Source organism: Sphaerodactylus townsendi, linkage group LG17 (genome assembly GCF_021028975.2).
Source record: "Sphaerodactylus townsendi isolate TG3544 linkage group LG17, MPM_Stown_v2.3, whole genome shotgun sequence".
Lineage (NCBI taxonomy): Eukaryota > Metazoa > Chordata > Lepidosauria > Squamata > Sphaerodactylidae > Sphaerodactylus > Sphaerodactylus townsendi.
In genome coordinates this window covers 6,829,360-6,896,471 of record NC_059441.1, presented here as the reverse complement: position 1 = coordinate 6,896,471, position 67,112 = coordinate 6,829,360, and the positions used below count along the sequence as shown (strand labels likewise).

At 62.8% G+C, this 67,112-nt stretch overlaps 3 protein-coding genes across 4 annotated transcripts in view; 2 read left to right on the top strand and 1 right to left on the bottom strand.

Annotated features, from left to right (window-relative positions):
• Window positions 1-18,895, top strand: part of RFX7 (regulatory factor X7) — a 20,098-nt gene extending 1,203 nt beyond the window's left edge. The window contains exons 2-11 of the mRNA XM_048482113.1: window positions 1,671-1,848; window positions 3,875-3,908; window positions 5,417-5,499; window positions 6,678-6,800; window positions 6,963-7,079; window positions 7,690-7,774; window positions 8,710-8,917; window positions 10,877-11,172; window positions 13,155-15,631; window positions 15,687-18,895. Coding sequence (XP_048338070.1) covers window positions 1,671-1,848; window positions 3,875-3,908; window positions 5,417-5,499; window positions 6,678-6,800; window positions 6,963-7,079; window positions 7,690-7,774; window positions 8,710-8,917; window positions 10,877-11,172; window positions 13,155-15,631; window positions 15,687-16,512 — 4,427 coding nt within the window. The 3' untranslated portion in view covers window positions 16,513-18,895. The remainder of the gene's footprint in view (window positions 1-1,670; window positions 1,849-3,874; window positions 3,909-5,416; window positions 5,500-6,677; window positions 6,801-6,962; window positions 7,080-7,689; window positions 7,775-8,709; window positions 8,918-10,876; window positions 11,173-13,154; window positions 15,632-15,686) is intronic.
• A 3,115-nt stretch (window positions 18,896-22,010) lies between these two features.
• On the bottom strand, window positions 22,011-27,669 carry LOC125424436 (class I histocompatibility antigen, F10 alpha chain-like). 2 transcript variants are annotated; one of them, XM_048481663.1, is made up of 7 exons: window positions 27,493-27,669; window positions 26,868-27,137; window positions 25,754-26,029; window positions 24,325-24,609; window positions 23,615-23,695; window positions 22,867-22,899; window positions 22,011-22,414 (listed from the first exon to the last, which is right to left on the bottom strand). In XM_048481663.1, the coding sequence occupies exons 1-7, from the start codon at window positions 27,605-27,607 to the stop codon at window positions 22,344-22,346; spliced, it is 1,131 nt and encodes a 376-aa protein (XP_048337620.1). In that variant the 5' UTR covers window positions 27,608-27,669; the 3' UTR covers window positions 22,011-22,343. The 2 variants fall into 2 exon arrangements, with proteins under 2 accessions (XP_048337620.1, XP_048337621.1); XM_048481664.1 differs by having other exon boundaries at window positions 26,868-27,134.
• A 2,391-nt stretch (window positions 27,670-30,060) lies between these two features.
• Window positions 30,061-62,096, top strand: NEDD4 (NEDD4 E3 ubiquitin protein ligase). The gene is made up of 27 exons (XM_048482112.1): window positions 30,061-30,273; window positions 33,631-33,704; window positions 35,051-35,129; window positions 35,687-35,725; window positions 36,199-36,252; window positions 42,561-42,611; window positions 43,499-43,560; window positions 43,749-43,851; window positions 43,998-44,158; window positions 44,439-44,556; window positions 44,980-45,123; window positions 45,590-45,655; window positions 46,051-46,173; window positions 46,671-46,892; window positions 47,263-47,340; window positions 47,498-47,552; window positions 47,658-47,716; window positions 48,522-48,587; window positions 48,876-49,105; window positions 49,200-49,321; window positions 49,418-49,488; window positions 49,585-49,680; window positions 50,236-50,309; window positions 50,483-50,543; window positions 51,344-52,507; window positions 61,627-61,809; window positions 61,917-62,096. The coding sequence occupies exons 1-27, from the start codon at window positions 30,199-30,201 to the stop codon at window positions 62,094-62,096; spliced, it is 3,810 nt and encodes a 1,269-aa protein (XP_048338069.1). The 5' UTR covers window positions 30,061-30,198.
• The last annotated feature ends 5,016 nt before the right edge of the window (window positions 62,097-67,112 follow it).

Below are 67,112 nucleotides of genomic sequence, written 5' to 3'. Positions count from 1 at the left end.
CCATCCACATTGAGACCCCTGAAGAATTTAAAAACAACATTTAAATTTATGAACCAATTCAATGAAAACTCACCAACGTCAATAGATCTCATAAACAATTTTGGGGCTCTACTCAATGAAACCTGGAATATTGTGTATAGTTCTGGGCACCGCAATTCAGGAAGGACGTTGACAAGCTGGAACGGGTCCAGAGGAGGGCAACCAGAATGGTCAAAGGTCTGGAGTCCGTGCCCTACAAAGAGAGGCTTAGGGAGCTGGGGATGTTTAGTCTGGAGAAGCGAAGGTTAAGGGGTGACATGATAGCCATGCTTAGATACTTGAAGGGATGCTGTGTCGAAGAGGGAGCAAACTTGTTTTCGGCTGCTTTTAAACAGAGGCTGGATGAATATATGTTGGGAGTGCTTTGATTGTTCCTGCATGGCAGGGGGTTGGACTGGATGGCCCTTGGGGCCTCTTCCAACTCTGTGATTCTATGAAACAAGCAAGTCTTCTCCTGCTTGCAGAAGACAACGGTAGATAAATAAATCTAATGCTGGCAAGACCAAAGTGATTCAAATTGGGAGGTAGGAGCAGCAGTGGCGTAGGAGGTTAAGAGCTCGTGTATCTAATGTGGAGGAACCGGGTTTGATTCCCAGCTCTGCCGCCTGAGCTGTGGAGGCTTCTCTGGGGAATTCAGATTAGCCTGTACACTCCCACACACGCCAGCTGGGTGACCTTAGGCTAGTCACAGTTCTTCAGAGCTCTCCCAGCCCCACCCACCTCACAGGGTGTTTGTTGTGATGGGGGAAGGACAAGGAGATTGTCAGCCCCTTTGAGTCTCCTGCAGGAGAGAAAGGGGGGATATAAATCCAAACACTTCTTCTTCTTCTTTTATTTCTGGGCCGGTTTGCTTCCTGCCTTTGGTGAGGTCCAGCTGACCCTTTTTGACTCAGACTAAGGATTCCACGGGATCCAGCAGAACTGTTTTGATTTGGGAAGCGGAGGATTCCGCAGCCGAGTGACAGCTGGGCATGAAGGAAGGGGCTGGACAGAACGATGAAGCCCCCCCCCCCCGCCCTCCCCCAGGCAGCTCTTCTCTTCATGCATTAAATGGAGGGGAACGCGCTAAATAAATGGGGGGAGTCTCAAAGAACTTGAAAGAGTCTTAGCCGGACAAACCTGCCTGTTGATCAGTATGTTTTTGTATAGAGCTGCTTGCGTTTAGAGGGCCTTTGTGTTTGCTGCCAGAGTAGAAAAGCCTGTTGCCCTCCCAGTGTGTGACGGGGGTGTGTACGGGGGTTCTTCAATGAAGAGCTGAGGGGAAAGCCCTTCTGTGCCCGTCCACAACGCTTTGCAGAACCACACCATCAGTCTCTTTGGAGAAAGTTGGCAATTTTCAGTCTCCCCCGCCCTGGCGGCTTTTCATGGATCCAGAGTTTGTAAGCTTCATTTGTTTATGTCAGGGGTCTGCAACCTGCGGCTCTCCAGATGTTCATGGGCTACAGTTCCCATCAGCCCCTGCCAGCATGGCCAATTGCTGGCACCACCCTGGCCAGCCTGGGTAGCCTCCATGAACATCTGGAGAGCCGCAGGTTGCAGACCGCTGGTTTAGGTGGACTACCGCGCCCTGTTCTCCTCACTTTGTCCTGCCCGTGAGGCACCCTTGGGTGGGCTTCTCCCCTGGCTTCCAGGTGACCTCTGCAGGTGCACGTCCGGCTATTGTCCTCTGTGTGGTGCCTTCAGAAATGCAACCATGCAAGGCCCGGCTGAGTGGGGAGAGGAGGGGGGGCTTCCTTCTGGGACCATTTGTGAAGTGGAAAGTCTTTCTCTGTGTGTGTGCATGGCTCCTGGCCTTGCAGCTGCAGATAAGTGAGTGCTGGTGGAGGGGGGGAGCTGCTTATCAGAGCTCCCACACGCCTGCTTTGCCCTTCCTCTGAGGATCTGGGGGGAGGGAGGGGGTGGGCCAGTGGCAGCAGCCAGCCCCAGGGTGCTCCCCCTCCCACCTTCACGGCCGAGCGGGGGGTCTCTCCGGATGTGATGAGGGAGGCCGGCCAGCGGAGACCCTTTCCTGGTGATTACCTTGTGAGGTGTGACAGGCCTTCCGCTCCTCCTGCTGCTGCCCGGGGAATGAACTTGTGTGTGTTGCGAAGACATTGAGAAAGAAGCCGAGGTGTGTGGGGTGGGGAGGCCGGGGCTGCTGCCTGATTCCTTGGCACCAGGGACGCTGACGGCCCTGCTCCACGCCCACCTTTCTGGGGAGCTTTCATGCATTGATGTTTTTATATAACCTGCTCCCCAAAGACTGCCCGAAGTCATTTGTAATGAAAACCACAACAGTGCCATTGAAACCATCCAGGTTGGTGCTAAGAGTCACAAAGGCAGGAGAGGTGTGTAGCCATGAGTTGGAAGAGACCACCGGGGCCATCCAGTCCAACGCAGGAACACACACAGTCAAAGCGCCCTTGACAGACAGGTGGCCACCCAGCCGCTCTTTGGAAACCTCCACAGATGGAGATTCCACCACACTCCGACATACTCCACAGTCCACCAGCCCTGACCATCAAGAAGTTCTTCCCAGTGTTTAGATGGAATCTCTTTTCCTGTACCTGGAACCCATTGCTTCTGGTCCTGGTATCTGGAGCAGCAGAAAACAAGCTTGCTCCCTCCCTTCCCCCCTTAACCATCGCTTCCCCAGACTAAATATACCCAGCTCCCCTAAGACCAGTGGTGGCAAACCTATGGCACAGGTGCCAGAGACGGCACCCAGAGCCCTCTCTGTGGGCACGCGTTCCCAGAGTCCCCCTCCCCCATCTAGGCTGGCCTGGGCCACTGGGCTCTATTATTAGCATTAAACCTAAGTCCTAGTTTTGGGGAAGCAGTGTAGGTAACCCTGTTAAATGCTGTTAAACCCCACCGATTTTCATACGAAGAACTAAAGTGCAATCCTTTACCTGGGAGTAAGCTCGGCAATGGGGCTTGCTTCTGAGTGAACCCTCCTAGGGTCGTGATTCACCCTTTGAAAGAGTTGCCTGGTTGCTTCAAAGCAAAGCCACCAACTACCACCAAGCTTACTCCCGAGTAACGCACGCCTCAGAGACAAACCTCAGAGTAGAAATTCAGGTTAAAATTGCCCAGCCCTTGTCGGGCAGATTTGCTTGATAAATAAGTGGAGTTTGGGAGTTGCCAGTTCTGGGCATCTCCTCGGTCTCGAAAAGGATTAACCATGCACTTTGCACTAAAGGACTGGCTCCTTGTAGTAGGGCATGGATTCCAGACCTTTGGCCATTTTGGTTGCTCTCCTCTGGACACTTCAGCTTGTCAAAAATATAGGGGGTGGGGGAGAGAGTTTGATGGTGAAGTCAGAGGCCTCCTGGGGGGAAGAGTGTTGAAGGTGGGGGGGTGGCGAGGGGTGGGGTCCCAGAGTCTGCTTTCCAGGGCAGAATGTCAGGGGAAAGCAGCAGCCTGAGAGAAGGCAGAGCCGGGCAAAAGGGCTGGGTGAGGTGGTGGGGAGAGGAGAGGGAGGGGGCGCTGCATCAGGGGCTGCTGGTGTCACGGCCTGTGAAAAATGCAAGCTCAGCCGTGGTTCTCTCTCCCAGGAAAGCCCCTGGATCTGATGTCTGCCTGGGGAGGGATAGAATTCCTCTAGTTCTGGACTAACAGGTGTTTGGCATTGCTCAGAGTATAAGCACCTTGCTGCAGAAGGAGGTTACTGTTCTTCCCGGGGTGGGGGGGGATCGGTGCTCGGATGCATCTCAACCCGGATGGGGTTTTTGCCTGGGGGAATTGGCCAGTTGCTGACCCAGAAGAAACGCCCTGTTTTCTCTTTCTCAAAGGCCGGGATCCTTCTGTGTGATCGTGGGCATTAATCCTGACTTTTCTTTTTCCTTCTCCCTAGCAAAACTGTACAGTCGAAGGTGGACTGTATTTTGGTAAGTAGACCTTCGGCGCTGATTTAGCGCTTCTCAGCCCGGTCTGTGCAAAGGGCGGCAAAAAGCAAGGATCCCCCAAAGGGCGGACTCCCTCAGTCCTGAACATTCTGTGTGCCTTTTTGAAGTTGCGCTCAGCAGAGGCCAATCTGCTGGTGATCCCTGGCCCCTCAATGATGCGGCTGGCCTCCACCCGGGCCAGAACCTTTACAGCTCTGGCCCCGGCCTGGTGGAACACTCTTCCTCCAGCTGTCCGGGCCCTGCGGGACCTTAATGAGTTCCGCAGGGCCTGTAAGACCGAGCTGTTCCGCCGGGCCTATGGGGAGACTAGCCGCTGATGGGCCCCCCTCTCCTTATAACATCGAGCGGATCCTGCCGCCCCTTCCCTTCCGGTTTTTAAAGGAACGGATAGCAGTTGGGGTGCATCTTTTATGTTGATCTCAATAATGCTGCATTTTAATGGGGTGGGGTTTATTTTATTAGAGCCTATTAACTGATATTTAATGAATTTTAATCTGATGTATGTGCTCTATATCATGTTTTTTAATTCGCACCGCTCCTGAGCTCCTCTCAGGGAGGTGCGGTATACAATCTTCTAAACAATCAATCAATCAATCAATCAATCAATCAATCAATCAATCAATCAATCAAGGGAGGCTGGAGTGATGTAGAATTTCAGGGAATTTCAAAGCCTCAGGGATACTCCCTGCCCACCTCCTGTTTCCAGGGAAAAATATTTGCAGGATTTGCTTTTGTATCAAAGCTCCAACTACCACTCCTGACTGAACAACACAAAACTCATCACTTAATTGTGAACAAAGTGTAACCTTCGATATATTTATGGCATTTAAACTTAGAAATAGAGTGTGATGTAGTGGTTAAGGCTGTTGGATTGGTGTCTGAGAGACTGAGGTTCGAATCCACACTTGTGCTGTGGAAGCTTGCTGGGTGACCGTAAACCAGTCACGCACTCTCAGCCTAAGCTACCTCTAAGGGTTGTTGTGCGGATAAAATGGAGGATGGGAGAAGGATGTGACCTGCTTTGGGCCCCCCTTGGGGAGAAGGGTGGGGTATAAACGAGTCCATTAATTACATATACGCAATATTTGAGTGAGAGTTGCAAACTGCTATACCGTAGGCAGCCGTAGCGTATGGATCTTATCTTTTGCCATCTAGGGACGTATAAAACAAAGCTCTGTAGTGAACAAAATAAGCTATATCATTTGGCGTGAAACTCTTCCCTAGAATCACAATTGTTGCGACCGCCAGCGTGTTTGGATATTAAGCTGAAAAGGAGAAAGGCTTGTTTTGTATACTGGGAATCAGCGAACTTCTTTGTGGGGCAAGGTCCCCCCCCAGTTCAATAACAGAGAGTGATCCACAATATTTGGTTCACTGGAAATGTGGAGGCAAGGCGGGTGTGGAATCTAGTTAAAGAGGAATTCCTGCCCACCCCCCTCCTTGGCGATGCCAGTGGATGACCGGGCACTCTTCTCCAATCCCTTGTTTAGCAAGAAGTTGAGAAGTTTACAGACCTACAGAAACTCTACCTCTACCTTCAACTGCCTTCTGGCCCCAGCAATGGCGAGAGAAGGTAGGTCTGCTCCCGGCCTCCGCTTCAGGCCTGGCAACCAGGATCGGTGCCCTCCAAGGTGCCCCTCCCTCCCCTCCCTTGCATGCCACCCCTCCCCCTCCCTCCCCTCTCCCTTCCTCCGCTCGGGTGGGTGGGCCATGTCCAGATGCCGGGCCCTCTTCCTCCCCTTCCCTTGCAATCATCCTGGCTCTGAAACAAAATGGAGCCAACCAAAACAATGGCATAGTGGAAACAACAGGGGGCTATGAGTAAGTGGGGTGGGGCAACAGAGGGTGGCGCTTTTTGGTTGCTTTGGCCTTTGTTGAGCCTTTGTGTCTGAGACCCCTTCCGCACACGCAAAATAATGCGTTTTCAAACCACTTTCACAACCCTTCTCCCCAAGGGGGGCCCAAAGCAAGTGCACTATTCTGCGTGTGTGGAAGGAGCCTAACAGAACTTTGGTGTCTTGTGGGCACCCAGTTGGTTGTGCCCATCCCCACAAGCGACGGTGGGCTCAAGGCCGGCCTGCGCCTCCGCTGTGGGGAATCTCTGGCTCTCTGGACTTGTGCTGTGGTGAGCCCAGACTCCGCGCTGCTCTGTGGATCGCTCAGTCAACAAAAGCACCAGGAAGAGCAGTTTTTAACCAGCAGGGCTGTCAGTTGTTGAGGCTGTGGGCAGAAGATCGGCCGGGTGCCTTTCCTCCTTGTGAGGAGTGGCATCCCTCCACTCCCCCTGCTGGAGGCCTGGGCCACTTTCTGTGTTTGCTGCTGTCAGTTTCGCTGAGGGGTGGGTGCCATGCAAATGTATTGGCCGAATGGCAAGCAGTCTGTCTAGCTCAGACCTGGGCATTATACGGCCTGCGGGCCACATCTGGCCCGCCGGATGACCCTGACTGGCCCCCCTGCCATGCTGGGGAGCGAGGCGTCTTTGAAAGCCCCGCAGAAGCCACTTGCCTAGGCTGCCGGCTTCTGCGGGGCTTTCAAAAGCGCCTCGCCCCCCTGCCTTTTGGCCCGGCCCTCCACAATATGTTCTGTTTCTTATGCGGCCCCATGGAAAAAATAATTGCCCACCTCTGGTCTAGCTGGTCAGGTCTGCGGGGCCATCCGGTGGCCGTCCTCCCTGCCTTGTTGGGAAACTCTGCAGATTGGGGAGGCGCGACTCGCCCCTCTCTGACGGGGCTCTCTTCTCTCCTGGCCCAGCGATCAACTGTCCGTGTCATCCAGCCGCGCACAACAAACGCACGCCTTCTCCTGGATCCGGAACACCCTGGAGGAGCACCCTGAGACCTCCCTCCCCAAGCAAGAGGTGTACGACGAGTACAAGTGAGTCCTACCTGGTGGTGCGGGGCGAGGGGGGTGGTGTCTGGCTCAGTGGAAGAGAGCCTCGCCTGTTCAGGGTTTCAGGCTTGCTGGCCCAAATGGCCCAAGCGGCCAGACATCCTGGTCTCCTGAGTTCACTATTCCTCCCTCCTTTCTTTCTTCCAGGAGTTATTGTGACAATCTTGGCTACCATCCGCTAAGTGCTGCTGACTTTGGGAAGATCATGAAGAACGTCTTTCCCAACATGAAGGCCCGCCGCTTGGGCACGAGAGGCAAATCGAAATATCCTTTGGGGAAAGGGGGGTCAGCAAGCTTCTTTCCCTTGTATTCTGGCACAGGAGAGGTGTTGTACCTGGGCCCTCAATCCTTGGCAGGAAAGAATTGGACCTTCCTTCCTTCCTTCCTTCCTTCCTTCCTTCCTTCCTTCCTTCCTTCCTTCCTTCCTTCCTTCCTTCCTTCCTTCCTTCCTTCCTTCCTTCCTTCCTTCCTTCCTTCCTTCCTTCCTTCCTTCCTTCCTTCCTTCCTTCCTTCCTTCCTTCCTTCCTCCTTCCTTCCTTCCTTCCTTCCTTCCTTCCTTCCTTCCTTCCTTCCTTCCTTCCTTCCTTCCTTCCTTCCTTCCTTCCTTCCTTCCTTCCTTCCTTCCTTCCTTCCTTCCTTCCTTCCTTCCTTCCTTCCTTCCTTCCTTCCTTCCTTCCTTCCTTCCTTTCTTTCTTTCTTTCGTGAGTTCTGTATTGGTCCAACGAGCATTGCTGTTAGTTTTACTTCTTCCTAAAGAAGTTCATACAACAAGAAACCATACTGGGAAATAATAATTCTCTGCATGAATGTATTCCACTGGTAGCAAATATGCCAAAGAACGGCAAGTCTTGTTTCCCTTAACTTTTCAAATCACGTATTGCTATAGCGGACTTCGGAAGAAAGCGTTTGTGCAGATGCCGTCGCTGCCCAACCTGGACTTCCATAAAAGCGGAGACGGGGTAAAGTCAACACACCCGTGCCATCCTCCACCCTGCGCCCTGCCCCGCAGCAAGCCCAGCTGCACCTTAGCAGAAGGCCATTTCAGGAGCCTTGTCAATCACACCCGTCACCTTAGAGCTGTGGTGTTTTGAAAACAAGGTCTCCCTCACGTGAGCGGGGGAAAGGGCCACTTCTGATCACAAGGGGTGGCCCCATGGAGGCAGTCGACTAGAAGAGGGTAGCCAGGTCAGGGTGGGCGGGTGCGTCTCGGCCTCTTGTAGGACCTGGCACTATTGCAGACCCCCTGCCCTGCTGACCCCTCCTGCAGCTATCGTGCAAGATAAGGGGGGGCAGGTGAGTTTTCACCACGGAGTTTCGTGGGTCTATTAATTGAGTAGCCGTTGTTCTGTAGTCTGAGCTTCCCCTCGGAGGTGCATTTCATCCGTCACCTCACAGTGACACAAAATCGGCACTGCCTATATATATCTCCCTCATTCCAGTGGCTAGGCGCTTCCACACACTGAATGATGCGCTTTCAGTCCACTTTGCAGCTGGACTTCACTGTGTGAAATGGCAAAATCCACTTGCAAACGGTCGTTGAAGCGGATTCAACGTGTGTGAAAGTTAAAACTCCAAGCTGTGTTTGTGCCGCCCTTGCAGAGGCGGGTTCTGACATGGGGCCCTATAGTTTCTTTTTCAAAAAACAATATTTTCTTTGGGGGAAGGGCCCACCCAGCAGCATTCCAGATGGTGGCCGGGGGAGGGGGTTGCATGCTGACGTGCTGGGCCCTTGAAGGGAGGGGTCTCTGGGCACGTCCAGCCCCACACAGAGGTTCTTTACAGTGTCTGGACATTGCTGCGTCCTGCGGGGGAAGTGGCACGCTCCCTCCCCCAGGGGGGTTGTGTGACGGGGCTTCCTCTGTGGCTGAGGTCCTGCTGTGTGCCTGTCTTCCAGCTGGAAGGAGCAGAGCCGGCCAGACACCTGCAGAACGCAAACGAGGAAGTGGTGTCGGCCTCCTGCCAGCTTGTCTGCGAGTGGGCCCAGAAGGTGCTGAGCCAGCCCTTCGACTCTGTCCTGGATCTAGCCCGTTTCCTGGTCAAAAGCCACTACATCGGGACCAAGTCCATGGCAGCATTAACTGTGATGGCGGCTGCACCGGCAGGTCAGAGCCCGGCTGCCTCCCTGGGGTCTGGGGGAGGGAGGGAGGGATGGGTGGCTGGGTGGGCTTCTCTGGCTTCACACTGGATGTGAAGGGAGACCCTGAGGAGGAATCCTTCAGAAGCATGGTTTTATGGCAGTGATGGCGAACCTTTTCGAGACTGAGTGCAGCCCAAATTGCAACCCAAAACCCACTTATTTATCGCAAAGTGCCAACACAGCAATTTAACCTGAATACTGAGGTTTTAGTTTAGAAAAAACGGTTGGCTCTGAGGCATGTGTTACTCGGGAGTAAGCTTGGTGGTAGTCGGTGGCTTTGCTTTGAAGCAACTGTGCAACTCTTCCAATGGGTGAATCACGACCCTAGAAGGGTTTACTCAGAAGCAAGCCCCGAAAGACTTACTCCCAGGTAAAAGGATTGGGCGCTTTAGTTCCCTTCCCGTGAAAATCAGTGGGAGTTTAACGAAAGCTGCTGTAACAGGGCTACTCTACACTTGCTTCCCCAAAAACTAGGTACTATGGAGGCTTAATGCTAATAATCCAAGCTGGCATGCCCGAACCAGGCCAGCCTAAACGTGGTGGTGGTGGGGGGGGGGGGGACTCTGTGTGCATGTGCCCACAAAGTGGGCTCTGAGTGCCACCTCTGGCACCCGTGCCATAGGTTCGCCACCACTGTTTTATGGGAAGGAGGGACGGGATCCTCCCTCTCTGTCTCGGGGTGTGGAAAGGTGAGGCTGTCCCAGCATGGCAGGTCACTCTGTGTGTGAAGTTGAGGTGGTGCAGTCCCGGCAGGAGAGTGGGCTGGCCTCGGGTGTGACTGATGCCCCCCCTCCACTTCACACCACGAGTGGACGTCGCTCTGTCCTTCCTTCCCAAGGCAAAGAGAAGCGTCGTTCCAGATTTGTCACCAGGGAACTAAATTCAATGAATGCAGCGCCTGTGCTGACAGGTTGCACGGGATGCGGGTACATTATCGCTCCCAGGTGACCTGTGGGCCTTTGGAGGCTGCGAACCTCACAAGCGGAGTTTGGAACGGCTCCAAATGCTGACAGAGCCACACAGCCCCCCCACTCCTCCCCCCCTGCCTTGTATGCAGAAGCTCCTGAGCCACTCAGCCCCCTGGCCAAGAGGGCGGTGGGGAAAGGGTTTGTGAGCCAGAGACCCTGGAGAGAGCCTAGCGCCGGGGTCCAGAGGTGGGATCCAGCAGGTTCTCACAGGTTCCCGAGAGTAGGTTACTAATTTTTTGTGTGTGCCGAGAGGGGGTGACTAATGGGTGATTTTGCCACGTGATTTTTGCCTTAGTTACGCCCCTCCTCTCAGCAGTAGCGCGCAGAACTTGGAGCAGTCTAGCAGGAGGTGCACCGGCGTGCGTGGCAGCCTGCGCCTGCATGCATTCATTTCCCGCCCAAGGACCGGCGCAGCGGCTGCGTCCTTGCCACAGCCCCGCCCCCGAAATGCCCGCCCACGCCCCCGTCATGCCCCGCCCAGCCCCATTGGCGCTACGCCACAGTTTGAATCCCAACACCGGGGGAACCTGTTACTAAAAATTTTGGATCCCACCACTGCCGGGGTCCCCAACCTTTCTGAGTCTGTGGGCCCAGCAGGAGGCAGAGCTGGCCACAAAACGATGGTTGCACCTTCACTGCTGTAGCCTAATGCAGATTTGTGTGCTGTGGTTTCTGCCAAAGCAGCATTTTTAAAAAAATCTGCATAGCCAATCAGTAGCCTTGCTGGGCAAAAGCCCCTCCCGGCCCCACCCACTTTCTAAAAACACACGGTGGGCATCGGAAAAGGTATTGGCGGGAGCCACGGCACCCCGAGTGCGACGCTGAGGATCCCAGGGGCCGAGGGAGCGCGGTGACCTCCCCCCCACGCTTGTCTCGCAGAGGTGGGCAGGGGGCTCGTGGGGGAAGGCGGCCCCCGTGTGAGCGCTCAGAGGGCCTTTCCTTCCCCCCCCCCCCAGGACTCAAAGGGTTCCCCCAGCCGTCGGCCTTCGTCCCGACCGCCGAGAGCCACTCCTTCCAGCCGCAAGCGAAGACCCTCCCCTCCCCCATCGATGCCAAGCAGCAGCTGCAGCGCAAGATCCAGAAGAAGCAGCAGGAGCAGAAGCTGCAGTCGCCGCTGCCCGGAGAGGCCCCCGCCAAGAAGGCCGAGAGCGCCCTGGGCAACGGCATGGCCAGCCTGTCCAACGGGAGCCCCGCCATCTTGTCTCCCCAGCCGATCGGGATCGTCGTGGCCGCGGTCCCCAGCCCCATTACGGTAAGGCCGCCGGAGGTCAGCCAAGGAGGGTGGGGCTGAAGCAGCCATTGCGTGGAGGCCCAGAAAGGCACACGGGCTCCAGGGCCGGCCCTTTCAGCTTCCCTTGTGCAACCAAAAGCCCTCTGCAGGGGCACTTTGGACAAGCGCAGGCTGTCGGGCCGGCACGTTCCTCCCAAGTTAGTTTCCCGAATTCCAGGTGGATCCTCTGAAATCCCACCAGGGCCCCGTTTGGTTTGGGAGCTCTGCCCAGCTGGAAGAGAGTGGCCAGAGGGGTCGGCAACCTGCGGCTCTCCAGATGTTCATGGGCTACAATTCCCTTGGCCAATTGGCCATGCTGGCAGGGGCTGATGGGATTTGTAGTCCATGAACATCTGGAGAGCCGCAGGTTGCAGACCCCTGGGCCGGACGCACTCGGGTGGGACTTTCCACCCACTCAGTTGGAGGGGTTCAGATACCACTGCAGCATCTGAAACTAAGGGGAGAAGCTTAAAGTAAGAACATAAGAACTAGCCGGCTGGATCAGACCAGAGTCCATCTAGTCCAGCACTCTGCTACTTGCAGTGGCCCACCAGGTGCCTTTGGGAGCGCACGTGCAGGAGGTGAAAGCAAGGGCCTTCTGCTGCTGCTGCTCCTGAGCACCTGGTCTGTTAAGGCATTTGCAATCTGAGATCAAGGAGGATCAAGATTGGTAGCCATAGATTGACTTCTCCATAAATCTGTCCAAGCCCTTTTTAAAGCTATCCAGGTAAGTGGCCATCATCACCTCCTGTGGCAGCATATTCCAAACACCAATCACACATTGTGTGAAGAAGTGTTTCCTTTTATTAGTCCTAATTCTTCCCCCCAGCATTTTCAATGAATGCCCCCTGGTTCTAGTATTGTGAGAGTACAATAACAAAAGTATCACCTTTTTCAAAAGCATCACCAAAGCAATAGATCCCCCCCTATTCCAAATTCAGACATGGTCTCTGCCGAATATATGACCCGCTTCCGAAGAGACCATATGCTCAGGAAAGGCTTCGGCTCGTTCTGTCGGAACCTGACTGTTTAACCCAGGAAATTGCTGGTAGTGAAAACGTAAACAATTATAGTCAAATAAATAATCTACTATCGTCTCAAAAACTCAGATGTATCTTATTGACATTCTGCTGTTTTTGATACATAGCTCTGAATAAGGAATCTAGCTTCTTATGAACTATACCTCTTTATATTTAGGATTTGTGATGCACCTTAGTACATTATCATGTAAAATTGTACCAGCAGTTTAAGAACTTATGTCAATAAGATACATTTGAGTTTTTGAGACGATAGTAGATTATTTATTTGACTATAATGGTTTACGTTTTCACTACCAGCCAGCCAGTGTGCTGCGCAATTTCCTGGGTTAATTAGTTTCACGCTGGAACCTGACTGCTGTCATCCACAGCTGCCCAGTAATTGATCTCGAGTTGTAAATCCTTTCCTGTCGTGACTTAGAAGTGGGCATGTTGGCGGGACCCCTGCGAGGAAAGCCAGCTGACCTTGGGGGCACCGAGGCCCGTGGAGAGACGGGCCCAGCAGCTGGGAGGCCGCCTTCTGAGGCAGTCGTAGGGGGAGCCATTTCTGTGGTGAGCAGAACACAAAACGCCAGTTTGCGGCAGATCGAGACAGGTGCGGAGGAGGAGGTAGAGTCCAGATGCGGGCAGTGGGTCCGTCCAGGAGTTTGGGCCTGAGCAGGAGAAGAGGAGCTGGAAGACGAGCGGTTGTGTGTTGGGCAACTGCCAGAGGGAGACAGGCTGAGAATCTAAGGGGGACAAAATTGAAGCACACAACTCCATGGGAGGGAGGGTAAAAACCGAAATAGCCTGTCCGGGTGATCTCTGAGAATCAGAAATGGTGGAGAGCCGAAGGGGGCTCTCTCGACTTCCTGGTGCACTCGTCTTGTGTCACTGCTTCTACTTCTAAGGAGCGTTATGGAAACTTGTCTTGTCGTCCGCATGCAGGTGCCGAGGACCAGGCAGTTGGTGACGTCTCCTAGCCCGGGCAGCGCCTCGGACGGCAAGGTCCTGCCACTCAACGTCCAGGTGGTGACGCAGCACATGCAGTCGGTCAAGCAGTCGCCAAAGACTCCGCAGAACGTCCCTGCCAGCCCCGTGGGCGACCGCTCCGCCCGCCACCGGTACCCCCAGATCCTCCCCAAGCCGGCCAACACCACCAGCGCGCTCACCATCCGCTCCCCGACGACCGTGCTTTTCACCAGCAGCCCCATCAAGACCGTGGTTCCCGCCCAGCACATGAACGTGGTGAAGATGACTGCGATCTCTATTGCCCCGAGCGGCACCGGCAGCGCCCCGATCAAGCCCACCACGGCTTCGGTGGTGGGCAGCGCAGGAGCGGCAGAGGAGCCGCGGTCGGTCCCACAGGTCAAGAACGAGTCCGTCGCCTCCCTTCAGTCTCCGGGGGCCAGGGTGGCGGGCGGAGGTTTGGCTACGGCCACCTCTTCCGTCGAGGTCAAAATGGAGCCAGAGGCCACCCTGGACGACAGCCTCCCGCAGGGCCAAGAGCATCCCGTCTCGTCAAAAGCTGTGAAGGGGGCTCCCAGCATGCTTGCCGCTCGGCTACCAAGGCAGGACACCGAGGCTCCCCAGAGGATCGTGATCGAGGAGAGCTTTGGGGAAGCCAGGTCTGTCCAGATGTGTGGTCAGAGGGCGGGAGAGTCGGGGCAGAAGAGCCTGGCCCGTCCTGCAGACTCCAGCCCGGTCCCTCCTCCAGCCGGCAACTCTGCTGCCCCCGCGCCCTCAGCTGCCCCCTCTCAGACCAGCCTCTCGACTCCCAGCGGTGACAAACTGCCCTCCAAGAGTCCCAGGAAGAGGATGGCGGCTGCTCCCCCAGAGTCCCAGCTGCTCCCTGCAAAAAAGCTTGTGGTGGGGCCGGCCCCTGCAGCAAGCCCAGACGCCTCCGCGGGGAGCAGCGGCGTGAAGTCGTTGCCGCGGGTGGTGCCCCTGGCTAAGACCGACAGCCCCGCCGCGGCCCTCCTGCAAGTCCCTGGCAAGGTGACCATCAAAGTCAACGCTGCGGCGGCCAACAGCCTGGGCGCCAGCTGCCCCTTAGATGCGGACATCATCCTCACGTCCAGCGACCCCGTCCTGGGGCAGCAGCTGGCAGCCTCAGTGCCCAACATCAAAGTGAAGCTGGAAGGAAACATGTTGATCCTGGAAAACAGCGCTCAGCCCGGTGGCGGCTTCAGCCCGGACGTGTGGCAGCAGCTGGTGAAAAACTCGGACTTTGCTCCGGTGACCTGCGAGGAGGAGTCGCAGCAGCAGCAGCAGCAGCAGCCGCAGGTGGTGGCGGCGGCGGCCGAGGAGGACCTGGGCCTGCTGAGGCTGGCTGAGCCTTCCGGGGCAGAGGAGGTGGAGAAGGCCCCTTGGGAGTCCGTCCCCTTTGACGCCGACGCCGCCTTTGGCCAGCCGCTGCAGGACCCGGCGCAAGAGGGGCCGGCGGAGCAGTTGGCCGCGCAGCCCCCGAACCCGTTCCCTCTGCAGCCGGAGCTGAAGGGGCTGGAGGACCCGGGCTCCCAGCCCTCCGACAGCTTCTTCTCCTTCGAGGACGACCTCACGCAGGACAGCATCGTGGAGGAGCTGGTGCTGATGGAGGAGCAGATGTCCATGAGCAGCTCGCACCCGTACGGCTCTTGCCTAGGGATGGCCCTCCAGAACGCGGGCGTGGCCCCGGGGGCCGCCCTGTCCTCCCACCCGAGCAGCGCCCACTTCTACCACCCCATCCACAACAGCGGCACCCCTGTCCACACCCCCACGCCTACGCCCACCCCCACGCCCACCCCCACGCCCACCTCTGAAATCATTGCTGGGTCGCAGGGCATCTCCCGGGAGAGCCCTTGCTCCAGGATGGCCCAGACGACCCCCGTCGACAGCGCCCTGGGCAGCAGCCGGCACACGCCCATCGGCACGCCCCACTCCAACTGCAGCAGCAGCGTCCCGCCCAGCCCCGTGGAGTGCAGGAACCCCTTCGCCTTCACGCCCATCAGCTCCAGCATGGCCTACCACGACGCCAGCATCATCTCCAGCAGCCCCGTGAAGCCGATGCAGCGGCCCATGGCCACCCACCCCGACAAGACCAAGCTGGAGTGGATGAATGCCGGGTACGGTGGGGTGAGCAACCCCACCACCGTCTCCAGCCACGGCATCCTCCCCAGCTACCAGGAGCTGGTGGAGGACCGTTTCCGGAAGCCGCACGCGTTCGCGGTCCCCGGCCAGTCTTACCAGGCCCAGGCCCGGCACCACGACGCCCACTTTGGCCGCGTGACCCCCGTCTCCCCTGTCAGCAGCACCAAGCAAGAGGGCTTTGCCGTCCCCGCACCTCTTGACGGCAAAGGGGCCGGCTCCTCGCTGGCAGCAACTTTCCGTGTGCGCGAAGCTGTCAGCCCGCCCGTCCATCGCCAAGCCAGAAGCAGCACCTCCCAGTGCAGCAGCAGCCCCACCGTCTGCTCCACGCCCATGCGCGTGCGTACTCACCAGCGTGGCGTCTTTCGGCAGCCCCGTCGCCCCGGAGGTCCTCTCCACCTTTGCGAACGTCCCCGCGGAGGCGAGTGTCAACGCCCTGGCCCAGAGGAGCCAGTCGGTCCCCTTGACAGTGATGATGCAGACGGCGTTCCCGCCGACGACGAGTCAGACGAATTCTAAAAAGATGATCAACGTCTTGCTCAACAAACTCGACCTGGAGAATGACGACGCGGTGCGGGGGCTGGGGATGAACAATATGCCTTCCAACTACACGGCCAGGATGAACCTGACCCAGATTTTGGAAACATCGAGCGGTTTCCCGAGCACCGGTGCTCAGAGCCTTCTCGATGCCGGCAGCCCTTCCGTGTTTGAGTTCCAGGCCCCGAGTTACCTCACCAAAAGCGGTGGCGGCGGTGGCAGCATGGTGGATCAGGTCGCTTTCCCTTCGGAAGAAAACCAAGCACAATCGGAGAGCGCGGATCCCCAGCTGGACTTCAGCAGTACCGTCAAGGACCTCTTGGGGGAGGACGGCCTGCAAGCCAGCCAGACGCTGGTGAGCCAGGTGGCCACCGACCTGGGCAACGTGGCCTCCGTCTTTTCCAGCGACATCCGGTTGACTTCTGAGCTCTCGGGCAGCATCAGTGACTTGAACACTCTGGACACCAACCTGCTGTTTGACCCGGCTCACCAGCAGGGCCAGGACGACGAGGCGACGCTGGAGGAGTTGAAGAACGACCCCTTGTTCCAACAGATCTGCAACGAGTCCATTAACTCGATTGCTTCGGCGGGGTTTGATTGGATGGAGAGCAAGGACCACCCTGCCGTCGAGATGTTGGGTTAACTCTTTTTTCTAAAAAAAAAAAAAAATGTATGTAGCACACTGTATCTACAGACAGACGTCTTGTATTTGTCTTAACGGAAGTGCCTCCTGCCCTAGAAGCATTTAAGGTCAATTCATTGTGGCATTTAAAACAAACAAACAAACTTGCTATACCACCAGCTCTTTTATTCATCTGCAGGGAATCTAGTGGCGTCAATTTTTGGAGACGTTTCTGCAGGAGAGGGCCTCTTCAGAAACCAGTATTAGATTTTAAATCTTATCAGCATTGCTTGCTATCGCGAAAGAGAGATCGGTTGAGAAATAAGCCTTCAAGGTCAGCAAGCCTGATTCTCCAAGCAGAGGCTGCTGCCGTCGGCCCCTCCCCTTCGGTCGCCCCCGGCCTTACTGAACAAGCTGCGTCCCCAGACCCGCTGCCCATCGACTCAGGTGCCCACTCCGGCCTTTGGCCTGCACTGGCCAGCGGCCACTTGCGTTGGAGGGAGCAGTTCTGCACGCCCGTGCAGAGCTGCCACCACCCAGGAAACCAGTCGGGGGAAGTTGTCCCCCCGGGAGAGAAGAGCTCCCTGTGAGTGGCTCCCGGGTCCTGCTCCCACAAGATCTCGGGCTCGGTTTTGCCTGCTTTGCAAAGGAGCTCTGTGTGTGTGGTGTGTGTGTGTGTGCGTGTGTGTGTAAAAGGCCAGGGCCCCCCCTTCTCCTGGGGGAGGGGGCAGATAGAGTGCGAGGGAGGGGCTCAGGTGGGACCCCGCTACTGCCCCCGCTGCAGTTTAACAAGGGCTCATGGGGCAGAGCGAGGGGGCCAGAAGCTTGTTCGGGGGAATCCGAAGGGACCGCACAGGAGGAGTCGGAGGAGTCTTTTTCTGGAAGTTCTCGGCGAGCTCCCAGGCTTACCTTTAAAAAATGGTTTTAGGCTTTTGAATGTTAGTTCTGGTTTTGGAAATGGGCCCCTGGAGACCTAATAACCTGCCCTCTGTTTGGCGTCATATCTGTTCCGCAGTGCCGGGTCGGTTTTTATTTCGTGTCCAGGCCTGAAAGGAAGTGACGGTTTCCCTTTCCACCCCAACTGCTCCCTCACTCTGGAACATGAATTTGGGTGCAGAAGGAACGGCTCCTCCCTCTTGTGGGGTTGGGTGGGGGAGAACACGAGGGACGTTGCTGGTTCTGTTTGGAGGAGGCCGTGACGGGAGCCCGGGGGTGCCTGGTGCTTGGCAGGTGCAGCAAGAGATGGCCTTGTGGGCCTCGTGGACGGGGATTGTCTCCTTGACGAGTCTTGCAGGAGTCAGGGGGTGTGCTTTGAGCGGGAGAGGTCGTGCCCTTTGCCTTTATCGGGGTCGTGAGAGAGTGGCAGCGAACCGTCTGCGGCCTTACCTGTGTTGACGTCAACGCACACACCTCTTTGCCCACGCGAGCATCAGGGGGACGGGTGAGGAACCTCCAGTGGAGCCAAGGCAGGACCCCGCCCCTCGCAGCACAACGTCCTCTGTGGAGGGGGGGGCAGCCGCCCTCCATCCCCAGTCCTGCCAAAATAGCGCCAGTGCCTTCTGCGCACCAGCCAAGAGTCTCCAAGATCCTTCCGGTGCTGCCGCTAGTTAGGGTTTGGCCTCATGAGGGCTGCAGAAATGGGGGTCCCTTCTGAGGGGCACAGGCCAAGCGAGGGGAGATGTTGCCCCTCCCACCCAGAGCAGGAGTGTGCCCTGCTGGCACCCGGCCTGAGTTCTGGAGCAAGGCGGAGGGTTGAGCGTGCGGAGTGTTTTCCACGGCAGGCTCTGCACGGGAATCTGTAGGCACCTGCCCCTCTTCCTTTTGGAGCCCCCCAGCGTGGCAGAGGAGGGGGTTCTGAGGGAGGAGCACGCATTCCACCATAGCTGGGGCAGGCAGCAGGCTTGTGAATGGCCTCATCCAGACCATGCGGAGCTGTGTGTGTGTCTCGCCCCTCTTGGAGACACAATGAAGTTTCTGATTCAGCCTGTGGAAACGTTCCGTCGCCCGACCCCTCGTGAAGGCTGGCTCCCGTTCGTGTGAAAGGCCCCCGTGGGTCCTTCACTACACGTGTCACCCCTGAGGGCTCCGTGGTCACCGCTAGCAGGCAGGATGGGAGGGTTTCTCGGGCTGGAGCTGGGTGCTAAAACTGATGCCATGCAAACTCTATGGTGCTAGGGCAGCGCCTGAGGTGGTGCCAGTCGGCCTTGGGGCTGAATCTCCTGTGCTTGTATTTGGGGGTGCTGGAGGCCCGTTTCTGACATGAACCCACCCCTCTTTGGAGGCAGGGAGAAGTCCCTGGGAGTGGGGGGGGGGGCAGAGGCGTAGCTACCAAGGGGCCCGGGGGGAGGGGGCGGGAGTCAGGTCAATTTGTGTGTTTTTGGTATTTTTAAAGTGTATTTTCAGTTTTTGGCCTGCAGGGGGGGCAGTTTTTAGGTTAGCAGCACCAAAATTTCAGGGATTTTTTGGGAGACTCTCCTGATGATACCACCCAAGTTAGGTGAGGTTTGGTTCTGGGGGTCTAAAGTTATGGACTCCCAAATGGGGTGCCCCCGTCCCCCATTGTTTCCAATGGGAGCTAATAGGAGATGAGGGCTACACCTTTGAGGGTCCATAACTTTGGACCCCCTGAACCAAACTTCACCAAACCTGGGTGGTATCATCAGGAGAGTCTCCCAAAGATACCCTGAAAGTTTGGTGCTGCTAGCTTAACAATTGCACCCCTGACAGCAGGTCCCCCCCAAATTTCCCCAGATTCTCCTTTTAAATCTACCTTTGGCATGGATTTAAAGGGAGAATCTGAGGTCCCAAGTTTAAACATTGAAAGTGATGCTGTTTCAGGGTGGGGAGAATCCACCCCCAAACATCATCACTTTCAATGTTGTTTTAACTGGGGACCCCAGATTCTCCCTTTAAGGTAGATTTAAAAGGAGAATCTGGGCTCCCTAGTTTAAACACCCTTGAAAGTGATGCTGTTTGGGGGTGGATTCCAGCATCACAGTGGCCACTCATGGGGTGGGGGGGAACTCAGATTTTTGCACCGGGCTCCATTTCCCCTAGCTACGCCTCTGGTGGGAGGGTTCCCCAGAGCAGAGGCAGTTCTGACCTTGTTTACATTCTTGAGAGTTAAGTTGAGAGCAACTTTTGATGGCTGGACTTGTACTCCTGGACAGTATTCTGGATTTGGTTGGCAAGCCCATCGGACTTTTTTCGGAGGGGCGGGGCCGTCCATTGCACTGACCCCACCCCTTTCTGTTGAACTGTGGCAGGCACGTTCCTTAGGATAAATGCAACCAGTCTGGCCCAGAGACAAAAGAGAAAACAAACGACTACAGAAAACTTTTTAACGTGTTTTCACTATTAAAAGGCAAAATGTCATCCGAATGACAGGTAAAATTGTCTTATGTAGCAATCATGCATTTGATCTCAATGAGATATTTCTATTTCTTGTTCTCTTACCTGAGAATATTACAGCAGGAAAAAAAAAGAAGAAAAAAAATGTTTTGTTTGCCTCACCGTGTTAATACCGGATCACCCGCCTGCATGAGCGTTCTTTGGCTTACCTTGTACAGTGCTAGGTAGACTCCTGTAACCACTGCGCGCTCGCTCGCTCGCTTTCTCTCTCTCTCTCTTTCTCTCTCTCTCTGGCGCTGTATTGGGGACTGGTTCTGGGTTTACCAGGCAAGCATAGCTGAGTCACCAGTTAGTTACCTTTTTTTTTTGAAACGTTTACTACTTCTGCTTAGTTATTGTTAACTATGTTCTTTTCTCTCTTATTAGTTTTATTGCGCCGGTGTTGGGAAAAAAAACCCTTTTTTGCATCGTTGGTTCATGATAAGAATTCATGAAGTGAAGCATTTGCAGATATTTGCAGAAAAAAAAAGCACTGACCGTTGAACGAAAAGAAGGAAGTTGTGCTGTTGAAGTCGGTATCAAGTCTTGTACTCGAACCCCCCCCCCCCCGTGCTTTCTCTAAGGAAAGAAAAAGTGGTCGCCCCCGCGCCTCCCCTCCTTCATTGAGTGCACAGTCTGGTCCCCCCCCCCCCCGCGCTCCACCCCCCAGTGTTATGTTGTCTGTCGTACTGCTGAAATGACAGTCGTTGGGTATTGCCGTAGCAGTTCAATTAATTTTTTTATTGGAAGTGCTCAAATTTGTTTTTTAATGTTTTCAGAAACAATAAATCATTTTATATGAAACTGGATCCAAGAAGTGCTTTCTTAAAGGGGGGGGGCTGAGGAAAATGCAGCCAGGTGGGCGGAGGAGCCGCTTTCTCCCCCGGGATTCTTCAACCCCCCACCAGGCAAAAATCAAACCCTGCCCCTCACAGAATCTAGATGAGTTGTCCTCTCGTGTGAATTGTGGCCTGAAGAATTGCCTCAGTGAGGGGGTGTATTCTGGCCCTTTCCCCAGAGAATTGTAACGGGCTGTTGTGTAAAAGCTGGTCCTGCCAGAGGGCCTATCTCCTGGAGGGTGTGCAGAGCCTTTCCTGGACAGTTTTGGGGTGGGGGGGTGGGGTGCTGGCCCCTAATCTTGGAGAAGACGGATTGGAGCACCTTCCTTATGAGGAGAGGCTGCAGCGTTTGGGACTCTTTAGTTTGGAGAGGAGACGTCTGAGGGGGGATAGGATTGAAGTCTATAAAATTATGCATGGGGTAGAAAATGTTGACAGAGGGAAATTTTTCTCTCTTTCTCGCAATACTAGAACCAGGGGGCATCCATTGAAAATGCTGGGGGGAAGAATTAGGACTAATCAAAGGAAACACTCCTTCACGCAACGTGTGATTGGTGTTTGGAATATGCTGCCACAGGAGGTGGTGGTGGCCACTCACCTGGATAGCTTTAAAAAGGGCTTGGACAGATTGATGGAGGAGAAGTCGATCTCTGGCTACCAATCTTGATCCTCCTTGATCTCAGATTGCAAATGCCTTAGCAGACCAGGTGCTCAGGAGGAGGAGCAGCAGCAGAAGGCCCTTGCTTTCACCTCCTGCATGTGAGCTCCCAAAGGCACCTGGTGGGCCATTGCGAGTAGCAGAATGCTGGACTAGATGGACTCCGGTCTGATCCAGCTGGCTTGTTCTTATGTTCTTAAGACAAGCTGGAAAGGGAGGGGAGAGCACTGGTAAAAGCTTCAGAAATCCTCTGATGGGGACAGGCCAATGAAAGTGTGTGTGGGGGGGGGGGTTGGTAGTTGCTTTGCTATTTACACCCCCTGCTGAGACCTGTATTATGCATCGAAGAAATAGCCATTCTTCAACCCGAGACTGCCCAGACCACAGCAGGGTGGAGTGGTGGAGGTGATGCAGGATTTTTGCCTTTGTGTTCTCCCCTCCCCCCAGTTTTTTTTGGGGGGGCTCCTCTTGGGCCCTCCACAGTTCACTTGTGCCCTTCGCCTTCCCTGCACTGCAGAACATGCACGAGCCAGCGGAAGGACCCCAAGCCCCAACCTTGGCTTCCATCCCCTGCGAGAATGGCTCCCTCGCACTCGCCTGCCTCGAACCGTGAGAAAAGCGCGGTATAAATGTTTTAATAAATAAATAAATTTATTTGTATCGCTGCTTTTCCGCTCAGGAAAAAGCACCTGAAACGCTTCGCAAAGCTATACAGTCACAGAGTACGTGTAAAAAACTTAACCCCGATCAAAATTCTACTGATGGCAGAATTCCCAAAAGAACACTACAAGTAGTCAATACATTTAAAAAGCCAAACACCCCCCCTCCCCCCCAACACACACACAGCAAGCCTGGTAAATAGTCTGTGACCAATGTTTGCACTCTTAAGGGCTGGCTGCTTCTGGAGCTCCAGGAGAAACTGCAAGTCTGGACTGAAGGAACGCAAAACCTCTGCACGGTGCCAGTCACAATATCTCACTATTTGAAAAGTGCTCAGTTACGCCCGTGGTGAAGTTTTCCGTCTCCTTGTCGCTTCCTGGGAAAGAGGGGAGAGAAAGAGGGAGTCAGGAGGGTGGGCTGGGATTTGCCCCTTCCGCTGCGTATTCTTTCTCCAAAGTAGACGGTCCTCTTTCACCAAAGAGGGGGGGTGAAGCCCTCATCAGGCACGCAAGCAAAAGTAGGCTAGAATGAACTGAAGGAAACCTGTGACCTCCTCCAGATCTCTGGCTGTCTGAAGAGCATGACGAGCAGCAGCTAACCCAGACGGCTGCCGGGTTCATTCGCTTCCGTGTCTTCCACCTGCCTTGGCCAGCCCCACCCTCGGCCATTTCCAACCAATTGAGAAAGCGAAGGCCGTCCCCTCCCAAACCTGGCCAAACTTGGGCTGAGTGGACACAGCAGAGCTCCCCAAAAGCGCAGGCAAGAGGTCCTACCCCCTGCGCCCCCCTCCCCCCGGGGCACCTTTTCAAAGAAGCAGTCGATACTCACTGGGTGCTGCAGTGCAGTCCTCCCCTCTTCTCCCTGCAGGGATAGAACCCACGTCAAAGCAGGCAGAGGCCTCCTGAGGTCATCTACTCCCACCCTCTGCAGGGAGGCAGAGTTCCCAAGCCCTGAACTCTGCCTGGCGGCTGCTCCTCCAAACTTTTCCTGAGCAATCTCGAAGGAAGGAAGGAAGGAAGGAAGGAAGGAAGGAAGGAAGGAAGGAAGGAAGGAAGGAAGGAAGGAAGGAAGGAAGGAAGGAAGGAAGGAAGGAAGGAAGGAAGGAAGGAAGGAAGGCCACCCTCCCAGGTGGTGATGCATCTGGCACTCTCTAACTCCTGGGCCAGTAAGAGGCCACCCCCCAGGCAGTGGACCAGCTAATGGTGATTTCTGCAGGGCCTGTAAGACTGAGTTGTTCCACCGGGCCTTTGGAGAGACCAGCTGCTGAGTGTGCCCCCCCCCATTACTTCCTGGGTCTTCAATGTCATCAGGACCCATTACCTCCCCCCCTCCTCCTTTTTAGGAGGGTTAAGCTTAAGTTTTAGTTTAAGTTAGGTTTCGTGAGACGCTTCTGGAAACAATTACTGTTTTAAGTGTGTTTTTGGAAATTATATTCATGCTGATTTTATATATACTGTTTTATGTTGTACACCGCCCAGAGCCCTTTGGGGATGGAGCAGTATATAATAATAATAATAATAATAATAATAATAATAATAATAATAATAATAATAATAAAAATTCACAGCACACTTACTGGTGCAGGAGATGACCCCGACCATTAGCAGAACCACGGCTGCAACCGCCAAGAGGCCCCCCACGATGGGCCACGCGGAGACTGAAATGGGAAAAGGAACAAGTGGGCGAGAGGAATTCCCCTTCTCCTGGATCAGAGCAGAGGCTGATAGGAAGGCTGGGAGGGGCAGGGAAAAGGAACCCACGCAGAACTTGGGCAAGTTTGGAGACTGCAGAGTACACAAAGCAGGGCCTTTTCCACACTGGCACCAGAGGCCAGAACTCCTCCTCCACGCCTTCGACAACACATCCTCCACAACAGCTTTCTTGGCCTGAAATAATAGCTGAGATTTTTTTTATTACACTTCAATTTAATAGTTTTTATACAGTTGTGACGTTTCTTCCTTTAGCCCTTTCTTTTCAAGTCATTGCTTGGATTTAGTAGAAATAGGGACATTCTGCGGTACAGCAGACAGATAGACAGACAGACAGACAGACAGACGGCTTTTCCATGAAGCCCTCCCTACAAGCCATGAATGTAAACTGGAGCTCCGACCCCCCTCCTTCGGGTGAACAGAGCTGCCTGCCTCTCCCTCCTCTGTGTTCAAGCTGAGGATTTTCTCAGCTTTATTTCAAAAAATACACCCAGCCATTGCTGCTGAAAGCCTGCACCGTGGAGAAGGATGCCCCCCCACAGTCCCTCCTGAGGTGACCCCCCCCCAAGACACTCACCAGCCTCCTCCCAGGCCTCCTCCACAGGGCCCTGCAGGCTATCATGTCCCACGTGGCAGCGGTAGCGGGCCCGGTCCTTCGGGTCAATCGTGACGCTGATCCAGGTATGGTAAGTCCCGTCCGAGTTGGGGACCACCCCCCCGTGGAAAGTGTCCTGCTGCCAGACCTCTCCGTCCTTCTTCCAGGTGACCTCAATCTCCTTGGGGTAGAAGCCATGGGCCCGGCAGGTGAGGGTTTCCAAGCCGTCGTAGCCCTCCTTGCGCCCCACCCTCACCACGGGAGGCTCTGTGAAGGCAAGGGCAGTGGGGGTGTGTGAATGCCATCCCTTCCCAGTGGTGGTCAGTTGTGCAGCGGTAAACCAACCCCCCCCCCCCCCGCCAGACCTCAGTGAACACAACCTCCCTTTGAAGCATCCTGGGGAGGGGAATGACCAGCTGGCAGCATTGAGAAGGCCCGCATAGATGGGCCTATGAACTGCCCAAGGCGCCCCCCCTCCATTATTTGGTGGAAAGCAGAAGGGAATCCTCCTGACAAGCCCATGAGACTGGTGACTCAAATGGGGGGTGGGGTTTAGGAGGCAGGACATCAGGGCAAGGTCAATATGCCCCCCCCCTCCGTATCTGCCATCTGAAAGTGGGCAGCCCGGCCTTCGGGTCTGATCTGTCCACGCAGCTGAAAGCAGGGGTACCGTCTGCCCTGCAATGAATTCAGCTGCTGCAAGTCTAAGGCTGCTCAATTTAGAGTATCCCTTAAGGGAGAAGTTGTGCATTTGAATGTTGCTTTGGATTTTTTACACAAAATAAATTAGGTTTATTTTCAATCCCTGCAACCAGAAGACGGGCAGATACACGAGAAAAGTTATAATTTACCTTTGTCTCTAGTGCGCTCATTTTCCATTTGCAAACAAATGGGGCAATAAACAAACATGCAGTTTTCCTGCCCCTTGTAGCTGTGGCATGGATGCAGACACTCCCAAAGGTGTATACTCCCTTCCCCCCCCCCCCCTCCACTGTGGTTCAGCCTTGGCATAGCGTGACACAGAGGCGTAGCTAGACCAGAGCGCGCCCGGTGCACACTCTGGCTTTTGCGCCCACCCCGCCCCCCCACTTACTTCTAGGAGAGGAGCAGGCCGGAGAAGAAGGTCGGAAGCCTGCCCGCATTGCCTGAGCCTGGTGGGAACTACATTTCCCAGGAACCCCTGGGAAATGTAGTTCCCACCAGGCCCAGACAACGCAGGCAGGCTTCTGGCCTGCTCCATTCCTAAAAGTAAGAGGGGTGGTGCGCCGCAAGGGGGATTTTTCCGCCCCCCCATGTGATTAGAAATGGTACACCCAGTGCGTCACGCACCCCCCTGTCCTCTGGTGGCTTCACCACTGGCATGCCCCCCCCCCCCCGCCGCCGCTGCCGCCCTTGTTCCCTCTCTGCTCACCTTTTCGCAGCAGGGTGTCCTTCCCAAAGTCCAGGTACTTTTGCAGCCATTCCACGCAGCGCCCCTCCACAAAGTTCCTGCGCCCTTCGGTCCAGACTCTGTCGGCGTCCCACCTCCGCTTGGTCACCTGGGCCCGGCTGTTGGCTGCTGTCCAGGTGAGGGTCTCTTTGTCCAAGCTGAGGTAGTCCTTGCCATCGTAGGCAAACTGGGAATAGCCCCTTTTGTGCCCCTCCTTGCTCAGTTCACAGCCGTGCATCCACTGCCAGGTGTGGAATCCTGCATGAGGCAGCCCAAGTGACACGAGGCGGTGGCTGGGGGTCAGGTCTCCCACCCCTCTGCTCTCACGGGAGGGGGCCCGTGGTCTCTCACCCCACTTTCAGGATGAGGAAAGAGAAGGGGGAGATAGTCAAGGGCCAGAGACCCCTGAGCTAGAGCAAAAAGTCGTTGTTGTTATTTTACTTATATGCCACCTGTCTCCAAAGTGGTCTCAGGGCAGGTGACAGAAAACCCAATTTAAGCCCCCCACCCACTCCGGTCCTTGCTGTAGTAAAGTGCGGTTTCGCAAACACCGCAGCTGTAAGCCTTCCTGTTTCCTGTTATGTTGTTAAAATAGTGTAACCGTGACAAAATGGCTCCCACACAAAGAATCTGCCCATGAGCCAGCCCAGTTCTTCCAGCAACTGGTGTGGGACAACCCCCACCCCCACCCCCCAGCAAAGGGAAGGTGCCCAGTGCATTTTGGAGGGGGGGGTGTCTTCTGGAGGTCCGCCTGTTCTTCTGCCCACCAAGGCACTCCTTTGCCAGCTGAGCCACAACCATCTACTCTGCTGGGGGGGGGGGGGATTGCCAGCTGATCCTTGCGTGTATCTTCCATGCCTGTAATAAGCTGAAAAATAACCCCCCCCCTTTCCTGACCACCAGCAGAAGCACAGGTGTGTCCGCCCCCCTCTCTCCAGGGGAGGCCTCCTTGCTCCTTCCTTGCCCCTGGCTGGCAGCCTGAGGGAGGGTGGGGGGAAAGGGGGGCTGCGAAGGGAGTGCCCCTCCAGGGGGGGCGGGGGCGGGGGAGTGTGCCCCCCTCCCTCCCACCCACCCACCCACCCACCTACGCACTCACCGCGGCTCTGGTTGTGGCGATTCCAGAGGCTGACGCGGAAGAAGAGCTCCCAGTTGCGGGAGAGCTGCGTCTGCCAGTGCCAGTAGCGGGGGTCGTCCCTCTCGACCTCCTGGATCCAGGGCGTCTGCGGCACGTCCCGCCGGGTCTGGCTGTCGTACAGCACGAAGCGCTCGTCGTCCAGGTAGCCCACGATGACGAACTCCGGCAGCCCCCGGCCCGCCTCCGACACCCCCGTGAAGAAGTAGCGCAGCGAGTGCGCAGAAGAGCCTGCTGCGGGGGCGGGGAGGGGGGGGGGAGAACCACACGGCAAGGTGGGCGGCGGCGGCGGCACCCCCTGGAGCGAAGCCTGCCCCCCCCGCCCCCCGCCGGGCGCGACGCCCCCTTGCTCGCCCGGGCCGGCCAGTCACGCGCCGGACGCCCGGAAGGGCTCCTCCAAGGAGCAGCAGGTGCCGCCGCCGGGCCAGGGGCGCCCTCCCAGGAAGCCCCCCCCCCCGCGCCCCCGTCCTTCGGGGGACGTTTCAAGCAGCCGGGCGGGGGGGGCACCCTGCCCGCCCCAAAGGAGGAGGGGGCGCCGGACGCGCCAGCCTGGCAGGGCCGGCCGCGCTCGCTCGCCTCGCGCACTCACCCGCGCAGCAGCCGCGCCCCAGCAGCAGCAGCAGCAGCCCCCCCGCGGCACACAGCGCCCACCCCCAGCCCCAGCAGCCCCCCCGCGGCGGGGGGAGGCGGAGGCGGCGGCGCATCTCCCCCGGGGAGTCCCCGCCCGCTGGGTGGGTGCGCGGCGGGCAGGCAGGCAGGCAGTCCTGGGCGGGGCTCTCCTGCCGCCCCTGGCCCCGCCCCCGCCCCCGCTCGGGGACGCCGCGCCAGCCTATCAGAGCCCCGGGACGGGGAAGTCCTCGCAGGGCTAGCCCCGCCCCCTGGGAGGCGACGACGATGACGCGGAGGAGGGGTCGCCTGGGGGACACCCTGTCTGCGCCTTGGCCGCGGGCGGGCCACCAATCAGCTGGCGGCCTGAGGCACCCCCCGCTCCCTGATTGGCCGGAGCCCTCCGCCCCGCTGGGGAAAACAGGCAGTCGCCGCCGACTGAGGACAGCGGGCGGGGGAAGAGCCGGAGCCCAGGAGGACCCCTCCCCACGAGCACCGGCCCTGAAGGTCGCAGTGGACGCTGGCGGGGGGGGAGGGGTTAGGGGTGCGGGGGGGGGGTTGCAGGAAGTAAAAGGCCCCCCATTTCCTTGCTCCACCCCCGCTGGACCCCGGCCAGACGCCCACCACGGGCCAGCCAAGAAGAGGCCCTCCCCCCCCCACCCCGCGGACCTCGAGTGGGGAACTGGGGGGGGGGGGGCGTCAGACACGTTTGAAAAAGAGCGGGAAGTCGCCGGGACGAGGCTCGCCTGCATGGAGGGAGGGAGCAGCGGGACGTCTCCGAGGGGCCTCCCTGTCTGGTCATGTGCCGCGACCCCCACCCCCACCCCCACCCCCACACCCGCTCCAGCCCCCCAGCGCAGCAGCACCCTCAGCCACGCAGGGGCGGCCTTGGAGCCTCCTGGGGGTGGGCCTGGGTGCTGCTCCATGATCCCAGGCCTGGCGGTCCTGCAGGAAGGGGCGGGTGGGGGGGGGGGGGGCTCTGCCTACCGGCTGCCCCTGGCAAAAAGAGCTGGAAATCCCAGAAGAGCCCGGGGCAAGAAGGCGCCTCTTTTCCTCGTGCGTGTGGCCAGCCGCTGGGAGGGTCTCTCCCCTCCTGCAGCCCCCTGTGGGCACCTGTTGGGTGGAAGATTTCGGGGGGGGGGGGTTGTGCTGGCTTATTATACCACATATGGTGGTCCCGGGGAGACGTTCACCTCAGCTGCGCCTCTGTGTGTGTGTGTGTGTGTGTGGTTCTTTTTTTGGGGGGGGGACACTTGGGGGGGGTCTGGCTGCCGTTGACAAAAAGAGTTGAAAATCACAGAGGAATCAAGAGGAAGATTCCTGTTGGGGCAGCAGCGGAAAGAGGCTCTATGAAGCGGGGGTGGGCTGTCATTTGGGGGTGTCCAGGCCCAAATGTAGGCCCTGTGGGGTTACTGACTTCCAGGGCAGGGAAAAGCGCCGCGGGCCTAGGATGCCAAGGGGGGTGGTCCTGGGGACTCTGTAGCCTCAGCTCAGCCTTTGTGTTTCTTTGCTGGGGAGGTTCAGACACATTGGAGGGGTCTGGCTGCTGCTGACAAGAAAATCACAGAAGAATCTAGGCTGGGGTAGGGAACCTGCGGCTCTCCAGATGTTCAGGGACTACAATTCCCATCAGCCCCTGCCAGCATGGCAAATTGGCCATGCTGAAAGGGGCTGATGGGAATTGTAGTTCCTGAACATCTGGAGAGCCGCAGGTTCCCTACCTCTGATAGAAGGAGATGCTGGTTGGGGGGCTTCAGTGGGGCGAGCTGCTGGAAGGGGAGCCTGCCAGCTGGGAGAGAACGGTCTTTCTGAGGTCCCGCTCCCCGAATGCAGGCCTGTGGGGTTGAGGACTTCCAGAGGGTGAGCTGAGGTGCCCTATTTATGATACCAGGTCTGGTGAACCTGGACAGGTGCTTGTCTCAGGTGCACCCTTGTGTTTTTCGGGGGGGGGGGAGTTCAGATATTTTGGAGGCATCTGAAAAAGCTGAGGATCACAGAGGGATCTATGGAAGATTCCTGCTTGGGGTGGGGGGGTGGGGGTGGCAGAAGACCCTCTGCCAAGACAGACAGCTTTCCTGCCCCGGCCCAGCACGAGATACATTAGTTAGTGGCCTGGAGGTGGGCACTTGGCCTCCCTTACCAGTGTCTACAATTGTGAGCAATAATGGGCAAATTTTGTATGCTGATTTTGTATGTTTATTTTATGCCAATAAAGGCTTGTGACTTGGCCTCCCTTGCGGGGCTGCACTTTAGGGCGGGCGCGGCACAGTCCAGCCCCGCAGAGTAGGCTCCACAAGCCCTGCGGAAAGGCATGCAGGAGGCGGCGCTGACGCCAGCTGTCGCCCCGCCGAGTGACCAATGAGCGAGCCCATCCGGACGAGAGAGGCGGCGCCCGGGGACTCGGACCAATAGGGAAAGGGGGACGGCCCACTCCCGGCTTGTGTTTGTTTACGGGAGAGGAGGGGGCGTGGCGGAGAGCGCCTGCCCAATCAGCAGCGGCCTCTCTTCCGCCGTCGGGGTCTGCGGGGCGAGCCGTTGCGCTCGAGGAGCGGATTGGCCGGCAGGGCGCGCGCCTGGGCATGGGGCGTGGCCGAGCGCCGTCGGGGCCGCCCGTTAACCGGTGCTGAGGCGGCTCCGCGCTCCTTCCTTCCTTCCTTCCTTCCTTCCGCTTCCGCCGCCGGGCCAGACCATGACGGCCCCCGGAGCGCCCGCTGGGCCGCCGCCGCCAGGGAAGGTGCTGGGGCTGCCGGGGGGCGGCGCACAGGTGAGAGCGGCGCCCGCGGGACCCTCACAGGCCCGGGGGGGGAGGGAGGGAGGGGGGCTGCCCCTCCTGCTCCCCTTGCGCCGCCGGACCCCCCCCCGGTCGCCCCGCAGCCCTGTGAAGGGGGGGTCCCCAGAGAGAGGCCGGGCTGGCCCCTCCCTCGGGCGTGTGTGTGGGGGGGGTCGGGGGTCGTCCTTCTCGCCCGGAAGTCCGCTCTCATCCTTAGGCGGCGGCGTCCCGGGGGGGGGGGGGCTGCTGTCTCGGGGCCCGTGGCCTGGGAGTCTCACTTCCTGCCTGGCCGGCTCCCCCCTCCCTCCTGGCCCTCGGGGGGAGGGGGTGGGGGTGACCTGCCCCGCCAGAGGAGGGGGCTCCCCGCTGGGCGAGGGGCCGGCCGAGGGGGGGGGAGGAGGAGCCCAGCCCGCCCGCCCGCCTCTTGCTGCCCGGGCCGGTGGAGGAGGCAGCCGGCCTGCTCGGGGAGGTCCTCCATGGCTGCAGCGCATTTGCGGACTTCCTGGGTGGTTCCCGGCTTGCGGGGCGGAGGGGGCAGGCGGAGAGAGGCTCCCTCGTGTCCGGGCGAGAGCGGGGGCCCCTGACCACGGAGGCGGTGGGGCGCAAAGCGGCAGCAGCAGCCCCACCCCTCGGTCCTGCCCCCTCCCCCCCAGTCGGCGCAGGGGCTGGAGTGGGTCTTCCAAGGGTGCACCTGCGGTGCGAGCAGGTGGGCAGGAGGACTCTCTGTGCAGTCGGCGAGAGCGGAAGCCGTGAAAGGGGGGGGGGGCGCCCTAGGATGCCCAGTCTTTGCGGCCTCAGACCTATTGCGCTGCCGATTAGACCCCTCCTGCTGTTCAGTGATGCGCTTGACACCCCCTGCCCACATTGCGTCTCACGTACAAACTTGGTAAAGAAATAATAAAGCATGAATAAACAATACAGAAAACAAATGATGATGATGATGGACTGGTCACTGCTGTGCTCAAACACACACACACACACACACACACACCCAAGTGCATGAAAATGTTCTGGCCACAGGCCTGGACAAGAAGGGGACGTGTATTTCCCCCCCCCAGCCGGATTGTAGAAGAGTCTAGAGCAGGGGTCTGCAACCTGCGGCTCTCCAGATGTTCCTGGACTACAAATCCCATCAGCCCCTGCCACCATGACCAATTGGCTTGGCTTCCCTCAAGCAGGGGTCTGCAACCTACGGCTCTCCAGATGTTCATGGACTTCAATTCCCATCAGCCCCTGCCAGCATGGTCAATTGGCCATGGGAATTGTAGTCCAAGAACATCTGGAGAGCCGCAGGTTGCAGACCCCTGCTCTAGAGGTACGCCTGGCCAAAGGAGGCCCCATGCCTTGGGGACTGCAACGGAGCACCTTCATCTGCCCAGGGATACTCCTCATGAAGTCTCCTGCGCAATGAATGCAGCCTGCTTCCGACTCCGCTGAACCTCCTTGGCTCAGGAGGGTGTGGCTGTTCCCTTCTTCCTTGCACCAAAAGTGCTGGAATTGCTGCAGACCAGACTGATAAAGGGATAAACGGGGGAAGAGATGTTTTCTCCTGGCCTGTTAACAGCCTGAGTGACTCCTCTGTGGGGCCAGCGACAGCACCTTTCCAGCAGCATGGAGGAGATCCTGTACTTGTCTGTATTGCCGTAGCAAAGCTGACGTGTGTGCTAGTTACGCATGATGGTGTGCGTACATTCAGTGCCACAGAAGTGTCATTGCTGTGAATTTGGCGCATTCAAAGCAGGTACAGCTGCACTTTGCCAACTTCCTGTTGACTTCGTGGCAGGAGGAGAGAAACTGGAAGGCCGCATTACTAGTAAATAGGACCCGTTTCTAGTAAAATAATCTGATTCGGTTTGGTGGGTTCAAAGGCCATGTATTGTGTGTGCCCTTGGGTGAATTTTGGAAGCTAGGTGGGGTTGGCATTGATGCAGGTGCTGCTCCTGAGAGGGAACATGGCAGGCTTCGGGTATCCCTGTCCTAGTTTTTGAGCCGCTGGAGAGAAGAACTTAATAGGTGAGGAGGGGTCCCCTCTCCAAGTCAACCTGCCCCCAGGTGGGCAGTGCGGGTGACTTCATGGTTCCTCTGCGGTAGCTCACATGACCGCCATCCTTCCAGGGTTTGGAGGAGGGTGACCCTCTGGCTGGTGTTGACAACATTAGTCACCAGTGGTGAGTCTTGAGGGTCTGTTATGTTACGCTGCTGACCTTCGGTGGGGCAGAGATTGGAAGAGTGCTTATCTCATCAAAGAGTTTGTGCCTTCTCTTAAGTCAGCACGAGTATTCCACGTAAAATAAAAGGGATCTTTTGTAGGCTGGATTATTTATTTTGTTCTTCAGGGGATCTGTGTGCTGCCTCTCCCAACGTCCTGCATTCCCCTCTCCCCCACCCCCACCATCGCTGGGTCTCTGTGCTGCAGGGGAAGACCTAAGAATAGTCCCTGCACAACAACGAGCTTCCTGCTTTGCTGCGTAGCGCACGGAGAGCTCTTTCTGCCAAAGGCCAGCAGTTATGTAACCGGATAACTTGGCGGCATTTTTCATAGCCGTTGCAACCTCACTTCCTGACTGCTCATTTGCATGCAAGTTATCTGTTTCTGTGGTCTTTGCATAGGATGCCCACCAGGTGTTGTTGAGAAGGAAAGCGTGTGTGTGTGCGTGTGCACGCGCATGCAGTAAGAAGCTGTCTGCAGCACATGTTGGTGGGGGTGGGGAAGGTGCCTTATACGACTGGATCAGGGGTCTGCAACCTGCGGCTCTCCAGATGTTCATGGCCTACAATTCCCAATTGGCCATGCTGGCAGGGGCTGATGGGAATTGTAGTCCATGAACATCTGGAGGTTGCAGACCCTTGGACTGGATCCTGCCTAAAGATGCCCCCCCCCCCAATGCCTTGTCTAGATTAACTATCAATTATCTTGGAGGTCTGCTAGATAATTTCAGACTGGACTGTGAAGACAAGAGTCTAGAGCAGGGGTAGGGAACCTGCAGCTCTCCAGATGTTCAGGAACTACAATTCCCATCAGCCTCTGTCAGCATGGCCAATTGGCCATGCTGGTAGGGGCTGATGGGAATTGTAGTTCCTGAACATCTGGAGAGCCGCAGGTTCCCTACCCCTGGTCTAGAGCCAGTTCACCAGCTGTGGCCCTCGCGGGGCCTGCGTCATCTGGAGCATCACCCTCCAAGGAGAACTTGTGGAAGGGGGTGGGGAGGGAAGCAGAGTGGGGGGGGGGCGCGCCCTCAAGCAGAGGCTGGTCTAGATACAGGCTCACTTTCCAGTCTCTGCCCCTTTCTGGGTTTCTTATCACATCTACTGAACCCGAGTCACTCACCAGGAGCTCCGCCTCTGTTGCAGGAGAGTACGCGGATTGTGAGGCTGAAGATCATAGCTGGGATAGACCTGGTCAAGAAGGATATATTGGGAACGAGGTAAGTGGGCCTTTTCTGGGCAGAAGCCCAGCCGGGTCCCCCCCGAACCTCTTTTAGCAGTGCTGGGAAACAGGTGAGTGGCCCAGAGTGCAAAAGCCCCTGGGATGCCTTGCCTAGCGAGCGATCAGCTTAGCGTGATGTCGCCTGCAAGCTGTTGGGGGGCGGGGAGGTGGCCTTTCATGTGGTTGTCGTCTTGGTAGCCCATCTCTGTCTGCAGGCGGGATAGAACGGGCCGGCTGAGTCCAGTGGGCACAGGATGTGGCTGGCCTCTGGTCCCCCCCCCTCGGCATTCTGGGTCCCAAAACTGTGTTTGGCTTTTTCCCGGAAGGCCGGGGTGAGTCCCTTTCCCAGCCACACCAGCGGAGGTGCCTGGGAGCTGGCTCAGGAGGGGAATGTTGGTTCACCTGATTCACGGCTGGCTCACGCCAACTACGTGTCCTGCAAGATTGCTGCCAGCTGCCAGAGAGGGCTATGGTCGTCATGCCCAGTTTGGGGAGACATCCAAGAGGCATCAGGCTGTCACTGTTGGGATCAGGATGCTTGAATGAATGACTGCCACCTTCTCAGGTTCGGCAGGTTTGCCCTGTGGTTGTGGCCAGATTCCCACATGTGGGGTTGGTGAACTGGCGTCCCTTGGGATCCCTCCTCCTCCTTTTTAAATCAAGGGTGCCTGGTGATGGTGAGGAAACGGGCTTTGTCTTGGGGATGAAGCAGCCTGTCCAGAGGCTCAGCCTGCTTAATTTCTGCCTGTGTGGGCTGAGATCAGCCTGAATTTGCTGTGAACTTGGCCAATTCAAAGCAGGTACAGCTGCATTTTGCCATCTTCCTGTTGACTTCGTGGCAGGAGGAGAGAAACTGGAAGGCTGCATTTCTAGTAAATAGGACCCATTTCTAGTAAAATAATCTGTTTTGGTGTGGTGGGTTCAAAGGCTATGTATTGCGTGTGCCCTTGGGTGAATTTTGGAAGCTAGGTGGGGTTGGCATTGATGCAGGTTCTGCTCCTGAGAGGGAACATGGCAGGCTTCGGGTATCCCTGTCCTAGTTATTGAGCGGCTGAAGGGAAATCTGAAGAATCTTCCCCCCTCTCCCCCCAGTACCTGATTATAAGTCGCACTCCTTCCCTCTTCTGCGTGGCAACATCCAAATCGAGTAGAGGGCTGCTTAATTTCTTGCCCTCTTTTCTCTCTTGGTAGTGAAGAAGCTAACTTGGGTTCTGTTTGGCACGGCGCTTGTCCCATTTGAGGCACAGCGTGGCAGAAATCTTGCAGGGCCGGCTCTTAAGCCGCACGGTTCCCAAGTGGCCGGCGAGCCGCCTTCTCTCTTTGCGTTTGTCTCCTTCTGCACAGTGACCCGTATGTGAAAGTGACCGTCTATGACTCAGCGCACGGCATCCTCACCACTGCTCAAACCAGGACTGTCAAGAAGGTAAGGAGGCTTCGCACACTTTCCTGGAAGCATGTCAGTGACTTGAAGGCCGCTGGACTCCTCTGGAGGCGGCAAGTAGAGAGGCACAGCAGGAGGGCAGTCGTTGGCTCGGGATCGCCAGAACGTGGCCCGCCAACGAGGAGCATTCCTGTCTGGGTCTTTGGGACGGTGGCAATGAGCTGTCTTCAGTCCAGAGACTTACATCAGTGGGGCTGGCTTCTTGTGGGAGAACCGAGGGTGCTGCTCTTCTTACTCTTGGTAGTTGTGCAGTTCAGGACAGAGGGCCAAGTGCAGGGCAGATGCTCTCGCCTGGGGATTGGCTTTCTCTGGGACTGCTTTGAGGTCCTGTTCTGAAGCACTGGTGTGTCATCTGGAGCCGGCAGCAGGACTCTGTGGTCTGGGGCAGCCAAGCTAACGCAGCTCTCTGCTTTTGGAACAGAGCCGGCCCAGACCACTGCTCAGTGGCCCAGGGACACCTTTCTGCCTGTCGCAGCAGATGATTCTGGCAAAGTGAGCCAGTCAGTTTCATCTTATAATTTGTTCTCTTTTGCTTTCAGACCTTGGACCCAAAGTGGAATGAAGAATTTTTCTTCCGGGTTAGTGACTTTATTGCTTGCGAACAGGCCTTGGTCCGTTGTGCTCCTGTTGAAATTAATATCTCTTCAGCAGCAGTGGCGTAGGAGGTTAAGAGCTCCTGTATCTAATCTGGAGGAACCGGGTTTGATTCCCAGCTCTGCCGCCTGAGCTGTGGAGGCTTCTCTGGGGAATTCAGATTAGCCTGTGCACTCCCACACACGCCAGCTGGGTGACCTTGGGCTAGTCACAGCTTCTCGGAGCTCTCTCAGCCCACCTACCTCACAGGGTGTTTGTTGTGAGGGGGGAAGGGCAAGGAGATTGTCAGCCCCTTTGAGTCTCCTGCAGGAGAGAAAGGGGGGATATAAATCCAAACTCTTCTTCTTCTTCTTCTTTTTCTTCAAACCGTACAGCATATGAGGATGTTTCACCATTACCTACATCTCCTTTTCTGGCAAAATCTGCTAACAGGTATTTTTACCATTACTTTTTCTAGGTCAATCCTCAGAGGCACCGGATGTTCCTGGAAGTATTTGATGAGAACCGCTTGGTAGGTCTTTCTCTGTGTGTTTTTTCTTTTTCTTTTTTTTTTTGGGGGGGGGGGGGGTTGCTAAAAGGGTTTTGCCTTGATCTGGATGTTGGATACGTTGCCAAGTGCAGTCACTCACCTGCCAGCTAGTGCATCTGGGAATTCCCTCCAAAGAAGGAGACTCCACCACACTCCGAGGCAGTGAATTCCACTGTCAAACAGCCCTGACAGTCAGGAAGTTCTTCTTAATGTTTAGGTGGAATCTCTTTTCCTGCACCTTGAACCAGCAGAAAACAATCTTGCTCCCTCTTCGACATGGCATCCCTTCAAATATTTAAACATAGTTATCATGTCCGCCCCCCCCCCCCTTAACCTTCTCTTCACCAGACTAAACATCCCCAGCTCCCTAAGGCTCTCTTCATAGGGGATGGACTCCAGACCTTTGACCATTTTGGTTGCCCTCCTCTGGACCCGTTCCAGCATGTCAATATCCTTCTTGAATTGTGGTGCCCAGAACTGTACACAATATTCCAGGTGAGGTCTGGCCAAAGAGTTCCCATTGTCCATAGGACAAAATTCAGCTGTGGAGGCCCGCGCATAAAGCAGCCAAATGCAACACGCTGCCCTTTCTAAGATGTGCGCTGTGTGTCTCGGTGTGTGTGTACGTGTGGTTTTTAAAAAACTGGACCTGATTGTCTTTGCCGTGAAGCCTGTCCATCTCTGCGGAATGGAAGAGCTAATTTCTCGGTGCCGTTTTCTTTAAGGCGGATCCGCTTGCCGTTTCTGGAGCCCTGCCATAGCTGAAGCTCCTTGCTCTTTGATTTACGTACGAGGCGCTCTCTCAGATTTCTGTCACGATTACTCTTTCAAAACCGAGCCCTGGATTTGATAATTGTGTGGAACTTGATTCCCGCGAACTTCCTGTGACTCTAAAAATATTAAGAGGCTCCCTCTCCTCCCGCAGAGAGCGGAGGGCCAGCTTCAGCTGCCGCTGCTCTGTGACAAACGGCTGCTGAGTGAGTTCTCTCCGCCGCAGCCCCAACGCCTGTGAGAGCGGCCAGCCGGCCAGCCTGGGTGAGCTTTACAAGGCACTTACATTGAAGTGCTTAGTAGGCAAAAGCACTCTTTGCTCCAAGAAGACCAGAAACCGCGGGGTGGGAGCGCTGTGCTGATTCCAGGAAGCGTTCTAAGATACCGACGGCTCCTGCGTTCCCTGCTGGCTCCCTTTAATAGACGGCAGATCAGCCGGAGGGAGGGAGACTCGGGGCAGCAGCTTCCCACTCTAGCGGGAGAAGCTCTCTGAGCTTTCCGTGTGGCCATGAGGACAAATGGCGCAGCAGCTGAGACTGCATTTTGTGGCCCAGAGAAGTTGCACGGATCCATCACCAGCGAGTGTCGGACACAGTTCGGATCCTGAGCACCTCAAGAGGCCTGGCCCTGACTCCATACGCCCAGGGCTGGATCCCAAGCGGCACCCCTCCGGTGCTGGAACCCTGCAGGGAACAAACCCACAGCCGGTTGGGTCCCCAAGTCCAAAGAAGAGCTCCTCACTGAAGATTTCCTTGCAACCTTCCCGGCGGCACGGATCTTCCCAACCTGCGGCTTCTGAGGACCCCCCTTCCTGGACTGGCACCAGGACAAAAGGGGGCTGCGGGAGCAGGCAGGTGCTGGATCTGCAGCCCGACGATGCCACCTTCAGTGGGGTCTTGGCCAGCGACCCTGGCGCCTGCAGCAGTGCGGGCAGTGACTACGGGTCTTGCACCAGCACCACCAGCGAGGGAGGCTCGTACAGCAGCGGCATCCTCAGCGACACCAGCAACTGCCCCTTTTCCTTGGGGGAGGGCTGGGCGCTCTCTGGCCCCACAGCTTCTGGGGGTCCTGCCGGCAGGTCTCGCCTCTCTACAGGTAGACCCGGGCGGGTGTCGTCGAGCCAAAACAGCTTTGACCTGGAAGATGCAGGAAGCCCAGCCCAGCCGCTGGAGGACGTGCGGGGGACGGCGGTTCCGCTGCGCCGTTGTTCCTCCCTGGTGATTTTCCCAAGGAGCCCTTCAGACACCCCACCGATGTCTCCGACGTCTCCCCTGCCGAGCAGGCGGCCCTTTTGGGTGTCTCCTCGAGAGCAGGGGCCCAGTGAAGACGGACCTGAGGCCCGGAGGTCCCTCTCCACGGTCGTCAACGGCCTTCGCCTCTCTCCAAGCACCGGTCCTGCCGGTGAAATGAGAGACGCTCGGCAGCTCTGTGCGAATAGCTCCTGGTGGGAGAGACCCTCGGCCGTGGAAGACGGCATCCCCAAGGGGGGTTCCTGCATTTCATTTCATTTCTCCCACGGGTTGCCAGCCGAAGGATGGGGGCCGGCTCCTCCTGCACCCGCCGCTGCTGAGGACTCTCTAGTGGGACCTGTGTGCAGCTCCTCAGCAAAGGAGCCCACTAGCCCCAGTGGCAGGCGGGGGAGCCCATCGGCCCGCCAGAGCAGGGGGCCCCCCGGCCTGCAGAGGAGCCTGTCTCTGGGGTCCACGCAGGCTCGCCTGCACTACAGCTCCGAGGCCAGAGCCCCCCACATACACGTCCAGTTTGGGGCTGAGCGAGGGGCAGCCCCCGAGGGGAGGCCCCCCAGGCAGGCGTTCTGTAGGGAGAGCTTGAGGCTGCCTGTCAAGGTGAGTGCCTCTTTCTCAGAGAACGACCTCTCCGGGTGCTGCAAGGAGGGGCTACGTGGAGCTGCTCTCGGGGGTGCAGAATATTGGGGAGCGGTCAGCCTTTTTTGCCGGACGGGGTGAAACGGTCAGCCTTTTCGGTGCCTTTGTGGCTGAGCCCCAGGGAAGTGGTCATCTGCTGCTTCTGGGGAAGCCGGCTGAGGTTTCTTCGCTGCCCACACAAGGAAACGGAGGTTCCTGGATAACCAGGGTTGATTCCCTGTTCCTTTCCATGAGCAGCGGAGTCTTATCTGGTGAACCGGATTTTTCCCCCACTCCTTTCTGGGTGACCTTGGGCTAGTCACAGTTCTTGGGAGCTCTCTCAGTCCCACCTAGCTCGCAAGGTGTCCAGTGTAGAGAAGCCCCTTTGAGCCTCCTTGCTGGAGAGAAAGGTGGGGGAGGTGTAAATCCAAACTCTTCTTCTGCGCCCTGCCGGCTCTTTGATTCCAGACTGGCAGCATTTTTGAAAACGGACTGTTCTTAGGCAAAGTGGATTTGTGCTTGCAAAGAATGTTCTCGGATCAGCTTCCTCAGGCGGCTGCTGCTTGTTATGGGTGGAAGGGAACGAGAAGAAATTTTGGGTACTGTCAGGATAAGTCTGGGCCGTTGGTCTCTTGAAGGCATTTGACTATGGATCAACACGTTCAAAACCAATCAGGAATGGTGTCGGTGGGTAGTTTTCTGAAGTCACAATTAATGGGGCTGCTGCATTTAAAAGAGGGCCCTTCCTTGCCGGGTTTGTCAAACATGTCCCCGCAGCCTAATTATAGTTCTGTGTTATGATCCTGTTTAAAATTAACCGCCTTGGAAATATTTGCTTGGCTCCTGCTCGTCTGGCCCTCGCAGGAGGGGTCTGGTGAGCCTGGAGCCAGCTGAGGGGGAGTCTGATTTCATGAGGTCAGCTGGCCCTGCAGGGCTGGAGCTATCCTGAAATGAAGCCTGTGCTTTGGTTGCAGAGGTGAGGGTCCCCTGAGGTGGACGGGGGGTGGGAGGTCCGTGGCATTTCCAGAGGCGTTGTGAGCCTGGCCTTCAGTTTCGGGCCCTTCATCATCCTCAGTGTGGCAAAATCTGCTGTTTTGGAAAACTTGGCTTCCGCTGGTTGTTTGATGTCCTTCCTGCGGGACGTTTTCCCGCTCCCAGCGGCCATGGGCGTCTTCTGAATGTGGGCGGATGGTGTTCTGAATGAATGGGGCTGAAGCTGCTACGCTGGAGTGTTTGGCCCTCTGCCGTGCGGCTCCCTCCCCAAGCCCATCTGGTCACGTGAGCTGACCCTTGACACGCATTCAGGTGTGCGAGTGGGGTCAGGGGTCAGAAATGGCTGGCGTCTTGGAGGCTGAATGGATACCTGTTCCTTCTCCCAGCGATGAGGTTGCTTACAAAATGCAAAGTGATGCACATAGGAGCAAAAAATCCAAACTTCACATACACACTAAAGGGGTCAGTGCTGTCAGTCACAGACCAGGAAAGGGGTTTGGGCATCTGAGTTGATAGTTCCATGGGAATGTCAACTCAATGCCTGGCAGCTGTGAAAAAGGCAAACTCTGTGCTGGGGATCATTAAGAAAGGAGTTGATAATAAAACTGCAAGGATTGTCATGCCCTTCTATAAAGCCGTGGTGCGACCGCACTTGGAGTACTGTGTTCAGTTCTGGTCGCCACATCTCAAAAAGGATATTGAAGAGATAGAAAAAGTGCAGAGAAGGGCAACGAGGTTGATTGATTGGATTGGAACACCTTCCTTATGAGGAGAGGCTGCAGTGTTTGGGACTCTTTGGAGAGGAGACGTCTGAGGGGGGATATGATTGAAGTCTATAAAATTATGCATGGGGTAGAAAAAAATGTTGACGGGGAGAACTGTTTCTATCTTTCTCAATTTACTAGAATAAGGGGCATGCATTGAAAATGCTGGGGGGAGGAATTAGGACTAATAGAAGGAAATACTTCTTCACGCAACGTGTGATTGGTGTTTGGAATATGCTGCCACAGGAGGTGGTGATGGCCACTCAGCTGGATAGCTTTAAAAGGGGCTTGGACAGATTTAAGGAGGAGAAGTCAATCTATGGCTCCCAATCTTGATCCTCCTTGATTTGAGGTTGCAAATGCCTTAGCAGACCAGGTGCTCAGGAGCAGGAGCAGCAGAAGGCCGTTGCTTTCACATCCTGCCTGTGAGCTCCCAAAGGCACCTAGTGGGCCACTGCGAGTAGCAGAGTGCTGGACTAGATGGACTCTGGTCTGATCCAGCAGGCTAGTTTGTATGTTCTTATGTACTGAGGGCCCTTCTGGGGTTGGTCCCAGTGAGGTAGTCTTTCCCCATGGAGAGACCCACAAGCTCTGAATAGTGGCCACGTGTCGGGCTGCTTCATTCATTGTGGAGTGAAGTTCTCTGGTGTTAGTCAAGCCCTTTACTGGCTTGGGCAGCTACCAGCAAAGTAGCTTGTGTCCGTCTGCCTGGCACGCTTGGGGGTCGAGTTGAAGGCTCCACTTATTTATTGGTTAGATTTTTTGTAGTCACTGTTCACCCAAAGGATCTTGCAGTGACTTGGAATATTAAAACAGTATTCATGAGTTAAAAACGTAGAACAGCTAACAAAATTTAAAACATTTAGGATGTTGAACTATTTGAAATACGTGTCTTGCACCAAACCACTAATAACCCAAAGGCCCACTCTTTAAATACAACACATCGAAGGCTTTTAGGATCCTTCCAAGATGCCAAGCAGCCACAGTTGCAGTAGTATGAAACGTCAGGAGAGAATGCTGCTAGAACACGGCCATACAGCCCGGAAACCACACAGCACCCCAGCCCACTTAAACAGTTCGGCTTTGTGTACCCTGGGAAACAAAACGAGTCTGGCAGGGCCGGGGTGCGTTCCCCAGTGCAGGGGCCACAGCAGAGAAGGGCGCCTTGCTCTTTGCCCGCCAGAGAGAGCGCGTGCGGCCTGGTTCCAAATAACTGGGCAGCACTTTGTGGTATTTCTCAGAGAGTAAAGAATTCAAGAGGAGGAAGAAAAGGCAGGGCCAGAGGTTGGGGGGAGATAACAGCCTCTCTCCCTGCCTGGGTTGGGGTGAGAGATGGGGTGGCTGGGGACCGAACACCTGCAGACCTGGCCCTGTCTCCTTGAAGCCTCTCTCTGGCAACTTGCGGCCACGCTTTCTGGCCCTCGCGCCCCACGACTGAAATGCCGCCCTGCAAACGTGGTCTGTTCCTCTCTCTGACCCCCGTTACCTCTCAGGTGCCAGCTGCCTTCCCCCTTGCGCCTCTCTTCAGGTGAGGGTGGGCAAGGTTTCTCCCAGGGGTGAACAGGACAGGCGTGCCCCAGAGGGGAAGAGGCAGGGGTGGTTGCACCAGGGCAGGGGGGGTCATGGCGACGGTCTGCTCACAGGAGCGGCCTTCCTGCCAGGGTGGCCCAGCTAGCTCCGGGGGTCTGCTCCCACCAGCGGCAGCTCTCCCAGACGCCTCTCCCCTCCTGGGGGTCCTTTGAAGGGGAGGTGTCGGGGCCCTTTCCAGCGAGAGCGTCTGCTGTGCCCCTGAGCGGCTGGGCTTCCCTTGTCCTTGGCCCAGGGGACAGTCCTTGGGCGCAGCAGAAGACGTTAGGAGGCCACACCCTGCAATTCACTCCTGCTGCTTCTCTCTCCTCAGACAAGAGATGATTTCCTTGGCCAAACGGATATTCCTCTCTGCCAGCTGCCAGTGAGTATTGACTTTTTAAAGGACGTTTAAAATGCCCTTGTTAGGATCCAGGCACTTCTGTGTGGCTTGTTTTTGACCAAGCGCGCTTCACTTCCTCTTGTGGGAAGGGGGGGGGGGGCGGTGAGAACTCAGGGTGTTCAGGAGACCCGCACAGGTGCAGACCGTGAAAATGGCTGCCTGCCCTAGTGGGCAGGGCTTGGAATCCTAAGCTGCTGTAAACCTCCGTCTGTGTCCAGACATTCTCGACTCTCTTCCTTGGACAAGCTGTCCTCTGGGAGGGGCCCGGAAAGAGCTGCTGCTCCAGTGGTTTGGCAGGATAGACCGGTGTGCACGAATCTGCGGGCACGGGAGCCGTCCTGTCCGAAGGATGCCAAGCCAGCCCTCCGCGCCAGGTCTGCCCTGGTGCTGCAGCAGGTGGTTGTCATGATGCCAGCTGCAGCACGAGGGAGGACACACCTTGGATGACTCCTGGAAATGCTTTTCCCAAAACTCTCCCTGGAACCTCATTAAAAAGCCTGGCTCCTACTTTCATGCTGTGATTCCCAGAACTGGGCCCCCTGCAGAGCGTGCCTTCAGGTCTACAAATGCCCTCGATCGGCATGCGCACGAGACATTACGACGCAAGCCGAAATGGGGAAGGCAGTTCAGGGTGGTGACCCATTGGTGGGTTGGGCCCAACGTCTGGCTGGGGATCCGTGCCCTCGCTGAACGTGCCAGCTCGCTGACCACTGTGCCTGGGCAACTTCTGTGTTTCGGTGTGACGAAGTTGGGGTGTTTGGAGGGAGAGGAGTGACACAAACACAAAGGGGCGGGACTTGTTTTTGGTTTGTGGGGGGCAGCGGGGGGGTGGGGGTGGCAAATGACTCAGAAGCTGCTGTTTCTTCCAGACAGAGAACCCAGCTACTGAGCGACCGTACACATTTAAAGATTTTGTTCTTCACCCACGGAGGTGAGTCCCTGCTGCTTCTGTTACGACTGTCATTCAGGGGCGTTGCCTCTCTCTGGCTGTCTTGCGGTGCAGAGCGCATTTGTGCCAGAGAGGCCAGGTTAAAGGAGGGCGTGGGGGCCGAGGCCAGGCCTTGCAGCTGGCCCGGGCCCCCCTTGGTGTACCGCATGCTCTTTCTCTCCCTCCCGCAGCCACAAGTCCCGGGTGAAAGGGTTCCTCAGGCTCAAGATGACGTACTTGCCTCAAAGCCCCGGCCCAGAAGAAGACGGCCCAGAGCCAGCCGAAGAGCTGGAGGTGAGCTCCTGGGGCCCCCTGTGGGGTTGCCGAGCCCCCTGCCTCAGGCCGGCACGAGCAGAGGTTGCTGCCGCTTGAGACAGGCCCCCTGTGGGTCGCGGGGCCACAGGAGCAACTGGAGCCGGACCCTGTGCTTGCCGTTGCAGCCTGGCTGGATCATTGTGGACCAACCGGAGGCCTCGTGCCAGCTGCAGGAGCCCGAGGCCCCCCTCCCGCCGGGCTGGGAAGAGAGGCAGGACTTGCTCGGCAGGACTTACTACGTCAACCACGAATCCAGGAGAACGCAGTGGAAGAGGCCGAGCCCCCAGTAGGTCTTGGTGCTTCTTGGTCACATGGGCTTGGAGCGTGTGTGTGTGTGTGTGTCTGTCTGTCTGTCTGTCTGTCTGTCTGTCTGTCTGTCTGTCTGTCTGTCTGTCTGTCTGCATCTGGGGTCCCTTCTGGGAGGCCTTCCTGGGGCTTCTCTGCCCCACCTGGCACTTGGCCTCCCTGGGTAGCGGAGCTGAGGGAGCTTCTTGAGCTGCATCTCCAGTATTCAAAGCAGCGTCAAAAAACACACGAAGCAGCACTCTGACCCTCTCTTTGTGAAGGGACAGCCGAGCCCCCGCGGAGAGCGACCGCACCCACCTGGAAGCGCAGCAGGCCTTTGCCCACCGGCATCAGATCACGGAGGAGGCCGAGAGCCTGGACAGCAGAGAATCCCCCGAGGTAAGAGCCGGCCTCAGGGGTTGGTCCGCATCACAACAAGGTCACGCGCGCGATCCCAGCCCCTCACACACCAGGGTTGGACTATCGGAAAGAAATGGGATGGCTCAGCACAGCTCAGTGAGAAGACGGAGGCAGGAAACCCCTTGCTGGGGGGGGCAGGAAACCTCTTGCCGGGGGGGGTGTTCAGGAAGCGGAGTTGGGGTGACATTGATGCGTGGAGGGGATTTCAGGCCAGCTGCGGTGGGAAGATGGGTGCAGAGCTGGTTTCCTTGGGGCGAGGGACTTGGCTTCCGTTTCACGTCCGTGCTTATTGGTTTCCGTGGGCTCGTTGGATGAAGTCCTAAAAAGCAGAGGTGGTCGGCACTTCGATTTTTCTCACCTGACTTGCTGGTTCATTTTTTCTTATCTCTCCGCCCCATCCAGAGCTGGGAAATCATAACAGAAGATGAAGCGACTCTCTACAGCAACCAGAGCCCTGAGGCAGCCGCTCTGCAGGGCCACGCGGAGGCCGAGGCCCCGTCTGTCGAAGACCTGAGTGCCCAACTGACCTCCACGGCCTTCTGCACTGTAAGAGCAGCGCTGGGCACACTGGGGCGTGGGTTGCGAGCTGGCAGGTCCCCAAAAGCAGAAAGCTTGGCTCCCACCACTGTCTCACCACAAATCCAGCGTGGCCTGCAGTGCCGGGTCTGGGACCACTGGCTCCCTTTGGGGTACTGAGCATAACCCATCCTGGAGGGAACTCAGAAGCTGCTGGGCCTTGTTGTGCTAGGCAGGTGTTGGGGGGGGGGTTCTGGGAGCAGCTGGAGTGAGGGGCTCCGCGCCCCGGGAATCTCCTTCCTGCTGGTTTGTGTGAGGAGGCTCTGAGGCTGGCCTAGCTCGTGCCTTGTGGGGGTTTGAGCTCTGCCCTCGGTCTTTACAAATTGTACCAGCTGCAGGTTTGGGACCCTGGGGGCCCCTCGGGGACTTTGGGGAGAGCCCTGCAGAGGGTGGGCTTTCCTGAGGGGGTGTCCTCTGCTCCTCCCCCACCCTCCAGAGTGACTCCCGAAGGAGCGGCAGCCAGCAAACGTACTCCCTGGAGGAACGCCCGGTGCTGCCCGTGGTAAGGTCTGCTTCGCCATCTCCTCCTCCTCCCCCTTATGGCCAGAGCTCCTCCTGAAAGCAGGACGCTCCGTTTCCGATCTGGAAGGGGGGCCTCCATTTCTGGGTCGCTCCTGGAAGCTGCTGGCAGGTACCAGCCCCCCTCTTCTCACAGGGGAGTTGACCGCTCTGCTGGGGAGGCGTTTGACTGGGGGTGGGGGTGGTCTGCGCCTTGGGCATCCCTCACGCAGCCGTTCAGGTTCCACCTCCTCCTTCACAAGCCTCGCAGAGTCCGGGCCTTTCTGCCGCTGCTGCCGCCGCCACCTGTGAGCTCCACGGGGGGTGGGAATCTGTCCCACCACCCCCACCCCCCCTTGGCCCAGGAGTTGTAGCGCTCCCTTCCTCCCTCCCCCGCAGTTACTCCCCACTTCAAGCGGGCTGCCCCCTGGCTGGGAAGTCAGAACAGACGACAAAGGCCGGCCTTACTACATCGACCACAACTCCCAGACCACCAGCTGGCTGAAGCCTGCAGCCCTCCAGGTACCTGAGTCACTTGGTGTGCTGCCCCCGCTGCCGCCTGTGGTGTGGGGTTCTAGCGTGAGCCCCGTGGGAGGGGAAACATGGGTGGCTGCTGTCCTGAGGGCGGGTGGGGGTCACGGCCGCCTCTTGAGCCCAGGACAGGAGAAGAGCCGAGCCCCGCCTGAAGGGTGTGTTTGGGTGGCCCGCGGAGACTGGCAGGGCTTGAGCCTCCCCCTGGGCCCTGTCCAGGCCCTCGGGAGGGAAGAAGGGAATGCAGTCTCTGGCTGTCTGTGCTGCACGGAGAAGACGATGGGGTCCGGCATTGTGCAAAAGAGCTCCATGGGATGTTGAGGGGAGCTGGCAGAGGACCCGGGAGGGGTGTGGGGGCCACGGGGACGGACATCTCTGCCGGCTCCCAGCTCAGCCTCTCTGGCTTCTGGCTTTCAGCTGTAGCTACCTGGCCGGCCTGAGCTCCTCTGCTGCCTTCTACCCTGTCCCTGTGCTTTGATTCCTGACAGGCGGGAACAGATGGGAATCCCCCCCCTGCGGCCCTCGCTCCAAGTTCTTCGCAGGGGCACCTGGCCGCCTCGCAGGACTCATCCCGGCAGCAGCAGCCCGGTCCTCCTCCGCTGCTGCCGGCAGTCAGGGACCCGGGGCCCCTCCCAAAGGGCTGGGAAGTCCGCAACGCGCCGAGTGGGAGACTTTTCTTCATTGACCACAACGCCAAGATGACCACCTGGGTAGGTGGCCTCCTGGTGCCTGTTCAGAGGCTGGGAAGGCACCATGTGTTGGGGACTGCCTGTGGTACCCCCCCACAGGCATGAGAGCCCCCTGCCGGGTAGGAATGCACAGGGCCGAAGAAGTCTTTGCTGCTGCTCTGTGGAAGAGTCGGAGCTGGGGGGGGGGGCAGGTGCTGGGGGAGGCTTCCTTGCCCTCGAGCAGGAGGGGCAGGAGGAGAGCGGGAGGGAGGGAGGTCGCTTCAGGTGATACATTTGCAGTCAAAATCCACACGATCCAGAGCGAATGCAGGAGTGTGGTTTAGCCCTGGGCTGGAGCGGAGGTTTGAAGTGCTTCCAGTTCTCACTTTGCTTCCCCCCCCCTCCCCCCCAGGAGGACCCCAGACTGAAAATGCCCCCTCCCGTGAGAAGAAAGCCCTCTTTGGACCCTGGGGAGCTGGGCCCCTTGCCGGTGAGTCTCCCTCTGGGCCCCCAGCTGCCCGAGACAGGCCGGGTTTCTCAGTGCCCCGTTCAGACCCCCCTCCTTGAGCTCTCTGCCTTGGCTGGGGGGGGCGGGGTGGAGGGGCAGGCAGAGTGCTTGAGAGGCTTTTTCTTGTATCCTCTTTTAGCCCGGCTGGGAGGAGAGGATCCACACGGATGGACGGCCCTTCTTCATCAACCACAGTGCGTAGAGGGAATATGGGGCGGGGACGGGGACCAGCTGACACCTCCCTCACCCAGTTGCAGCCTGGACCTCTTGGGACTGATGCATTTATCTGTCTTTTGCAGATGCCAAAACAACCCAGTGGGAAGACCCTCGCCTCCAGGGCGCAGGAATCACCAAGCCAGTAAGGCTGCATGCTTCACCTGGAGGGAGGGGGGTTCTGGGGGGGTGGGGTGCGTGCGCATCTGGCTACCTGGTTGCATTTCTGCAGGCAGATTCCCGTCCTCGGAAGGGGACCGTTTCCCCCAAAGTGCCTCAAAAGGCTGTCCTCCCTCCCTGCAGCAGGACAACAGCCAGGGTTGTTTTGGGTGGACTCCGGTGGGCAGAGGGAGCGGAAAAAGTTCTTCTCTGGGGTTGAAGCGCTTGACTGGATCCGAGCCATTATTCTGGAGAACAACACTTAGGGCCGTGGTGGTGAACCTTTGGCACTCCAGATGTTATGGACTACAATTCCCATCAGCCCCTGCCAGCATGGCCAATTGGTTTGAAGGGGGTGGGGGGGGAAGGGAGTCTGTCCCTGGCAAGGGGCAGATTTGGCTCTGCTGCCCCTGACCCCCATTCAGGCCAGCGGGCGCTTCCAAAGAGAGCTCTCGTAGTCTTCTGCTCTGGCCCTGGGGGGTGGGGGGTGGGGGGGTTGGGCGCTGGCAGGTAGGCCATGCCCTGTTGAAATCAACAGGGGACATGAAGGCTTTAAGACAGCCTCAGAACCCTCTGGAAGCTCCCCTCTCCCCCCCCTCTGGGATTAACACCACATCTGTTTGTGAACTTTTCTGTTACAATAGCAGAAAAAGGGCTTCTTTAAAGTGACTACATAGTTTGAAGGAAATTTTCAAGGAAGCCCCCCCGCCCCCCCAGGAAAAGGTGGTGTCTGCCTGCGAAAGCCCCCAACCTGCTGATTACCCGCCCCTCCTTTCTTCCTTCCTTCCAAGGCTGTTCCATATTCCAGAGATTACAAACGGAAGTACGAGTTCTTCAGGAAGAAGCTGAAGAAACCGGTCAGTGTGCCCCCTCACCAAGGCGAGAACACGGAGTGGTGCCTCCCACCCAGACTGGAACCTTGCCTGGGTGGGAATGTGGGCCCTGCTACGGCCTGTGGGGAATTTGTTCAGACCCCCGGGCTGCTAGACCTGGACGAGACCAGAGGGGCCCAGCCCTGCTGCTCTCCGCAGGTGCCGATGGACCGAGGCTGTTCCCCGCCTGGAGGTTCGGTAGCATTCTGCCCGCTTCGTCTGCACCGAGCCGGCCCTGCTCCTTACCCGGAGGGCCTCTCTGTTCCTCTGCAGAGCGACATCCCCAATAAGTTTGAGCTGAAACTTCGCCGGAACAGCATCCTGGAAGATTCCTACCGCAGGATCATCGCAGTGAAGAAAGCGGAGTGCCTGAAGGCCAGGCTGTGGATCGAATTCGAAGGGGAGAAAGGCCTGGACTACGGAGGGGTCGCCCGGGAGTGGTTCTTCCTGCTCTCCCGGGAAATGTTTAACCCCTACTACGGCCTCTTTGAGTATTCGGCTGCGTAAGTAGGAGCAAGCCATGCGTGGCCAGAGTGGGCTACCCTAGGGAAAGGCCCCTGCAGCTGCCGGCGTCCTCACCGAGCGCTCTCTTTGCAGGGACAACTACACGCGGCAGATCAACCCGAACTCGGGGCTGTGCAACGAAGACCACCTCTCCTACTTCAAGTTCATCGGCCGGGTGGCAGGAATGGCTGTGTATCATGGGAAGCTGCTGGACGGTGGGTGCTTCTGGCCGGTGGGGGGGGGCGTCCTCTGTGCCCAGGTTCACTCGGGGAATGCTTGATAACACCCCCCCCCCATCTCTTCTTTTAAAGGTTTTTTCATCCGGCCTTTTTATAAGATGATGCTGCAGAAGCCGATCACGCTCTGTGACATGGAGTCTGTGGTACGAACCCTTCCCCCCCACCCCCCACGCATTTGGGGGCTTTCCCTCCCACACGCCACCGTCATGTAACAGTTGGTCTTTTGGCGCTCCTTCCAGGACAGCGAATACCACAGTTCTCTGAAATGGATTCTCGAAAACGACCCCACAGAACTGGACCTCCGGTTCGTGATCGATGAAGAGCGTTTTGGGCAGGTGGGTCGGGGAGGAGATCCTGCTGCCAGGCCGGGGGGGGGGGGGGGCTGCAGCGGAGGCGCCTTCCTGTTTCCTGTGCGGGTCCTCACTTGGGACAGTTACAGTGGCCCATGGCCACATGGCCAGCGCAGCCTGGCTGGAGTGACGCTCTCTCCCGTTCTGTGCCACGTGCCAGATGTTCCCAACTCCCTCCCAGGGCTGAGTGCCGCAGGTGTGGGGGGGGGGCCCTGTGCCTGGGGAGGCTCTTGGCTGTGAGTGGGCCCGGGTGCTCTGCACTTGGGAGCAGGGCTTAATGAGAGTAGAGATTATTAATAGCAATTGCATTTTATGTATGTTTATACACTAAACATAATTGCAATATACACAAGCCATTGGGCAGCACACGTGGGTCACGTGATTTTTTGGTCTGTATTTGGTGAATGCTGCTAGAGGCGCCCTTACTCTGTTCATTGATAACAGGGCTGCGTTCCCCAGGTGGCCGCGGCCAGTCAGTCTGGAGGGCCTGCATCGGCCGGCGCTGCCACAAGCTCTTCTTCCCCTCCTCTCCCTGTCTAGACTCATCAGCATGAACTGAAAAGTGGGGGCTCTGATCTGGTGGTCACCAACGAGAACAAGCAGGAGTACATCTAGTGAGTGACCGCCGTCCCCTCCGGGCCTCACAGCCCCCCGATCTCTGTTGCCGACGCTGTCCCCTTGCCTTGTAGCTCTCACTGGGCAGGGGAGGGGGAGCAGTCGGAGAATGTCGCCGCCCCCCTCCTGACAGAGGGCCCCCCCGGCCGGCCCTGTTTCTTTCCCCCTACAGCCTTGTGATCCAGTGGCGCTTTGTGAACAGAGTCAAGAGGCAGATGGCTGCCTTCAAGGAGGTACGGGAAAAAAATCCCTCTCTTGGAATATGTCTAGCGTCCATTGCTGGAAATAATGTCTGCCATTTTCTGAGCCAAGCATTGTGTGTGTGTATAAGACCTGAGTGCATTTGCGTTTCTCCTTTGCCTGGCGGCACCTGAGAGGGTTTTGTGTCCTTTCTGAGATCCCTGGAAAGCTGCTCATTCCGGGTCAAACCAGGAAAAAAAACCTCAGCCAAGTTTTCCCTCAGTCCCCTTCAAGGAACCGGGTTTGATTCCCAGCTCTGCCGCCTGAGCTGTGGAGGCTTCTCTGGGGAATTCAGATTAGCCTGTATACTCCCACACACGCCAGCTGGGTGACCTTGGGCTAGTCACAGCTTCTCGGAGCTCTCTCATCCCCACCTACCTCACAGGGTGTTTGTTGTTGGGGGGGAAGGGCAAGGAGATTGTCAGCCCCTTTGAGTCTCCTACAGGAGAGAAAGGGGGGATATAAATCCAAACTCTTCTTCTTCAACCCAGTGAACTCCAGCCACAGAACGCAGTTTGGGTGTGACGGAGGGCAATTGAAAAATGGGCCCTGAATTGCCCCTGGGCTGCCATAACGGGGGAACTGCTCCAGAGTTTGCCCGGCTCAAACTTTGCCCACCTGCCACCCCCCCCCCCCCCCCCCCCCTCCCCCCACAAACCCCCCCCCCCCCCCCCCCCCCCCCCCCCCCCCCCCCCCCCCCCCCACCCCCCCCCCCCCACACCCCCCCCCCCCGCGCCCCCGCCCGCCCCCCCCCCCCCCCCCCCCCACCCCTCCCCCCCCCCCCCCCCCCCCCCCCCCACCCCCCCCCCCCCCCACCCCCCCCCCCCCCCACCCCCCCCCCCCCCCAACGCCCCCCCCCCCCACCCCCCCCCCCCCCCACCCCCCCCCCCCCCAACCCCCCCCCCCCCCCCCCCCCCCCCCCCCCCCCCCCCCCCCCCCCCCACCCCCCCCCCCCCCCACCCCCCCCCCCCCCCACCCCCCCCCCCCCCCACCCCCCCCCCCCCCCACCCCCCCCCCCCCCCACCCCCCCCCCCCCCCACCCCCCCCCCCCCCCACCCCCCCCCCCCCCCACCCCCCCCCCCCCCCACCCCCCCCCCCCCCCACCCCCCCCCCCCCCCACCCCCCCCCCCCCCCACCCCCCCCCCCCCCCACCCCCCCCCCCCCCCACCCCCCCCCCCCCCCACCCCCCCCCCCCCCCACCCCCCCCCCCCCCCACCCCCCCCCCCCCCCACCCCCCCCCCCCCCCACCCCCCCCCCCCCCCACCCCCCCCCCCCCCCACCCCCCCCCCCCCCCACCCCCCCCCCCCCCCACCCCCCCCCCCCCCCACCCCCCCCCCCCCCCACCCCCCCCCCCCCCCACCCCCCCCCCCCCCCACCCCCCCCCCCCCCCACCCCCCCCCCCCCCCACCCCCCCCCCCCCCCACCCCCCCCCCCCCCCACCCCCCCCCCCCCCCACCCCCCCCCCCCCCCACCCCCCCCCCCCCCCACCCCCCCCCCCCCCCACCCCCCCCCCCCCCCACCCCCCCCCCCCCCCACCCCCCCCCCCCCCCACCCCCCCCCCCCCCCACCCCCCCCCCCCCCCACCCCCCCCCCCCCCCACCCCCCCCCCCCCCCACCCCCCCCCCCCCCCACCCCCCCCCCCCCCCACCCCCCCCCCCCCCCACCCCCCCCCCCCCCCACCCCCCCCCCCCCCCACCCCCCCCCCCCCCCACCCCCCCCCCCCCCCACCCCCCCCCCCCCCCACCCCCCCCCCCCCCCACCCCCCCCCCCCCCCACCCCCCCCCCCCCCCACCCCCCCCCCCCCCCACCCCCCCCCCCCCCCACCCCCCCCCCCCCCCACCCCCCCCCCCCCCCACCCCCCCCCCCCCCCACCCCCCCCCCCCCCCACCCCCCCCCCCCCCCACCCCCCCCCCCCCCCACCCCCCCCCCCCCCCACCCCCCCCCCCCCCCACCCCCCCCCCCCCCCACCCCCCCCCCCCCCCACCCCCCCCCCCCCCCACCCCCCCCCCCCCCCACCCCCCCCCCCCCCCACCCCCCCCCCCCCCCACCCCCCCCCCCCCCCACCCCCCCCCCCCCCCACCCCCCCCCCCCCCCACCCCCCCCCCCCCCCACCCCCCCCCCCCCCCACCCCCCCCCCCCCCCACCCCCCCCCCCCCCCACCCCCCCCCCCCCCCACCCCCCCCCCCCCCCACCCCCCCCCCCCCCCACCCCCCCCCCCCCCCACCCCCCCCCCCCCCCACCCCCCCCCCCCCCCACCCCCCCCCCCCCCCACCCCCCCCCCCCCCCACCCCCCCCCCCCCCCACCCCCCCCCCCCCCCACCCCCCCCCCCCCCCACCCCCCCCCCCCCCCACCCCCCCCCCCCCCCACCCCCCCCCCCCCCCACCCCCCCCCCCCCCCACCCCCCCCCCCCCCCACCCCCCCCCCCCCCCACCCCCCCCCCCCCCCACCCCCCCCCCCCCCCACCCCCCCCCCCCCCCACCCCCCCCCCCCCCCACCCCCCCCCCCCCCCACCCCCCCCCCCCCCCACCCCCCCCCCCCCCCACCCCCCCCCCCCCCCACCCCCCCCCCCCCCCACCCCCCCCCCCCCCCACCCCCCCCCCCCCCCACCCCCCCCCCCCCCCACCCCCCCCCCCCCCCACCCCCCCCCCCCCCCACCCCCCCCCCCCCCCACCCCCCCCCCCCCCCACCCCCCCCCCCCCCCACCCCCCCCCCCCCCCACCCCCCCCCCCCCCCACCCCCCCCCCCCCCCACCCCCCCCCCCCCCCACCCCCCCCCCCCCCCACCCCCCCCCCCCCCCACCCCCCCCCCCCCCCACCCCCCCCCCCCCCCACCCCCCCCCCCCCCCACCCCCCCCCCCCCCCACCCCCCCCCCCCCCCACCCCCCCCCCCCCCCACCCCCCCCCCCCCCCACCCCCCCCCCCCCCCACCCCCCCCCCCCCCCACCCCCCCCCCCCCCCACCCCCCCCCCCCCCCACCCCCCCCCCCCCCCACCCCCCCCCCCCCCCACCCCCCCCCCCCCCCACCCCCCCCCCCCCCCACCCCCCCCCCCCCCCACCCCCCCCCCCCCCCACCCCCCCCCCCCCCCACCCCCCCCCCCCCCCACCCCCCCCCCCCCCCACCCCCCCCCCCCCCCACCCCCCCCCCCCCCCACCCCCCCCCCCCCCCACCCCCCCCCCCCCCCACCCCCCCCCCCCCCCACCCCCCCCCCCCCCCACCCCCCCCCCCCCCCACCCCCCCCCCCCCCCACCCCCCCCCCCCCCCACCCCCCCCCCCCCCCACCCCCCCCCCCCCCCACCCCCCCCCCCCCCCACCCCCCCCCCCCCCCACCCCCCCCCCCCCCCACCCCCCCCCCCCCCCACCCCCCCCCCCCCCCACCCCCCCCCCCCCCCACCCCCCCCCCCCCCCACCCCCCCCCCCCCCCACCCCCCCCCCCCCCCACCCCCCCCCCCCCCCACCCCCCCCCCCCCCCACCCCCCCCCCCCCCCACCCCCCCCCCCCCCCACCCCCCCCCCCCCCCACCCCCCCCCCCCCCCACCCCCCCCCCCCCCCACCCCCCCCCCCCCCCACCCCCCCCCCCCCCCACCCCCCCCCCCCCCCACCCCCCCCCCCCCCCACCCCCCCCCCCCCCCACCCCCCCCCCCCCCCACCCCCCCCCCCCCCCACCCCCCCCCCCCCCCACCCCCCCCCCCCCCCACCCCCCCCCCCCCCCACCCCCCCCCCCCCCCACCCCCCCCCCCCCCCACCCCCCCCCCCCCCCACCCCCCCCCCCCCCCACCCCCCCCCCCCCCCACCCCCCCCCCCCCCCACCCCCCCCCCCCCCCACCCCCCCCCCCCCCCACCCCCCCCCCCCCCCACCCCCCCCCCCCCCCACCCCCCCCCCCCCCCACCCCCCCCCCCCCCCACCCCCCCCCCCCCCCACCCCCCCCCCCCCCCACCCCCCCCCCCCCCCACCCCCCCCCCCCCCCACCCCCCCCCCCCCCCACCCCCCCCCCCCCCCACCCCCCCCCCCCCCCACCCCCCCCCCCCCCCACCCCCCCCCCCCCCCACCCCCCCCCCCCCCCACCCCCCCCCCCCCCCACCCCCCCCCCCCCCCACCCCCCCCCCCCCCCACCCCCCCCCCCCCCCACCCCCCCCCCCCCCCACCCCCCCCCCCCCCCACCCCCCCCCCCCCCCACCCCCCCCCCCCCCCACCCCCCCCCCCCCCCACCCCCCCCCCCCCCCACCCCCCCCCCCCCCCACCCCCCCCCCCCCCCACCCCCCCCCCCCCCCACCCCCCCCCCCCCCCACCCCCCCCCCCCCCCACCCCCCCCCCCCCCCACCCCCCCCCCCCCCCACCCCCCCCCCCCCCCACCCCCCCCCCCCCCCACCCCCCCCCCCCCCCACCCCCCCCCCCCCCCACCCCCCCCCCCCCCCACCCCCCCCCCCCCCCACCCCCCCCCCCCCCCACCCCCCCCCCCCCCCACCCCCCCCCCCCCCCACCCCCCCCCCCCCCCACCCCCCCCCCCCCCCACCCCCCCCCCCCCCCACCCCCCCCCCCCCCCACCCCCCCCCCCCCCCACCCCCCCCCCCCCCCACCCCCCCCCCCCCCCACCCCCCCCCCCCCCCACCCCCCCCCCCCCCCACCCCCCCCCCCCCCCACCCCCCCCCCCCCCCACCCCCCCCCCCCCCCACCCCCCCCCCCCCCCACCCCCCCCCCCCCCCACCCCCCCCCCCCCCCACCCCCCCCCCCCCCCACCCCCCCCCCCCCCCACCCCCCCCCCCCCCCACCCCCCCCCCCCCCCACCCCCCCCCCCCCCCACCCCCCCCCCCCCCCACCCCCCCCCCCCCCCACCCCCCCCCCCCCCCACCCCCCCCCCCCCCCACCCCCCCCCCCCCCCACCCCCCCCCCCCCCCACCCCCCCCCCCCCCCACCCCCCCCCCCCCCCACCCCCCCCCCCCCCCACCCCCCCCCCCCCCCACCCCCCCCCCCCCCCACCCCCCCCCCCCCCCACCCCCCCCCCCCCCCACCCCCCCCCCCCCCCACCCCCCCCCCCCCCCACCCCCCCCCCCCCCCACCCCCCCCCCCCCCCACCCCCCCCCCCCCCCACCCCCCCCCCCCCCCACCCCCCCCCCCCCCCACCCCCCCCCCCCCCCACCCCCCCCCCCCCCCACCCCCCCCCCCCCCCACCCCCCCCCCCCCCCACCCCCCCCCCCCCCCACCCCCCCCCCCCCCCACCCCCCCCCCCCCCCACCCCCCCCCCCCCCCACCCCCCCCCCCCCCCACCCCCCCCCCCCCCCACCCCCCCCCCCCCCCACCCCCCCCCCCCCCCACCCCCCCCCCCCCCCACCCCCCCCCCCCCCCACCCCCCCCCCCCCCCACCCCCCCCCCCCCCCACCCCCCCCCCCCCCCACCCCCCCCCCCCCCCACCCCCCCCCCCCCCCACCCCCCCCCCCCCCCACCCCCCCCCCCCCCCACCCCCCCCCCCCCCCACCCCCCCCCCCCCCCACCCCCCCCCCCCCCCACCCCCCCCCCCCCCCACCCCCCCCCCCCCCCACCCCCCCCCCCCCCCACCCCCCCCCCCCCCCACCCCCCCCCCCCCCCACCCCCCCCCCCCCCCACCCCCCCCCCCCCCCACCCCCCCCCCCCCCCACCCCCCCCCCCCCCCACCCCCCCCCCCCCCCACCCCCCCCCCCCCCCACCCCCCCCCCCCCCCACCCCCCCCCCCCCCCACCCCCCCCCCCCCCCACCCCCCCCCCCCCCCACCCCCCCCCCCCCCCACCCCCCCCCCCCCCCACCCCCCCCCCCCCCCACCCCCCCCCCCCCCCACCCCCCCCCCCCCCCACCCCCCCCCCCCCCCACCCCCCCCCCCCCCCACCCCCCCCCCCCCCCACCCCCCCCCCCCCCCACCCCCCCCCCCCCCCACCCCCCCCCCCCCCCACCCCCCCCCCCCCCCACCCCCCCCCCCCCCCACCCCCCCCCCCCCCCACCCCCCCCCCCCCCCACCCCCCCCCCCCCCCACCCCCCCCCCCCCCCACCCCCCCCCCCCCCCACCCCCCCCCCCCCCCACCCCCCCCCCCCCCCACCCCCCCCCCCCCCCACCCCCCCCCCCCCCCACCCCCCCCCCCCCCCACCCCCCCCCCCCCCCACCCCCCCCCCCCCCCACCCCCCCCCCCCCCCACCCCCCCCCCCCCCCACCCCCCCCCCCCCCCACCCCCCCCCCCCCCCACCCCCCCCCCCCCCCACCCCCCCCCCCCCCCACCCCCCCCCCCCCCCACCCCCCCCCCCCCCCACCCCCCCCCCCCCCCACCCCCCCCCCCCCCCACCCCCCCCCCCCCCCACCCCCCCCCCCCCCCACCCCCCCCCCCCCCCACCCCCCCCCCCCCCCACCCCCCCCCCCCCCCACCCCCCCCCCCCCCCACCCCCCCCCCCCCCCACCCCCCCCCCCCCCCACCCCCCCCCCCCCCCACCCCCCCCCCCCCCCACCCCCCCCCCCCCCCACCCCCCCCCCCCCCCACCCCCCCCCCCCCCCACCCCCCCCCCCCCCCACCCCCCCCCCCCCCCACCCCCCCCCCCCCCCACCCCCCCCCCCCCCCACCCCCCCCCCCCCCCACCCCCCCCCCCCCCCACCCCCCCCCCCCCCCACCCCCCCCCCCCCCCACCCCCCCCCCCCCCCACCCCCCCCCCCCCCCACCCCCCCCCCCCCCCACCCCCCCCCCCCCCCACCCCCCCCCCCCCCCACCCCCCCCCCCCCCCACCCCCCCCCCCCCCCACCCCCCCCCCCCCCCACCCCCCCCCCCCCCCACCCCCCCCCCCCCCCACCCCCCCCCCCCCCCACCCCCCCCCCCCCCCACCCCCCCCCCCCCCCACCCCCCCCCCCCCCCACCCCCCCCCCCCCCCACCCCCCCCCCCCCCCACCCCCCCCCCCCCCCACCCCCCCCCCCCCCCACCCCCCCCCCCCCCCACCCCCCCCCCCCCCCACCCCCCCCCCCCCCCACCCCCCCCCCCCCCCACCCCCCCCCCCCCCCACCCCCCCCCCCCCCCACCCCCCCCCCCCCCCACCCCCCCCCCCCCCCACCCCCCCCCCCCCCCACCCCCCCCCCCCCCCACCCCCCCCCCCCCCCACCCCCCCCCCCCCCCACCCCCCCCCCCCCCCACCCCCCCCCCCCCCCACCCCCCCCCCCCCCCACCCCCCCCCCCCCCCACCCCCCCCCCCCCCCACCCCCCCCCCCCCCCACCCCCCCCCCCCCCCACCCCCCCCCCCCCCCACCCCCCCCCCCCCCCACCCCCCCCCCCCCCCACCCCCCCCCCCCCCCACCCCCCCCCCCCCCCACCCCCCCCCCCCCCCACCCCCCCCCCCCCCCACCCCCCCCCCCCCCCACCCCCCCCCCCCCCCACCCCCCCCCCCCCCCACCCCCCCCCCCCCCCACCCCCCCCCCCCCCCACCCCCCCCCCCCCCCACCCCCCCCCCCCCCCACCCCCCCCCCCCCCCACCCCCCCCCCCCCCCACCCCCCCCCCCCCCCACCCCCCCCCCCCCCCACCCCCCCCCCCCCCCACCCCCCCCCCCCCCCACCCCCCCCCCCCCCCACCCCCCCCCCCCCCCACCCCCCCCCCCCCCCACCCCCCCCCCCCCCCACCCCCCCCCCCCCCCACCCCCCCCCCCCCCCACCCCCCCCCCCCCCCACCCCCCCCCCCCCCCACCCCCCCCCCCCCCCACCCCCCCCCCCCCCCACCCCCCCCCCCCCCCACCCCCCCCCCCCCCCACCCCCCCCCCCCCCCACCCCCCCCCCCCCCCACCCCCCCCCCCCCCCACCCCCCCCCCCCCCCACCCCCCCCCCCCCCCACCCCCCCCCCCCCCCACCCCCCCCCCCCCCCACCCCCCCCCCCCCCCACCCCCCCCCCCCCCCACCCCCCCCCCCCCCCACCCCCCCCCCCCCCCACCCCCCCCCCCCCCCACCCCCCCCCCCCCCCACCCCCCCCCCCCCCCACCCCCCCCCCCCCCCACCCCCCCCCCCCCCCACCCCCCCCCCCCCCCACCCCCCCCCCCCCCCACCCCCCCCCCCCCCCACCCCCCCCCCCCCCCACCCCCCCCCCCCCCCACCCCCCCCCCCCCCCACCCCCCCCCCCCCCCACCCCCCCCCCCCCCCACCCCCCCCCCCCCCCACCCCCCCCCCCCCCCACCCCCCCCCCCCCCCACCCCCCCCCCCCCCCACCCCCCCCCCCCCCCACCCCCCCCCCCCCCCACCCCCCCCCCCCCCCACCCCCCCCCCCCCCCACCCCCCCCCCCCCCCACCCCCCCCCCCCCCCACCCCCCCCCCCCCCCACCCCCCCCCCCCCCCACCCCCCCCCCCCCCCACCCCCCCCCCCCCCCACCCCCCCCCCCCCCCACCCCCCCCCCCCCCCACCCCCCCCCCCCCCCACCCCCCCCCCCCCCCACCCCCCCCCCCCCCCACCCCCCCCCCCCCCCACCCCCCCCCCCCCCCACCCCCCCCCCCCCCCACCCCCCCCCCCCCCCACCCCCCCCCCCCCCCACCCCCCCCCCCCCCCACCCCCCCCCCCCCCCACCCCCCCCCCCCCCCACCCCCCCCCCCCCCCACCCCCCCCCCCCCCCACCCCCCCCCCCCCCCACCCCCCCCCCCCCCCACCCCCCCCCCCCCCCACCCCCCCCCCCCCCCACCCCCCCCCCCCCCCACCCCCCCCCCCCCCCACCCCCCCCCCCCCCCACCCCCCCCCCCCCCCACCCCCCCCCCCCCCCACCCCCCCCCCCCCCCACCCCCCCCCCCCCCCACCCCCCCCCCCCCCCACCCCCCCCCCCCCCCACCCCCCCCCCCCCCCACCCCCCCCCCCCCCCACCCCCCCCCCCCCCCACCCCCCCCCCCCCCCACCCCCCCCCCCCCCCACCCCCCCCCCCCCCCACCCCCCCCCCCCCCCACCCCCCCCCCCCCCCACCCCCCCCCCCCCCCACCCCCCCCCCCCCCCACCCCCCCCCCCCCCCACCCCCCCCCCCCCCCACCCCCCCCCCCCCCCACCCCCCCCCCCCCCCACCCCCCCCCCCCCCCACCCCCCCCCCCCCCCACCCCCCCCCCCCCCCACCCCCCCCCCCCCCCACCCCCCCCCCCCCCCACCCCCCCCCCCCCCCACCCCCCCCCCCCCCCACCCCCCCCCCCCCCCACCCCCCCCCCCCCCCACCCCCCCCCCCCCCCACCCCCCCCCCCCCCCACCCCCCCCCCCCCCCACCCCCCCCCCCCCCCACCCCCCCCCCCCCCCACCCCCCCCCCCCCCCACCCCCCCCCCCCCCCACCCCCCCCCCCCCCCACCCCCCCCCCCCCCCACCCCCCCCCCCCCCCACCCCCCCCCCCCCCCACCCCCCCCCCCCCCCACCCCCCCCCCCCCCCACCCCCCCCCCCCCCCACCCCCCCCCCCCCCCACCCCCCCCCCCCCCCACCCCCCCCCCCCCCCACCCCCCCCCCCCCCCACCCCCCCCCCCCCCCACCCCCCCCCCCCCCCACCCCCCCCCCCCCCCACCCCCCCCCCCCCCCACCCCCCCCCCCCCCCACCCCCCCCCCCCCCCACCCCCCCCCCCCCCCACCCCCCCCCCCCCCCACCCCCCCCCCCCCCCACCCCCCCCCCCCCCCACCCCCCCCCCCCCCCACCCCCCCCCCCCCCCACCCCCCCCCCCCCCCACCCCCCCCCCCCCCCACCCCCCCCCCCCCCCACCCCCCCCCCCCCCCACCCCCCCCCCCCCCCACCCCCCCCCCCCCCCACCCCCCCCCCCCCCCACCCCCCCCCCCCCCCACCCCCCCCCCCCCCCACCCCCCCCCCCCCCCACCCCCCCCCCCCCCCACCCCCCCCCCCCCCCACCCCCCCCCCCCCCCACCCCCCCCCCCCCCCACCCCCCCCCCCCCCCACCCCCCCCCCCCCCCACCCCCCCCCCCCCCCACCCCCCCCCCCCCCCACCCCCCCCCCCCCCCACCCCCCCCCCCCCCCACCCCCCCCCCCCCCCACCCCCCCCCCCCCCCACCCCCCCCCCCCCCCACCCCCCCCCCCCCCCACCCCCCCCCCCCCCCACCCCCCCCCCCCCCCACCCCCCCCCCCCCCCACCCCCCCCCCCCCCCACCCCCCCCCCCCCCCACCCCCCCCCCCCCCCACCCCCCCCCCCCCCCACCCCCCCCCCCCCCCACCCCCCCCCCCCCCCACCCCCCCCCCCCCCCACCCCCCCCCCCCCCCACCCCCCCCCCCCCCCACCCCCCCCCCCCCCCACCCCCCCCCCCCCCCACCCCCCCCCCCCCCCACCCCCCCCCCCCCCCACCCCCCCCCCCCCCCACCCCCCCCCCCCCCCACCCCCCCCCCCCCCCACCCCCCCCCCCCCCCACCCCCCCCCCCCCCCACCCCCCCCCCCCCCCACCCCCCCCCCCCCCCACCCCCCCCCCCCCCCACCCCCCCCCCCCCCCACCCCCCCCCCCCCCCACCCCCCCCCCCCCCCCCACCCCCCCCAACACCCCCACCACCCCCCCCCCCCCCCCCAACACCCCCCCCCCCCCCCACCCCCCCCCCCCCCCACCCCCCCCCCCCCCCACAGCCCCCCCCCCCCACACCCCCCCCCCCCCCCCCCCACCAAAACCCCCACCCCCCCACCCCCCCCCCCCCAGGCCTGGAGGGGAGCCGCATTTCATAGCAAGGGAAGGTGGAAGCTGGTGACATTTGGGGGCCAGGCCAGGTTGGCTGCAGCTGGGCTCCCATTGGCGTGGGCATTAGCAGCAGTGGGGCAGGTGGCCACCGAAAGCAAAAGCCACTGAGTGCCAGATTCACACACCAGTGAGGAGGCCGGGGGGTGGGGGGGGCGTTTCAGGTCCAGGCCAGAAGACCCTCCTGCTGCAGGGATGCCAAGTAGACCCAGCTGTGGTTGGTGGAGCTGGGCTCCGTCAATACCTCTGGTCTTCTGGGAAGGATCCCCTCCAGTTGCACTTTCCCAAAGGCACTGGCACTGGGAAGGCGAAGGAGATGGGGGTGCCAAGGTGGGGGTGGCGCTTTGGGGTTTGCTGGCCATTCTCCTTCTAAGTTCGCTTCTTTGCAAGCATCTTTTGGGTCTTCCGACAGCTCTCGAATGGGCAGAGTCCTGCACTGGATGCTGCTGAGAACGACTCCACACCGACTCCCGTTCCTCTCCTGGCTGCAGTCTCTGTGCCCCCCCCCCCTCTGCTGTGGGAAAGGGTGCACGGGGGGCTGGAAAGAGGGCTGTTGGTCCTGGGCTCTGTTGGAGTGTGTCCTGGAGGGCCCTGGGTACAGAGGGGCTCTGCGGGAGTGGGGGGCAGTGAAGGCAGCCCATCACCCTCTGTCCTGCATCATCCCACGCTGCCACCTTGCTCCCCTCCCCCTGTGCCCAGTAGTCTTGGGTGCTTCTAGCCATGATGGGTGCGGAAGAGTGCTGGGAATTGCCGTGGCAAAAGGGAGAGATGGGAGCAAACCGGGGCAGGGGAGCCCAGCCTCAGACGGTTTGGGAAGGCAGCCACGCTGGTCTACAGGGGAACAGAAGCCCCTCGGAAGCCGACAAGATTTTGCGGGAGTGAGCTATCCAGAGCACCCGATGAAGGGAGCGTTGACTTCTCGAAGGTTTATGCCCACGAGATCTCCTCCTTGAAGGCGCTCCTGGACTCAAATCTGGCCCCTCAGCTTAAGGAAAGGTCTTATAGGTGTGCAGTCGAGCCAAGGAAGAGGAGGAGGAGGAAGAAGAAGAAGAGGAGGAGGAGGAGTAGTTTGGATTTATATCCCCCCTTTCTCTCCTGCAGGAGACTCAAAGGGGCTGACAATCTCCTTGCCCTCCCCCCCCTCACAACAAACACCCTGTGAGGTGGTGGGGCTGAGAGAGCTCCAAGAAGCTGTGACTAGCCCAAGGTCACCCAGCTGGCGTGTGTGGGAGTGCACAGGCTAACCTGAATTCCCCAGAGAAGCCTCCACAACTCAAGCGGCAGAGCAGGGAATCAAACCCGGTTCCTCCAGATTAGATACACGAGCTCTTAACCTCCTACGCCACTGCTGCTCGAGTGGGAGGGGCTGTGGCCGTGGCCGGACTAAGCTGCCTTATGGTGGATCAGTATTTTCTCCTCGAGGTTGCCCGTGACAGATTGGCCTCCCCCACCGGTCCCTGCCTGATCCTTCCCACTGGAGGTGCTGCCACCCACCGGGGATTGATCCTGGGACCACTGAGCCACGGCCCCTCCTCGTGGTTCTTGCACACGGGAGGGGATCAGAGGAAGCTGGAAGGCTGTTGAACAGGGGCCTTCTTCGTTGGGTTAGAACTGCAGCGTGTCGCTCCAGAGGCCTCACTCTCCCTGTCGGGACCCTCGGAAGGTGCTGTTTTCTGGCTGACCTCGTTGTGGGTGCTTTGGGGGGCAACCACTGCCCCTTGACCGGCCGTCCCACATCGCATTGGCCCTCGGAGGGCCCGGAAAGCTCCCTGCTGAGCCCATTCGTGGCTCGCTCGGTTCCTGCCCACCCTGCATGGCTGCCTAGAGGTTCTTGCCCTGTGTGCCTGGCACCGCAGAGGGCAGGCAGACTCCTGCTTCTTCGCAGCTGGGCGGCTGAGGGTTGGCTCTCCTTGCCACGGGGTTCTCTGCGGGTGCCTTGGAGTGGCCGGTGGGGCCGTGTCCCCGGCTGCATCCAGGGCTGCCTCCTCTTGCCCCGGCCGAAGCCATCAAGACATAAACAGGCAGCCCTGGATCCAAGGCAGGGAGCCTTGAGTAAAAGGGAGCCGGGGGGAGGGGGGGCAGCTGATGGCCCCCGCACCCATCGACCCAATAGGCTGCCCCCTGAAACAATGGGAGCGCGGTCCGGGCCCCGCATAATCGTTTGCGGGATTAAATGCATATATTGATTTCTGCTCCTTCGCTGGCAGGGATGTCTCCGGCACCCCAGACGCAGGTCAGAGGTCGTCCCTCTCTTTCACTGGGGCACAAAAAGGAATAAAGGCCCGGCTCTGCTTCCGCATCGGTGGCCCGTGGGGCTTGTGTTTCCTTCCACCACGCCTCTGAATAGTTTATGGCCAAAGACTGCCAGAGGTGATCCCGGGCCCTGCCTGATGCAGCAAGGCAGAAACCACACGGGTGGGGGGGGGCTTCATCTCTGCCCCCCACCCCAAACCCCGCTTGGGCTGTCCTTGCAGTGCTTTGCCAAAGAGTTTCTGCTCAGGTCCTGAAGTAGGTGTTGCACCCTTGAGAAACCCCCGCAGGGCCCTGGGGTGGTGGAGGAGGGGCCGCGCAGAGTCATGCTGGACTGGAGCCCCCCCTCCCCCCGGGATGGGAGGTGGGAGGAACTTTCTCCCTGTCTCTCCTAACCTAGTTTAGGGGGGAGGCTGCAACGTCCCTGCAACGTCTCCCTGGCTCTCGGAAAAGGAGCACAGCCTGTTTCCTTGGCTAATTTCTACTCCAGGTTCCAGTGTGGTCTCAGTCTGTCTAGTGCAGAGATGATGAAGAGAGCGGGGCTCAGTGGTGTGAGAGGGAAGAAGGAAGAGACGGGGTGGGAGCCCGCCCACCTTGGGTGCTCTCAGGACCGTACTGCCTGTGGGGGCTTTTCTCTCTGCCCTTTGGCCTCCTGGGCTCCTTGCCTTTCCCAGCATTTCTGGCAGGTGCCGGAAGAGCCAACGCAGGCCCCCCTCCCTGGGTGCCACAGAGGGGCTCTGGGTGCCGTGATCAGCCCGGTTCCAGTGTGATCCTGCCACGTCTCCCAGCTGGGGGGCAGGATCCTCGCTCTCCTCTCCCCCCCCCCCCCCCGTTCTGCTTTCTCCCTCTCTGTACTTCTTCGGCTCTCCAGGCGATGCCTTATCACCATGGTGGCGAACCTTTGGCACTCCAGATGTTAAGGACTACAATTCCCATCAGCCCCTGCCAGCACGACCAATTGGCCATGCTGGCAGGGGCTGATAGGAACTGTAGTCCATAACATCTGGAGTGCCAAAGGTTCGCCACCACTGCCTTATCAGAACATTAGACGCCTGTTGTTGTTCTTGCAATAGTGTGGAAAGTAGGTTGTTTTGGTCAGGGGGAGGGGGGGCTGCCGCCCCTCTGGGCTGTTGGACTGGTGGGAGGGGCACCCCCCCTTGGGAACTGGGAGTCGGGTGTGGTGTTGTGTGATGTGGGGCATAACGAAGGGTGTTTTGCTGTTTTATTTTCTCTAGTACTGGCCACAGAGGTCTAAATGCTTAGTTTCATTATGAAGAAATCATCTGACTCCGGATCCGGCTCTTTGTTGAGCGGTCCAGGGGCAGGACTCTGGGCTCTGCCAGCCGGGACCTGGGTGGGCTTTCCCGCTTGGGAGGGGCCTCTGGAAGCCATCTGTGCTTCCCACCGGAAACGGGTAGCTTCCCTTTGGCTTCCCTCTCTCTGGAGGCTCTGGGCTTCCTTGGCTGTGGTCTGGGGGGGGGGGGTAAGACGACCCCCCTGGCAATCTGTAGCCGCTCCACCTGGGGCATTGCTGTTGGTCGCTTGTAACCGGGGACTTCTCCTTTGGGCACCCCCCCCCCCCCAGCCACGAGAACGTTGGGGGCGCTGATTTGGAGCCCTGGTTCCATTCGGCGTTTGGGAATGCCCAGTCGTTCTGTGTGGCACAGAGCTCCCATCACGTGGCAATCGCTTCCTGGAATCTTGAGCGGCTTGTGTTTTCATGAGGGCAGTCAGAAGCATCCAGGATTTTGATTAATTCATCAGTGAATCGGTTCCCAGTGAAGCAGCCTTCAAAACTTCAGCAAAAAACTAACCCAGGGGGAGGTCAGCTCCCAGCCGTCTTTCCAAAGCCTGCCTTCTCTGGCTGGCTGGGAGCCAAGATGCCCCTGGGCTCGCGTGGTTCCTTGGGCAGGACGGGGCTGCCACCCAAGAGGCCCTGCTTCGTCTGCTGCTCTTACAACCTCCCTTTAAGGAAGGGGCAGCCTGCAAGTCCTGGGGGGGGGGGGAAGGGGGAGCCTTCTCTCACCAGCTGATGCCAGAATCATTTGTGGATAACTCCTCTGCCTTTGGGCGAATTTATCAAAGCTCACGATGCACGCAGAACTTCAGGAGTGTCTGCAGCCCTGCAGGCAATAAGTTACATCTGGATGACCAGATCTGTTCCCTAACATTCAAGCGCACACACACAAACACACGTGCATGCCCACACACACACACACCCTGTGAGGAAAGATGGACAATAGTTGGTTTATTTTCTCTGCAGGCCAAATGCCCAAGTGGGTGCCGGCAGCTCCAGTGCCAGAGTCCCAGGAGGGAGGGTCCTCTTGCCGCTGCTCGGGAGATCCGGGGGCTCCTTCCCTGCAGAGAAGGCTTCTCCGGAGGGGTCCGGCAGGCCTGCTTTTCTTGGCCTCGAGCTCCCCCTCCTCAGCGGAAGAGGGTAGCGAGGGTGCGGGCTGAGCCAGCCCCCTCCACCCCAAGCCCTGGAAGGACGGACGGTTGCCAGGGCTGCCGGATGACCTCTGGGACCCCGGAGCAGGCTATTCAGAGGGTGGGGGAGAGGCCTGCTTTGTCCGGCTTTGCCAGTGGTCAGCGAGGTGGGGGAGGGAGAGGGGCTTTTGGTCCTGGCCGGAGAGCAGCAGCTGGCCGCTGCCTCCCTCCCCTCCTGTGTCCGGCTTTGCATTCTTCTGTTGAGGGCTCGTCAAGGGAGGAGGGGGCGTGGGGGGGGCTATTCATTTGGCTGCCAGGGAGGGGGAGGCAGGCATTCTCTGGCGGAGGGGATTGCTTTTGGGTCAGGGGAGCCCCACATGGCTCTGCCTTAATCGGCCCTCCCATCAAAGGAAGATTTAGGAGGTTTTCTGCCAGCACAAAGGAGAGAGAGAGAGAGAGACAGCCCCGATGGCTGCAGGACAATTGCTTGTGTCCGAGGGGCAGCCGGCATTCCTCTGGCCTCTGCAGCCATGGAGGGGCACAGGAAGGGGGGGGGTTTCCAACCACTCTGTGAGTGGAGCCAGAGTGCGAAATGGATGCGCCGGAGGCCCCTCCCTGCTGCTGGGGTCCAGGGGGTTTCCTGAGGCAGAAAGAGACCTTTTTGGATTTCTGAGGTTAAAGTCCTGCGTTGCCGGACTCACCTGGGGGAAAGTGCCGAGTGCTCCTGGGATTTGGGCGTCTTAGTGGATAGTTCCAGGGGAATGTCAACTCAATGGGGGGAGCCAGTGGACATTGTCTACTTGGATTTCCAAAAGGCTTTTGACAAAGTTCCTCACCAGAGACTGTTGAGAAAACTCAGCAATGAAGGAATAAGAGGGGAAGTCCTCCTATGGATTAAAAACTGGTTGAGGAACAGGAAACAAAGGGTGGGTATAAATGGGAAGTTCTCACAATGGAGAGATGTCGGGAGTGGTGTCCCCCAAGGATCCGTTTTGGGACCAGTGCTCTTTAACCTATTCATAAATGACCGGGAAGTAGGGGTGGGTAGCGTGGTGGCCAAGTTTGCAGATGATACCAAATTATGTAGGGTGGTGAGAACCACAAAGGATTGCGAAGAGCTCCAAGCGGACCTTGATAGAATTAGGTGGAGTGGGCTCAGAAATGGCAAATGCAGTTCAATGTAGCAAAATGTAAAGTGATGCACATAGGGGCAAAAAATCC

What these genes read in the sequence shown, in the direction of transcription:
- LOC125424436 (XM_048481663.1), bottom strand. Translation starts at nt 27,607, where the DNA reads ATGCGCCGCCGCCTCCGCCTCCCCCCGCCGCGGGGGGGCTGCTGGGGC. An exon ending in TCGCCACAACCAGAGCCGCG is followed by an intron (nt 26,030 to 26,867) that starts GTGAGTGCGTAG and finishes TGCCTCATGCAG; the next exon opens with GATTCCACACCTGGCAGTGG. An exon ending in GGACACCCTGCTGCGAAAAG is followed by an intron (nt 24,610 to 25,753) that starts GTGAGCAGAGAG and finishes TTGCCTTCACAG; the next exon opens with AGCCTCCCGTGGTGAGGGTG.
- NEDD4 (XM_048482112.1), top strand. Translation starts at nt 30,199, where the DNA reads ATGACGGCCCCCGGAGCGCCCGCTGGGCCGCCGCCGCCAGGGAAGGTG. An exon ending in ACAGCAGAGAATCCCCCGAG is followed by an intron (nt 44,557 to 44,979) that starts GTAAGAGCCGGC and finishes CGCCCCATCCAG; the next exon opens with AGCTGGGAAATCATAACAGA. An exon ending in GGGAGCTGGGCCCCTTGCCG is followed by an intron (nt 47,341 to 47,497) that starts GTGAGTCTCCCT and finishes ATCCTCTTTTAG; the next exon opens with CCCGGCTGGGAGGAGAGGAT.